Source organism: Bidens hawaiensis, unplaced genomic scaffold (assembly GCF_021521415.1).
Source record: "Bidens hawaiensis isolate Kalapana, Puna unplaced genomic scaffold, B.hawaiensis_p1.1 tig00002236_1, whole genome shotgun sequence".
In the NCBI taxonomy this organism is placed as follows: Eukaryota; Viridiplantae; Streptophyta; class Magnoliopsida; order Asterales; family Asteraceae; genus Bidens; species Bidens hawaiensis.
Genome location: NW_027491119.1, coordinates 2,495,612 through 2,556,559, shown reverse-complemented (window position 1 = coordinate 2,556,559; position 60,948 = coordinate 2,495,612). Strand labels below are relative to the sequence as shown.

Sequence of the window (60,948 nt, the reverse complement as noted above, 5' to 3'; positions counted from 1 at the left end):
TATGGCGGCGGCAGTCGAGGCAAAAGCGGTGGTTGGAGGCGACGGCGGTGGTCAGCAGCGACAGGGGTGGGGCTGGTGGTGGGAGGCGGTGGTGGAGGTGGCGTTGGTGGTGGGTGGCGGTGGTGATGGTGATAGATGGTAATAGTGGGAGGGTGATGGAGATGAGTATGGTGGAAGAGAGGATGGAATGAAAAAAAAACAAGGGGGGTGGATTGAATGAATTTGAGGTATTTTAGAGAGAATGAAATGGACAAGGTAATGAGTGACTCCATTCCTTTAGCCAACCAAACACTCTTTTCTTCATTCCTTCGTAATGGTCCATTCATTTCACCTTCCATTCCTGCATACCAACGCTACATAAGGGTTAATTAAAAGTGAAGTTAAGTTGTCTCATTAATTGATTTGATCTTTAGACATATAGTCACAAAGTTTTTATATCCTTGTATTAAATGATTTGATTTAATAGGAGTTTGATTTGTAATGAGCTATCATTTTAAATGGGTCAAAGCCCACCATGTCAACCCAACATAAGTGGGCAGAACATTATCGAGCCCAAGTAAATGATAAGAAGCACAATTGCACATACTTTTCTACTCTCTCTCTCTTATATATGCATACATATATGTGATTGTGGAATGACATTTATACGATACATACAAATTATTCACAAATGACTGTCTAACTAACTTGAGCATCGAATTGCCCTCAAAGCTATGGTTCCCGAGCCCTATAACGAGTATTAATGTGGTTGCAACCAATTTTGTAACTCGATAAGAAGAAAAGAACACTAAAAAACAGTAAAAAAAAAAAGACATATTCAAACGGAAGGTGCCCTCTCCTTTCACTGTTACCCGAGACCATAACCCATACAGTATGGTTTTAGTTAGTTTTCAACAATATGTAAGTAGAACTAATAATGTTTAAAGATAGATGAAAGATTTAATTATTTAAAGTCACGTGTTCTTCAATCTATCGAGGTTTAATCATCCTTCGATGCATCAATTTGCAAATTACACGAATAATTAAACACATAAGCAAACAAAGTTTTTGATAGAAATTACAAATGCATATGTACGTTGAGGATTTAGATAGTCGGAGGAGGAGAAATTGACACTATGAGTGAGTGTGGGACGTCCACGAGGGAGGAGGAGGAGGAGGGGGTGGTGAGAGGAGGAGCTCCGAAGTAGGTTTCACATAGTAGAGTTTGATAAAATGGGATAGCCTGGATCTATGGTTTATTAGAGAGGAGTATGATATGAGTTTGACAATTGAATGCAAGAGTAAAACGGAGAGACATTGAATTGCAATTTATTGGCAATTAATCAGCCGTATGTCCATTAACATTCTCAATCATCGCCCGACAGAGAGAATGTGGCCGGAGAAGTACCGGTGGTCATAAACAACATTCAATTTTAACAGCGTCTCCATAAAAAGACAAAAATGTGATCAATTACCATTTTGTTCTCATAATATGTTTTATATGTAACATAGATATAAATATAAATATAAAAGCTATAATGATATTATTTATTTATTTTCACGCTTATATATACGGGGTGCATTATACTTATAATTTTATAATAACTATTATATGAATAAAATGTATAAAATAATTATAATGCTAAAAAAAATTGTATTTAAAGCCCGAACGGGTATACGATATGTCCGAAACCTAACAAGGACGAGTATGGGACCCCCGAGCGACTGCCCCGATTAGCAACAGGGTTGACATTGACAATGAAATGAAATGAAATGATCTAAAGCTCACTCACTCCTATCGTATTGTATCGTATCAACACATCGCCTGAATCAGCCTCTCTTCTTCCGTCAAATTAACATAATATCCAGACGACCGTAAAACCCTAACATAATCCACCATTTATTATATTCAAATAATAATAATAATCACCGTCAACACGGATCTATCACACACTTCATATTGCTCAACATTGATCTCGATCTGACTGTTAACAATTTCATCAACTCAGGTATCGTTTTTAGCTTTCTACTTGTATTTATTATTAGCATTTAATGTTAATTTGTGACGAAAACTTACGCGCCTATTGCTACTCGATGATGCGAATGTGAATTGATTACGTCATTGTGTTAGTTCGTCTGGTTAAGTAGGTATCTGGATCTCGTGATTAGTGCTTGTATAAGTTTGTACTTAGGTTTTGTATCTCGAATGCGTGTGATCTCTGTAGGTGAATGCACATGTGCTAATCGCGAGTTACTGATGTGAATGTAAATTGAGATTAGAATTAATACTGATTATCAAAAATGCGTGTGAATTAGTGTTAGTAGATGTTTGGATCTTGTAATTAGTTAGGTTTGGTATCTCAAATGTGTGTGATCTCTGTAGGTGAATGCATATGCGCTATTCGCGAGTTGCTAATGTGAATGTTAGTTGAAAATGATTAGTTCATCTAGTTAGGGTCCTGAATTAGAAGTAAATTTGATTTGAAAAATGTGTGTGAATTGGTGTTACTGTGTTAGTATCTCTTTGGATCTCGGAGGAGCACTTGAAATTACTGATTACTACTACTACTACTACTACTACTTTTTATTTTAATAATAATAATATTATTATTATTATTATTATTATTTTTATTTAAGTGCTTGCTTGAGGATATGAATGTGAATTGATGATGATTTGATATTGTTATTGGTTTAGTTTGTCTGGTTAGGGTTTTGAGATGGATGTTTGTGAATTAGTGTTAGTAGATGTTTGGATCTTGTGATTAGTGTTTGTTTAAGTGAGTACTTAGGTTTTGTATCTCAAACGTGTGTGATCTCTGTAGGTGAATGAATACATCTGCGCCAATCACTACTTGCTGATGTGAATTTATGACGATTTGATGTTAGTTCATCCGGTTAGGGTTTTGAGATTAGAAGTAAATTTGATTTTCATAATGTGTGTGAATTAGTGTTAGTATGTGTTTGGATCTTGTTTTAGATCGGAGGAGCACTTGAAATTACTGCTTATTATTATTATCATTATTTTTTTTATTTTTTGTAATTATTATAATTTTTATTTAAGTGAGTACCTAGTATCTGTATCCATGCGCCAAAAGCTACTTGCTGATGTGAATGTAAATTGAACATGATATGTGATATCATCATTGTTGTTGGTTCATCTGGTTAGGGTTCTGAGATTAGAAGTACATTTGATTTTCAAAATGTGTGTGAATTTGGTGTTAGTATCTATATGGATCTTATTTTAGATTGGAGGAGCACTTGAAATTACTGCTTATTGTTATTATTGTTATTTTTATTAAGTCAGTGTATCTAAAATGATTAGCTCATCTAAGTAAGTTTGATTTGAAAAATGCGTGTTAGTGTTAGTGTCTGTTTGGATCTTGTTTTAGATCGGATGAGCACTTGTAAATACTGCTTATTATTTTATATATATATATATTTAAATTTATATATTTATTTTAGTTTGTTTATTTATTTATTTATATAAGTGACCACCTAGCTTTTGTACCTCAAATGCGCCTGATCTCTGTAGGTGACTCTGATAACTAATTGCAGTGATATAATGGAAGAAGAGGAAGATAAACAAGAGCATGTAGAGATTTTAGGTGGTGATTCTAATGTTAAAGTAGGCAGAGCCAGTGGTGTAGATTTAAAAGTCGAAACATCTGGTTCAGGACATATCACTAACACTGCAGATGATGTGAGAAAAGTTGATTCTGAAAGTGAACATGTGGGGATGGCATGCTTGAGCAGGTATCATTAGATATAGAAGAGATTGTTGGGGATATTGATAATCTAAAGATCTCATCTGATGTAAATGAGGAGAAATCAGGGTTTTCAGATAAAGGGAGTCCTGTGGAGTCTGGTTCTTCACCAGTAGTTGTTCAAGTACAACATGATAGTAACGTTTCGAGCCATGAATCAGGGGGACAATCACCTAATCTCTCTGATCAATCATCTGCTAGAACTAGTAATGATTCCCCTTTGTATGCATATGGGAATGAAGGACACTCCCCGATTAGTTCACCTCTAAAGCCTAAGCCAAAACCCATGCCAAATGTTTCACCTGAGCTTTTGCATTTGGTGGATTCGGTTATCACGGGGAAGCCTGAAAGCATGGAAAAACTGAAGAATATAGTGAGTGGTGTAGAAAGCTTTGGTAATGGAGAAGAGGCAGAGAGTATTGCATTATTGGTGGTTGATTCACTTCTTGCTACAATGGGTGGTGTTGAGTGTTTCGAAGAAGATGAGGATAATAATCCACCTAGTGTGATGTTGAACTCAAGGGCTGCTGTAGTATCAGGTGAGCTTATTCCATGGCTTCCTTGGTTGGGAGATGGTGCGGGTTACATGTCCCCCAGGACACGTATGGTTCGTGGATTACTTGCTATTTTGAGAGCTTGTACAAGAAACAGAGCTATGTGCTGTTCAGTAGGGTTGTTAGGGGTTCTTTTGCAGTCAGCCGAGAAGATTTTTCTCAGTGATGCCAATTCAAGTCAGCAATTGCAATGGGATGGGACTCCTTTATGTTATTGCATTGAATATTTAGCTGGACATTCGCTTAATGTAACGGATTTGAATAAGTGGTTTTTCACGATTACAAAAACTATTTATACTTCATGGGCACCTCATTTAGTGCTTTCTTTAGAAAAGGCTATAGGCAGCAAAGAGTCAAGGGGCCCAATGTCTTCATTTGAATTTGATGGCGAAAGCTCTGGTTTACTTGGTCCAGGAGAGAGCCGATGGCCCTTTTCTAATGGTTATGCATTTGCAACATGGATTTATATTGAATCATTTGCAGACACTTTAAACACAGCCACCGCTGCTGCAGCTATCGCAGCTGCAGCCGCAGCTAAATCCGGAAAATCGTCAGCTGTGTTGGCCGCCGCCGCTGCTAGTGCACTCGCGGGTGAAGGCATGGCACATATGCCTAGACTTTTTAGTTTTTTATCTGCTGATAATCAGGGTATGGAGGCATATTTCCATGCTCAGTTTTTGGTAGTCGAAAGTGGCAGTGGGAAGGGTAGGAAGGCTTCTTTGCATTTTACTCATGCATTTAAGCCACAATGTTGGTACTTTGTTGGTCTTGAGCATACTTCAAAGCAAGGGTTACTTGGTAAAGCAGAGAGTGAGCTGAGATTATACATTGATGGAAGCTTATATGAAAGTGGTCCTTTTGAATTCCCTCGAATATCCAAGCCCCTTGCCTTTTGCTGCATTGGGACAAACCCACCACCAACAATGGCAGGTTTGCAGCGACGGCGCCGCCAGTGCCCTTTGTTTGCTGAGATGGGACCCGTATATATTTTTAAAGAACCAATTGGGCCTGAGAGGATGGCTAAGCTGGCTTCTATAGGAGGAGATGCACTTCCTTCATTTGGTAATGCTGCAGGGTCACCGTGGTTAGCGACATTTGCTCATGTACAAAATTTTTCAGAAGAAAGTGCGCGTTTAGATGCAGAAATTGCAGGATCTCTTCACCTTCTATATCATCCTAGTCTACTAAGTGGTCGTTTATGTCCAGATGCTTCTCCATCTGGTGCTACAGGTTTAAAAGATCTTCTATCTCAAGTATTATGTTGGGTTATGAAGGCCTTTGGGCCGGTTTTATTAGAAGGCCCGGTTTTGGCTCCTAATTATGTTTAACCCTAATCTTGTTTATTATATATATCCCATCATGTAATTGTAATCTTGGTTCTGAGCTAATAAGAAAACCTAGTTGCAGCCCGTGGACGTAGGTCCCCTCGCGGGGACCGAACCACGTTAAATTCTTGTGTCGTTTATATTTTCGTTTATGTGTGTTTATCGTTGTGCATGTGTGTGCTGTTTCGCTTCCGCGCGCCGCTTTGTTCCTAACAAGTGGCATCAGAGCTTTGGCTCGTTGTTTACACACGGTTTTGCACGGGTATCGATCGGAAAAAAAAAAAAAGGTAGAAGAGGCTGGTTTGAGAAGGGCTGCTACAGTGCCGCCGCTACAGTGCCGCGGTGAACAGTATCCGGCATGAACAGTGTTTCCGGCGTGAACAGTGATTCCGGCGGTGAACAGTATTGTCAGAGATCTTCGTTTTTCTGGTTAACAGGGCTGTTCGGGGCTGTTTTTCAGGGCTGTTTGGGACGGTTTTCCGGGTGATTTTGCAATTAGAATTCCTGTTTTGGACTTCTTGGAGTTGCAGGTTTCACTCGGGCGTTGCAGGTGAAGCACCGGGTCGGGTGTTTCAGGTTTTAGGGTTTTTTCTTTGGAGGTTGCTCGGCTTCAGGGAACCGGGTTTTGTGAAGACCATTTAGGTTCGGGTTCAGATTTGTTTGCAAGAGATTAGTCTGAGTACTGGTGATGGATAAACTTGGAGAAAATGGAACCAGCGGGTGTGCTGGTGACGGCATAAGTGAAAAAAAAAAAATGAGGTTAGTGGCAAGTCATGTTAACTATTGCTCGTTTGGATGATCTTTCGGTTAGGGTTTGAGTTAACTGATCGTGTGTACGGTCATAGAACCCTTGGTACCGCTTGATTTCATGAAAGTTCTACTGTTGTTATAGCTGTTTGCCTGTTAGCTGGTTCGAAACTGTGATTATTACTTCTTGTTCGTTTGGAATTGTGAAGTTATATCTTGTTTGGTGGTGATCAGTGGTACACCATTTGAGAGGTTCATAATCTCGTGTTGGGTAAAGTTATTTGCCGGGATAGTACGAGTGGGGTTCATCTCATGGAGTGTTGGTGTGGCATGGGTTGGGATAACAGGAACAGTGGGAGCTGGGCATAGTCGACTTGGTAGGTTGCGTAGAGGTGAGACATTTTAAGAGTCGATGTCGAAAGGTTTGGAATTCTGCTTTTGAGAATGTATCTGGGGTTGATGCATTGAGACTCAGTGAAGGCGGTGAAGACTCTTGGGTTCAAGATTCTAGTTTGCTTTATTTCTTGTTACTCACTTCAATGAAGCATTTGTTGAATCTTTTAGTTAAAGACTTTTGGAAGATACGGTCTCTGTATCGTCGGAAGAAGTGAACCAACTTCCGAGTTATAAGGTCTTGGCTCGCTGAATCGGGTAGAGCTAAGGGGTTTCAGTTTGCAGACATGAAGCCTGGAGCCACAGTGATGTTAGCTTGAGCGTATTCGGAGGTCTGAACATGTTCGGGGTTTTGGTAACAGTGGGAGCACGCGGTGTGTTCTAGGTTTGTTTCCAAAGGGACGTTGAGTTCGGAAGACTGGGAAATCCGAATGTGAAAATCTCTCCTGGTATAGTCTGCTGATTTTTGGAGAGTGATTATCCTCTGGAAGTCTTTGGAGCCGGTAGTGTGAGTAAGTGAGGGCCGGTTAAGATTGAGGATGAGCCATTGGCGGGTTTTGTCATGGCTGGGTCTGTGATGACCGGATTGGAGCTCTCGGGAGCTTCAATGGGCCTTTCAGGTAACTGATGGGAAGGGGCGCTGCAACTGGTGTGGATTGGTAGAAATCTTAGTTTGTTCCTAGAGAACTGGAGGCTTGGAGAACTTCTTTTGTTGAAGTTTTAGCTTGTTCTTGGAACTGGAGGCTTGGTTGATTTCTATTACTGAAGATTACTAGGGTTACTGGATGAATGAGATTGTTATATTTACTTGGATGGCAGGCTGGAATTTATCGCAAGGCCTTCAAGTGGGAGATTGTTGGGTTATGAAGGCCTTTGGGCCGGTTTTATTAGAAGGCCCGGTTTTGGCTCCTAATTATGTTTAACCCTAATCTTGTTTATTATATATATCCCATCATGTAATTGTAATCTTGGTTCTGAGCTAATAAGAAAACCTAGTTGCAGCCCGTGGACGTAGGTCCCCTCGCGGGGACCGAACCACGTTAAATTCTTGTGTCGTTTATATTTTCGTTTATGTGTGTTTATCGTTGTGCATGTGTGTGCTGTTTCGCTTCCGCGCGCCGCTTTGTTCCTAACATATTATTGATTGTGATGAATAATGTTTTTGCTCTGAAGTATACGTCGCTCTATTTTTTTTTTCAAAAAACTAACTTTTTTTTCTAATACAAGTATAAGAGTTATGTGTCTTCACCTTGTTATTGTTTAGCCCCTAAATTTATTATAAACTTTCAGTTCTGGCATGTATGATTCAAATAATTCTTATTTCCTAAATGAAATGCAATATTAAATTATGCACTTGGTTTTATGGGAGTATTTGCTTATCTATTGTTTATTTAGTATAGTCTTGATTCTTGAATGATGACAAGATTGCATGGGCTACTTAGGCATCCAAGCATACCTAGATCTTTTATTTGTAGTGATATTTTTCGTTTATTGTTGTAGTTCATGGCTAAAAGCTTTTTTTTATGGTAATTCATGTCCCATCACTAAACAACTTAGGGTAAAGATGCATTTTTTGATATTCTTGCATTTATTAAGGCCTAAGGGAGTGTTTTTTACTTCATACCTGTAAGTGTTGTTTTGGTATATTTAATAAATTAATGAATGCATCAAACTGATCAAAAAAGTTCCAAAGGAAAATCTTGTTAGCCAAAAGCTAACTCACTGGTACAGTATTTTTCTTTGTAGATACTAGGTTTTAAATTTTGAATATTCAATATCCGTAAGTGGACGGAAGTAAGGTAGTATTAATGACTAAGTTTTACATCCTGAAATTTTTGTATACGAGTTGTCTGTACAATTAAGATCTGGGTTTGGTGCCTTAAAAGGCTTAAACAATACTTCACGTTTCAGGAATGCTCAGACGGCCTGCTGAGGTTCTTGGGCAAGTACATGTGGCTACAAGGATGAGGCCTGCAGAAGCTTTGTGGGCTTTGGCATATGGCGGCCCAATGTCTTTACTTCCATTTGTGGTAAGCAAGGTTGATAATGATAGCTTGGAGCCACAAATGGGTGATCTTACTTTGTCACTAGCCACAACAGCCCTTGCTGCCCCAATATTTAGGATTATATCACTTGCAATTCAACATCCCGGTAACAATAATGAGCTATGTCGTACTCGTGGGCCTGAGGTTTTATCAATAATATTAACCTACCTTCTACAAACTTTATCTTCACTTGATGTTACCGAGCATGGAGTGGCTCATGAGGAAATTGTTGCAGCCATTGTTTCTTTATGCCAATCTCAGAAGAATAAGTATGCACTTAAAGTGCAACTATTTAGTACACTGTTGCTGGATTTGAAAATTTGGAGCTTATGCAGCTACGGCTTACAAAAGAAGCTTTTATCGTCTTTAGCAGATATGGTTTTTACAGAGTCATCTGTGATGCGTGATGCGAAAGCTATTCAGACTCTTCTTGATGGCTGCAGGAGATGTTATTGGACCATTCGTGAAAAAGATTCAATGAATACATTTTCTTTTAATGGGCCCACTCGCCCAATTGGAGAAGTGAATGCATTAGTTGATGAGCTTCTGGTGGTTATTGAACTTCTTGTGGTGGCAGCTCCTCCCTCAATGGCGGTGGATGATATTCGTTGCTTACTTGGCTTCTTGGTTGATTCTCCACAACCAAATCAGGTATCTATTGAGACATCATTCTAGTGGTTTCTCTTTTAACTTTTATAATTAATATCATCCTTGTAACTTTTTAGTTGCGAGTTCTAATCTTAAATAGTGACATCAACAGGCATAATCATCACATAACAATGCCAAATAATGCTTTTTTTTGTTGCCATTTACATTATAATATTTTGATATACTTTCAGGTCGCAAGGGCATTGCACCTGCTATATAGGTTGGTGGTACAACCAAATACTTCTAGAGCTCAAACATTTTCAGAGGCATCTATATCATGTGGTGGCATAGAAACACTTCTTGTTCTGTTGCAGCGGGAAGCAAAGGCTGGAGATTATGACATACCAGATCCTTCAGCCGAAAATGATAAATCTGTAACATCCTCAGGATCTAAACCCAACGGCGGTGATCGTTTGGAAAATGATAATAGTGAACATGCTGTATCATTGGATAAAAATGAATTGTCATCTAATGAACCTCAGATTCATACTGGTGCCAATACCATTGTAAGCAGGACATCTGCTCCTGAGAGTCAATTAAAAAAGATTTTGGGTGGTATGAGTTTTTCTATCAGTGCTGAGAATGCAAGGAACAGTTTATATAATGTTGACAAAAGTGATGGCATTATTGTTGCAATAATTGGCTTATTCGGTGCCTTAGTCAACTCTGGTCACCTCAAGTCTGGATCTCATGCTTCTCAAGATTTGACACGTAATATGCATGGTCTGCTTGAGGGAGGGGATAGTATGTTTGAAGATAAAGTTTCACTTTTGAGGTATGCTTTGCAAAAGGCGTTTCAGGCAGCACCAAACAGGCTTATGACTGGCAACTCCTACATGGCTTTATTGGCTGCCGCGGTACACTCTTTGTTTTTATTATTTTTTTAGGTTTTCATATATAATGAAGTTTACTGGTAACGTTATTCCTTTCTGGTAACGGTTATTGATGTTTGAAGTTGCAATAATCATTTTGAGTGTTTGAGTAAATCGATAATGATTAGTGTTAATATAATATTGTCATTGTTGGTGTCAGCTATGTCATCACGTGATGTGCAAATCATTTTTTGTAGATTCATTTTGAAAGGTCAGGTGGATTTATATGAATCTAAACTGTCTAACAAATAAAAGCATTTTTCTTGTATCAGTTAAATGCATCCCCAACAGACGAGGGGCTGAATTTCTATGACTCAAAACATCGGTTCGAGCATTCACAGCTTCTGTTGGTTCTTTTGAGTTCACTTCCGCATGCACCAAAGAGCTTTCAGTGTCGAGCACTACAGGTATTAGTGTTTAAATATTATCCCCTTCTCCCGTTCGCATTTGTGGATTTTGAATTCTGTTGTGGATATTTACTTCTCCTTTTGATTTCAGGATCTTCTGATTTTGGCTTGCAGTCATGCTGAAAATAGAAGCAGGCTCACTAAGATGGAGGAATGGCCTGAATGGATCTTGGAAGTTCTTATATCCAACTATGAGGTGATCTTATTTTATTTATCACCATAAATTTATATTTTCCTTAAAACTGATATGAGTGTAGTAATATTGGAACTTACTTCTGTCAAATATTAAACACATTATTTAGTTCTTTCACATGCTAAAATGCGTGCTTGTTCTTACAGACATGTGCGAACAATGCTTCAATGTCTTCAAGCTTCAGAAACGTCGAAGACCTTGTACACAATTTTCTCATTATTATGCTAGAGCATTCGATGCGTCGAAAGGATGGATGGAAGGTTGGACCATTTTCTTTCAAGACAATTTTCTCTATTAGTATTCCATGATTTATGTTCTGTTGTTCTCTAAGTTTCTGGATTTGGTCAAACAGGACTTGATAAGTGTTCATGGAATTTGGGATAAAGGCATATTTAGCCTAGTTTCAAATATATAGAGTATCCAAAATAAGGCCATCAGTGAACACTTTAATCACCGTTCACTTCAATCGAATGATAAGCTTTAGTAACCGATAATGATCTGTAATACTGAAAAGTTTGGTTAACTTATATGTGTTTTGTATGTAAATGATTTGTTTGATCTCATATACTCCCTCTATCCAAAGAAATGCATTGATCCCTTTTTTAAAAAAACCCTTTCAAATTTTGCATGTTTGTTCATTAGCAATCATTATGCACCAGCTTTTTTTACATTTAGTCAAAGAATTTTATCTACGTGTCAAGTTTAACTTTGCTTTTTTTTTTTAAAAAAAAGGGGGGGGGGTATTATTTACTAAATATCAAGCATTTAGGACTCATGTATTCAGTTTTAAGGTATGTTATCAGATGCCCATGAAATGTTTTTGTTGCATTCCAGTGATGTCATAGTGCATTATTGAAATCCGAATTCTCAAATTACACATACGAAATGCATATTGTGCCCGGTACATTTTCTATGATATCTGATGTAAAGTTTATTACTTAATGCATATTTGCCAAAAAGTATAATATTCTCACACCTTTTTATCTACCTAAATGCAAATTAGTTGATAAATCTCCGATATCAGCAGTGGCATAATATAAGGCTTACCTTCATTGAATTCCTCATTTCCTGTTCAAATTTTTTAGCCACCTATATTTCCAGTATGGTTGGATTCTTTTGTGTTTGTTATGTTTATCAATTGCCAACTTCCATCATCATCGTACTCAGTATATCCCACCAATAGCAAAGCTATGGTAGGGTCTGAGGAGGGTAAGATGTAGACAGCCTTACTTCTACCCTATAAGGATAGAGAGGCTGCTTTCGGTGAGACCCCCGGCTCGATAGTAGTTTTGCATCAAGCCTTGGACATAAGGCACATAGCACTCAATCATCGGGACACCGGCTGATCGGTGCATGTACCCTTGTCTTTCGGCTATCAACGCCACTACATGATGCCTGATTAACCGTCCGTCACTTTTAACGTTATTTTCACGAGATTAGTAAAATAACGTCAAAATTAGTGCAATTTCACTTTTGCCCACCCGAGGGTTCACACATATATACATCATATGTGCGCACCACAAGCAGGGCTAATTGCCAACTTCCCTTTTTGCCATTTCTCTATTTTTCGTCACTGCATTTGTTAACTATGTAGCTCCACATGCCACTTAATACATTTATTTTGTTCAATCTTTGAGCCTTTTATAATAAAAGATTGTCTTTTTGTTTGCTTTTATTGTCAAAAATTGATTGGAGTCTAAACTTTCAAGCACTATCTATTCATTTATGTTGTTGGTCATATTTCTCTTTGACAGGATATTGAAGCTACAATTCATTGTGCAGAATGGCTTTCAATGGTGGGTGGATCTAGCACCGGCGAGCAACGTAAAAGGTATACCATCACTAGAAATGCACACATGATTAAGTAATCACACACACACTATATATATATATATCTGTGTGTGTGTGTGTAATATAATAAGAACTCTAATCTTTAATTTTATAGACGGGAGGAATCATTACCCATTTTTAAGAGAAGGCTTTTATGTGGGCTACTGGATTTTGTTGCTAGAGAGCTACAGGTTCAGGTAAAAACTAGATGTCTTGATCTTGGATTTCTTGTCATAATATTTTAAACATTTGATACATGTTCAAACTTCTTTCTTTTCATTTTTTTTGCTGTAGACTCAAGTTATTGCTGCAGCAGCTGCTGGTGTTGCCGCCTATGGGTTATCACCTGAAAGTTCTAAAGCAGAAGCAGAGAATACTGCACTACTTTCTGTGGCTTTGGTGGAGAATGCGATCGTGGTGTTAATGCTTGTTGAAGATCATTTGCGCCTGCAAAGCAAAATCTTTAGTTTTTCTCTTGTTCAAGCTGGTTCTGATTCTTCACTTTCATCAGTGGTTCTTGTCGGTAACAGCAAAAATCTACCCAAAATCCCAGAACCACTAGAGGCAGAGTCTTCATCTACTGAATCAAGAAGTCTTCCCCTTGATGTATGTTTGCAGTTACTTCCATGATCATCACGTAATAGAAGTGGCCTAGAAATTGGCTAATTAGAGTTTAAGTTAATCTCCAATGAGTTAAATGGGTAAAGTTTAAAAAATTGGCCACATTTAAGATGGTGCAAACAGGCTGTAAGTTGCCCAAATTCTATATCTGTTTTAACCTGTCATACTTTCTCAGTTTTGACACTTCAGTCCCTAGACTTTTTTCATGGAGGTAATATTTTTTATTTAAACACATACTTTTAGGGACAAAAGTGAAAAAGTTGATAAGTATGATAATAACACTGGTAATACTCATATATTTTCAACTTTATCACTTAGGCCCCTAAGACATCTGGTATTTGAATAAGACAATAATATAGGGGGTTAACCAGTTCCAAAGAAGTAAGGGTCTTGAGTGATAAACTGGTAAAGGACCATGTGCTTAAAAGGGATAAATCCTTAGTTTTAATAACTGTATATGCAATCATTTTCTGTTCATGTGTATAATAAAATAAAAAACAAAAGAAGTGTTTTCAGGTCAACCATTACTACATTATGCCTCTACTAAGTGCCCTGCATGCTAGTGTGTCATTATCTATTAAGAAATGATAACCCTTAGTTCTAAAGTTGTGTAAATATTCTCGCAAGGTGCTTGCTTCAATGGCTGACCCTAAGGGGCAGATTTCAGCAGCAGCGATGGAACGGCTTACGGCTGCTGCAGCAGCTGAACCCTATGACTCTGTTTCTTGTGCTTTTGTATCATATGGAAGTTGTGCTATAGATTTAGCTGAAGGTTGGAAATACAGAAGTCGGTTATGGTATGGTGTTGGTCTTCCTTCAAAAACATCTGACTTTGGTGGCGGTGGTAGCGGTTGGGCTGCCTGGAATTCTTCTTTGGAGAAGGACTCAAATGGTAACTGGATTGAACTCCCCTTAATAAATAAGTGTGTTGCCATGCTACAAGCTTTATTATTGGACGAGTCCGGACTTGGTGGTGGCCTTGGTATTGGTGGTGGTTCTGGTACAGGGATGGGTGGTATGGCGGCTCTTTACCAGTTGTTAGATAGTGATCAACCGTTTTTATGCATGCTTCGGATGATTCTTGTTTCTATGAGGGAAGAAGATGATGGTGGAAATAGTATGCTTATGAGAAATGTTAGTGGTGTTGATGAGGTGATGTTTAAAGTATCATATGGAAATGATGGAAGTGTTCTATCATCTTTAGAAAACAGTCCTAGGTCTTCAATGAGACAGCCCCGTTCTGCATTATTGTGGAGGTATACCTATATTATCATAATTCATTTAGTTGATGTTCAAACTAATATTAAACATTTGATTGATTAAACATCACTGGTTCTTATCATTTGTGCCACTAATATACAGTCATGCTTATGTTAAATACCATCTTGATTTTTATGTATTTGTGAGCTAATATTTCACTGGTTATAAACAGCGTGCTTTCGCCTCTCTTGAACATGCCAATTTCTGAGTCCAAGAGACAGAGAGTTTTGGTTGCATCAGCGGTTCTATATTCTGAGGTATTTTTGAACAAACATGACATATACAAATTCTTACAACTTTTTCATAGGACAAAAGGTGCATTAGCTTCCCCTTGTTTTGTAATCTAATGAAAATGCATTTGTATTGAAAATGCATTTGCAGGTGTGGCATGCGGTTAGCTGTGACACAACTCCTCTCAGGAAACAGTATCTAGAAGCTATTTTGCCACCGTTTATAGCTGTTTTAAGGAGATGGCGACCTTATTTAGCTGGAATTCATGAGCTTGTTGCCACAGATGGTTTGAATCCTCTAGCTGTAGATGACCCTGCCCTGGCTGGTGATGCACTACCTATAGAGGTTAAATTACTAAATTAACAATTTCTAAGTTAATAATTCTAGGTTTTTTAAAGTTAATCTTTAGCTTCCTTATACACATTTCATTTCAGGAAAATGTAGCTTGTTTTTTCTTTTTCTTATATGGATAACATGGAGCGAGTTACATTAAACAAAAATGCAGTTTCACTTCATTTATTGTAAACAAAACCTTGACACTTCCAAATACCGTTACAAAAACAGTTCAACTTCTTCAAAACGTTACAAGGTCTTATGTTCAAGTTACCCTAAAGAATAAATCTTAAAAAGTTTAGTGGTTTTAGTTACTATTTTTAATAGTGGTGGTGATTTCGATTTGATTACTTATGGAGTTATGCGTCAATTTGAGTTGCGTTTTATTTCAAATGGTCGAGTGGGTTGAAAGTGTCGAAAGTCGCCCAAAGTCTATTTTCTAATACATACAATCTGCGAAAGTTTTCTGTTGAAAAAAAAATTATCATTCCAATTATCGAATAATATTGTTATTATAAGTAATGCATTAGTTATTTATAAAAAAATGGGCGTGAAAGTTTTTTCTGATCAACTCAACCAACCCCGTTTTTACCAAAAACATGTTTTTGACTTGTTGCTGAACCCTCCGCCCCATCTTTCCGCCTTTAATTTTAATATTTTAGAGACCAAATTATAAATGTGGTGAAGCTATATAGTTGCTACTTGTTGAACTTTTCATTTAGTTTTTTTGTGTACATGTCACCGTATTGCCAAAACTTCTAACTCATTAAAGTTATACAATCAGGGTGCTCTTGCTATGATATCACCTGGTTGGGCTGCTGCTTTTGCATCTCCACCTGCTGCATTGGCATTAGCAATGATTGCTGCAGGTGCTGGTGGTGGGGAAGCCGCTGCTCCTGCAACAGAATCGCATCTAAAACGTGATTCTTCCTTGATCAATAGAAAACCAAAGCTTCATTCTTTTGCTAGCTTTCGTGAACCAACAGATGCGGTTAACAAGTCATCAGCTGTAAAAGATAAAGCTTCTGCAAAAGCAGCTGCACTGGCCGCTGCTCGTGATCTTGAGCGGACAGCAAAAGTTGGTTCTGGAAGAGGTCTTAGTGCCGTGGCAATGGCTACAGCTGCACAGAGACGGAATAGAAGTGACATGAGCCGTGTGAAAAGATGGAATGTTTCTGAAGCAATGGGGATCGCGTGGACAGAATGTTTGCCCTCAACTGACAATAAACCAGTTTATAAGAAAGATTTTAATGCCACATCTTATAAATTTATTGCTGTTCTAGTTGGAAGTTTGGCTTTAGCTCGAAATATGCAGCGATCAGAGGTACCTTTGCTCCTGTTTCTCCTTATTATGTTTAGCATTATGTTAGTGTTTGTTAAACCGATAATCAGTTTATTTTGTTTAAAACTGATTATCCAAGAGTAAATTGAAACTACTTGTTTAATTTATATATTAACACAGTTACAGAGATTTTTTAGGGATAATCTACAAGGGGGTGACCTTTCAAATTTCTCCATAGGCCTCATAACTATGGAAAATACTTTATATGCCTCCTAAATATGCATCTGCTTTCGTGTATGCCATATATGGGCATATGGCAACAAGTGGGTTAGATGACAAAGATAACCTTGATAATTTTTGAAAAAATTGAGCGATGGATTTAATTGTATTACTATTATTTGATTGAATAATAACAATACATCCTTGATATATAGATTAGATATTACACTCGAGTACCATCTAATATGATTATTTAATATACCGTCTAATAGAAAAACAAGAACACCCATGGTTACTTTTTCCATTCTGTAAAATTACCCACAGCCAAAAATTTAAAAGAAAAATTGTCATTTGTATCCATGTCAGATTTATATAAGTGAAACTAGACACACACTTGCTTTGCCTAGAAAATAGTTTCCGTAGTTGAATGATTTTAATAAAAAATTTGAATAGTTGGGAGGCCTCCGTATACATTATCCTTTCTTTTTCAATTTCACAAAACAACTCGACTTCTTTCACAAAGTGTCCTTTTAATTGTCTTATCCATAAATTTCTAAAATAATCTAACTTTGTCAGATGCTTAAACATATACTTACGGCTGATTATGTGATCAAGATTATTCAGCATCACATAATTACTTTCAAAATGCCACCAGTTTGAATGGAATCAAATTCCAATCCTCTTTTCAGGTTGATAGGCGCGCACAAGTGGATTCCATTGCTCGACATCGTGCATGCACCGGCATACGTGCCTGGCGCAAACTCATCCGTTACTTGATAGAGACAAAATGTTTATTTGGACCAATCAGAGAAAATCTTTACAATCCTAAACGAGTATGTTTACATCCTTTAAACATGTCTGATTGCTTTCTATTGTAACAATACATTATCTAAAAGAAAACATATTTTTCATGCATAGATTTTCTGGAAGCTAGATCATATGGAAAGTTCTACAAGGATGAGGAGATGCTTAAGAAGGAACTTTGAAGGCTCAGATCATTTTGGCGCTGCTGCAAATTATGAAGATCCTGTGGACCCCACACATGGTCATGAGAATGTGGCTACCCCTTCTAAGGCTTCTATTTTGCCTAAGGAAGCTATCTCAATGGAATTAGTAAATGAGGATGATGAACAAGATGATATTGTTAACATGGAGAGGAAGTCGGATGATATGGGGCAGATAGATGATGTTAAAATGAGGTTATCTGGGACTGCAGAGCAGTCGGTGCAATCGCCGGAATCTACCAAATCTAATGCTAGGAATGATGAAGATTTTGTAAGTTCATCAGCAGTGGGACCTGGTTATATTCCCAGTGAAGATGATGAAAGAGTTATTCTTGAACTTTCTGCATCAATGGTCCGACCATTAAAGGTTTGGCAAGGAACATTTCAGGTAAGCTTTGATTGTCATTTGCAATTTGCTTCAAGAAAATTTATGGTACTTGCCTTTTATCTTTGAAAAGTGCAACACTTAACTTTTTTCTGGAAAGATACTGAGCCAAAATAACATATTTTTCCATATTTATTAACTCGTTGGTAAGAATAAGTTCTCTTGAGTCCTTATTATGTTTAGAAGGTATTCTATATATTTGACAGGTAGTCAAACTTTATTAACAAGCAGCTGTAGGTGATAATATTTAAGCTTTGGTCTAAGAAAATAAACTGGAGTATCCTAAAATGGGAAAAGAGAACAAGAATTCAGTATTGGCAGAAGTAATTCTTCTTTTTACTTTTGAAAAAATTATTCAAAACTCCTTATCGTTTTTAAATTACGTGTGAAATAAGCACAGTTTTATTCATAAAGTAGAACACGTCTTTGTTTTGGCCATTCAACATTCATTTCATGGGTTCTTTTTGTTATACAAAAGATGTTTGTATGGATCCCACTTGTTTTATATTCAGACTACAAAATGAAGAATATATGGAGAGAAGGGTATAAATCAATAGAATCATAGAACCCTAGATTTTTAGTTGCTAAGGCCTAAGCTTTTGTAGATGATATCTTCTATATGTTATGTTTGTGTTATTTTTCAAATCGTCTAGACTGTTCTTAGCGAAGATGTGATGCTTGTTTTCAGATAACGACAAGAAAAATCAACTTTCTTCTCAGTAAATCTGAAGGCAATACACTAGAGGATGGATTGGATCATAAAACAGAAAGCAAAGTTGAAGATAAGGACCGGAGTTGGTTAATATCTTCTCTTCATCAAGTATATAGCAGGAGGTCAGATGAATAACTTATTTATTTCATCTTTTTATAATGGAGTGCTGGCCCATGTGCCATTATTCTATGAAGGAAGATTGCTAATCCTTGAAACGTATCTGTTGGTTGTGACAGATATCTTCTAAGAAGAAGTGCATTGGAATTGTTTATGGTTGACCGATCAAACTTCTTCTTTGACTTTGGGGTATTTACCATCTCAATATCATCTCCACATGTTACTTGGTCAACAGTCTTGTTGACTTTCAGGCTTCAGCTTATAGTATGTTTCTTTTTTTGCTGCAGACTACTGAGGGAAGGAAGAGTGTATACCGAGCCATTGTTCAAGCACGCCCTCCTCATTTGAACAATATATACTTGGCAACTCAGGTTTTTTTTTTTCTTTTTTGATAGTGACAAAATGAGTTTGATACCAGTGACTAGTTGTGGGACCTACTGTGTATGAAGACTTACATCACTGTTCTTTAATCTTTGTCATAGAGACCAGCGTGCCCAACTTATGGAACGCTGGGCACGCTGGGAGGTACAGAGAAGAATTCAATTGTGATTTATAGAGAACAACTTTATAATATATACACACACTCAACATTTTACTTGAAATTTCACAGATCAGCAACTTCAAATATCTAATGCAGCTGAACACACTGGCTGGGCGTAGTTATAATGACATCACCCAGGTGAATATAATCATAACAAATGTTTTATATTTCTAACTGAAATGTGTGAACAGGTTAATAGCTTCACTTTGTGTGCAGTACCCTGTTTTCCCATGGATTCTTGCAGATTACAAGTCAAAGAATTTGGATCTTTCAAATCCTTCTTCTTACCGTGATCTATCAAAGGTCACACAGCATTCTTCTTTTAAAAAAGGACTTACACATAGCAGACTTGTACTAACATACTGACCCAAACATATATTATGCAGCCTGTTGGAGCACTAAATGCTGAACGGTTGCAAAAGTTTCAGGAGAGATACCACAGCTTTAGTGATACTGTCATACCCAAATTCCATTATGGTTCGCATTACTCAAGTGCCGGGACGGTAAGTTTTCCAATCGCTTGTTTGTGGATTTCCATTTCTATAAATAACCTTTTTTGGGATGATTTATACATAATCAATAAGATGCACTATCTATGTTTCTCACTGTCAGAGACGTTTGAATTAAATGAGGCATAGAAATAATATCTTTTTAACAAGGACAAACTGGTTATTTAACCTTTTGCATCTGCAATATGTTGGTGTATAACCAAAATTTGCTTCTGTATGACAGGTATTGTATTATCTCATGCGAGTGGAGCCGTTTACTACTCTTTCCATTCAATTACAAGGTGGCAAGTTTGACCATGCAGACAGAATGTTTTCAGATATTCCTGCCACTTGGAATGGTGTTCTGGAGGACATGAGTGATGTGAAAGAACTGGTACAAGTTTCTAAAAAACGGCCACTCTTTTTTTTTTTGACCTTTGTTTGAGCTGTTTCAATGACCTTATTTGACCTTTGTTTTAGGTTCCTGAGCTGTTTTACCTTCCTGAGATATTATCAAATGAGAACTCAATTGATTTTGGTACCACCCAACTTGGAGACAAGCTAGGTATGACCCATGGACTTTGATCACTTGATTGTAAGCAGGTTCTTATGTACCCGTTTGAGGTGGCAGTTTCAATGCCCTAGTTTCATTTTATTGATTTTATAATTTCAGATTGTGTTAAGCTTCCACCTTGGGCTGAAAACCCTGTTGATTTTGTGCATAAGCATCGGATGGCTCTTGAGAGTGAGTATGTCTCTGCACATTTGCATGAATGGATAGATCTCATATTCGGGTGAGCTCTTATTCATTAAGTTGATTAATGCCAAATTTATGTTTCTTTTGTTTTTCTTTTAAAAAGTAGATAGATTTTTACTTAGATTTTTCCTTTATAAAGGTATAAGCAATGAGGAAAAGAAGCCATATCAGCAAACAATGTGTTTTTTTACATTACTTATGAAGGGACAGTAGATATAGACAAAATCGTGGACCCAGTATGTCTTCTCATTTATCAATTAATTAAAACTTTCATTTGCTTGTTTTATATTTATTGTTCGTTAATAAATATTTTCTATAGGTCCAACAACGCGCTATGCAAGATCAAATTGCTTACTTTGGACAAACCCCGTCACAACTTTTAACTACTCCTCACATAAAGAAGATGCCACTTTCAGATGTTCTTCATATGCAGGTATTTTAATTCATTCAACAGTATTTACTTTATATATTCAATTGCTTGATTCTGTATACGTTCAATATTTACTATATTGAATCCTTTTCTATATATTATTAGAGATAATGTTATTCAGGTTCTAACACGTTCTTATCTCAGACCATCTTCCGGAACCCGAAAGAAGTGAAACCGTACAGTGTGTCATCACCAGAACGGTGCAATCTACCAGCATCTGCGATTAGGGCATCTTCAGATTCACTTGTGGTGGTTGATATGGAAGCACCAGCAGCACATATAGCACAACACAAATGGCAACCAAACACACCCGATGGTCAAGGAACACCCTTCCTATTTCAACATGCAAAAGCTGCCGCAACCACCACTGGTGGATCCTTCATGCGTATGTTCAAAGGATAATCAGGCTCATCTGGCGCTGAAGATTGGCATTATCCCCAGGCTCTTGCTTATCCTGCACCCGGTATTAGGAGTTCTTCTATTGTCTCCATCACCTATGACAATGAAATTATTACAGGTGGACATGTGGACAATAGTGTACGGTTAATATCATCAGACGGTGCGAAAACCTTGGAGATAGCCCGAGGCCATTCCGCACCCGTCACATGTATGTCACTATCACCCGATAGTAATTATCTTGTTACCGGTTCTCGAGACACAATGGTTCTTGTCTGGAGAATACATCAGTCAGGTGCACCGCGAAGCAGCGTATCAGAACCCCCCTCCAACTCTGGAACACCAACTTCAGCAAATAGTAATACTGCTAATAAAAGCAGCTTACCGGATAAAAACCGTAATAGACGTATCGAGGGTCCCGTACAGGTGATCCGAGGACATTCTGGGGAAGTGATTTGTTGCTGTGTTGATTCAGATCTTGGAGTTGTTGCCTCGTGTTCTGATAATTCAGACGTTTTGCTTCACTCCGTGAGTCGGGGCCGGTTGCTCAGAAGGCTTGAGGGTGTGAAGGCACACATGGTTTGTCTTTCGCCAGCTGGCGTTGTGATTACTTGGAATAAGTTGTTAAACACTCTGTCGACTCATACGATTAACGGAGTGATGATTTCTCGAGCATATTTTCCGTTCTCGTGTAGTGTTAGTTGCATGGAGGTTTCTTCTGATGGACAGAGTCTTTTAATTGGATTAAACCCATGTTCGGAAAACGATGATGCCAGCAGAACAAAGTCCGATAATGAAGATGTTGGAATCGAAAGATTAGATATTCCATCTCCTTCGGTTTGCTTCCTTGATCTACACTCTCTTAAGGTAAGATTGTAAGATTATAATATCATGACATCTGTTTTTTGCTTTAATATCATTTTGCTGACGTGGATGCATACGCTGACAGGTATTTCACACATTGGAACTGAAAACGGGGCAAGATATAACAACATTAGCCGTGAACAAAGACAACACGAATCTATTAGTTTCAACGGCTGACAAACAATTGATTGTATTCACCGATCCTGCTGTAAGTTGACGAACAATGTGAATGTTTCAGACTTTCTTTGACTTATGTAGTGTTGACTTTGTATGACTTGTGTCGTTTTTGTAGTTGAGTTTGAAGGTTGTAGACCAGATGCTAAAGCTCGGTTGGGAAGGCGACGGGCTTAGTCCTTTCATGAAGTAAAGAACCTCAGCTCCACGTTTGTCTTGTTCCACTGTTGCGGGCCCTACCTCCTTGACCACTAGTTAACTAGTCAACCGAGAAAGGCAATTTTCCGAACGGAACCTGAAGTTGACGACAGACAGATTCAGTAGATGGTGTATTTCGGTGTAACATAAATGTTTTTCCTGGGTATATGAAGTTAAAAGCTATACATGGATTGGAAAGAGTATTAGATGTACTATAGACATTGTTTATGTGGAATTCTGACTTTGTGTTGTAAATTGTTGCCACCGTCAAAGTGGCAGTCGCGTTTGAGGTTGTGCAATTTTTCTCCAAAGTGTGTTTGCGGCTTATTATGGTAAGAGTATTGTATTTTTATACAAACCGGGATATGTTGTGGAATGTAACTGAGTTCATTTAAGTCCCCGAATCCTGTCAATAAAACATAATATCTGATACAAAATGGTTTAACTGATAGGTTAGCATGGTATTGGTGAGGCCTGCGGGTTTTCTGGTAATAAGTTCTTATGTTTTCTTGAAAAAAACTTAAGAATGTCTTATAATCATTCGTTTTGATAGTATATAAGTGTGAAACTTGGTGCCCTTGAATATTTAGGAGACTCGATCTCTTTCTCATAGAGTTCTCAAAGCAATCGAAGCGCTATGTTCTAAAACCATATCGTTGCGCTTATCTCCGGTTCTTGAAATTGTATGACTAGAGTAAGGTTGATTTAGTCAAGGCTAAGGTTGTATTGCGTGTAATCGAGATTAGAGAAGTCCATGACATAAAGTTTACTCGAACCTTTTCAAGTTAAACACAAGCTTAACAAGAACTTGGTGTGAATTGCTCTTGATCTTTTTACCATTGTATAACAATTCAGACTTTTGTTGACTACTCTAACTTCCTGAATCGTGTATGCTTAAGCGATCATGGTTATATGCGCGCTCGTATCAAGGTCAAATATTCTCGACCTTCTAAACTTAAGCTCATCTCGGCTTCTTTCCGACCCCCTAAACAAGAAACACGTGCACCAATATATTCTTCTATAAGACTGGAGGTGCACAAACCGGTTTAAAACTCAAAATCGGTTTGGGTTAGAACTGGTTCGGTTTGGTCAACAAAAGTCAAAACTGGTTTATGATCGGTTTCAGTTCGGGTTGAAACCGGTTTCTTACAATGTTACGATCGGTTACGGTTCAGGTTTTGACTGGTTTTGGTTCGGTTAACCAGTTTTGGTGGAGAAAATTGCAAACCGGTTCCGAACCTACGGTTTCAATCGTTTCCAAACTGGTTCAGAACCTACGGTTTCAATCGGTTCCAAACCGGTTTCTACATAATCGGTTTCAAACCGGTTCAGTTCAGTTTTCGGGTTGGTTCGGTTAACCGGTTTATTTGGCCACCTCTATATAAGACAATCGATATAAAAAATAGCACAAAATATTAGAAACAATCAAATCACCACATCGTACAAAGAAACATTAGCCACCTCTTTATACTAAAAAGTAAAAACATATAATTTAAAACCCGCAGTTTAACTTGCACAAGTTGCAACCTCATCTTACCAGAGATGTTAACTTATTATTTTAATCTTACGTTATATAACTTGACACGCGAGTTGATCACTTTTAACAAAAACTTCCCAAGGTTAAAGGCTTTAACGACAGTAAAATACCAAGGGTTGCATCCGACCCATTTCACATCCCGTGAACATAACGATTAAAACTAACATCATTCCCATAAACACAAGTCCAAGGTCTAAATAATAATATCACAATTCTTCAAGCCTCATTTCTAAAACCATAAACACACACAATAACAATAACAATAACCAGTGGAGTCCCTTGAATACAGGATTTGACTTGACTCACAAAACAAACAGTCAAAATCGCCACCGTAACTCACCGCCGTGACGTCATCATTCACCGGAACACACTCGTAACATTCAATTGCACTTATCTCCATTCAATTCCATGATCTACACGCGTCTGAGCCGATTTAGGTAAACCAGATCTGACTGTTTGTAATGTCTAATGACTAATTGTACGTAATGTTTATTATTAGCGTAATTGACACGTGGCATGATGTTAGGTGATTGATTGATTGATATCTGGAGATTAATTTGTGAAGGAGAATGGAGAAATCGAGTACTTTAGATTATATTAACCAGATGTTTCCTACAGGTCAGTTGATTTTATATTCTAATTATTAGATCAGATTATTGTGAATTTGTGATATACTAGTACTAGTGTGAGATAGCTAGTAGTTGTAGGTAACGTACAAACGAACGAATGAGATGCTCGAGATCAGATCGATAAATATATCGAAATGAGTGGAGTTTTTTGAGGTCGAGACTTGTTTGGGAAGCTCATTGTACTTAATCGAGGCTTGTGCTTAATTAAACTATATTAGATCAGATCATTGTGAATTTGTGATATAGTGTTTATTGTATACTGGTTGGATATAACTGAACTAGCATCTGGTGATTAGTTGTGTGAGATAACTAGTAGTTTTAGGTAGCAATGCAAACGAATGAGCTGCTCGAGATCAGATCGATAAAAGTATTGAAACGAGCTCAGCTTTTTCGAGGTCGAGACTTGTTTGGGAAGCTCGTTTAGGCTCGTTGAACTTTAACGAGCCTTGTGCTTTATTAAACTTTATTAGATCAGATTATTGTGAATTGGTGATATAGTGTTTGCTGTATATTGTAAGGATATAGTTGTGTGAGATAACTAGTAGTTTTAGGTAGCAATGCAAAAGAATCGAGCTGCTCGAGATCAGATCGATAAAAATATTGAAACGAGTGAAGTTTTTTTGAGCTCAATACTTGTTTGGGAAGCTCGTATAGGCTCGTCATGCCTTTTATAAGCCTTGTGTATTTACTTGTGTGATTTAGTTATTAGATCAGATCATTGTGATATGGTGTTTATTGCATACTGTTATAGACATAACTGAAGCATCTAGTCTGAACCATTGTGTGAGATAACTAGTAGTTTTAGGCTTAAAGCTTCTGGTGAACAATTGTGTGAGATGATTAGTAGTTTTAGGTAGCGGTGCAAACAAATCGAGCAGCTTGTGAGCTAAGCTGCTCGAGATCAGATCAATAAAAATATGAAACTAGCCGAGCTTTTTCGAGCATCTGTTAGTTGATTTTAATTATTAGATCAAATTATTGTGAATTTGTTATATAGTGTTTATTGTATATTGTGAGGATATAACTGAACTAGCATATGGTTGAACAAATGTGTGAGCTAACCTGTAGTTTTAGGTAACGTGCAAACGAATTGAGCGAGCCGCTCGAGATCAGATCGATAAAAATATCGAAATGAGTGGAGCTTATTCTAGCTCCAGACTTGTTTGGGAAGCTTGTTTAGGCTTGTCGAGCCTTAACGAGACTTGTGCTTTAAAGTTTATTGCAAGTAAGGACAATTGTGTGAGACAACTAGATCTTTTAGGCTTAAAGTGTCTGGTTTGAACAATTGTGTGAGATAACTAGTCGTTTTAGGCTTAAAGCTTCTGGTGAACAATTGTGTGAGATAATCAGTAGTTTTAGGTAGTGGTGCAAACAAATGAGCTGCTTGAGATCAGATCGATAAAAGTATTGAAACGATCCGAGCTTTTTCGAGGTTGAGACTTGTTTGGGAAGCTCGATTATGCTCGTTGTACTATAATGAGCTTTGTGTTTTATTAAATTTTACCTCTGGATTTCTATGTATTCATTTCACTCTGCACAGCTCAAAGTGCTCAAAACGAGCCGAGCTCATATGACGTGCCATTTACACCCATAGTTTTAGGCATATTTGATGTTGTAGATGATAGAACTAATGTACTTATAAATTTGTCAACATTGATTTATAGAGAACTGTCCAAAATATGTTCGTCAAACCAATCCTGATTTACATGTGTATTTACATGTGTGATTTAGTTATTAGATCAGGTCATTGTGATATAGTGTTTATTGCATACTGTAAGGATATAACTGATGCATCTGGACTGAACAATTGTGTAAGATAACTAGCAGTTTTAGGTTTAAAGCTTCTGGTGAACACTTATGTGAGACTAGTAGTTTCAGGCTTAATAGATCTTGTAGGTGATGGATCATAAGCTAGGGGAAGCTATGTACAACATAATGACATATGGAGTTATGAACATGTAAAGATACACATGCTGAACAAACATAAGAGGTGCATTTATAAAATCAAATAGAAATCACGGAGTCATTAGTTTTGTATTTGATTTCATCTTATATGCTTTTTTACATGTGTAATTTAGTTATTGGATCAGATCATTTTGTTATAGTGTTTATTGCATGCTGTAAGGACGTAACTGAAGCATCTGTATTGAACGATTGTGTGAAATAGTGAGATAACTAGCAGTTTTAGGTTTAGTGGATCTTGTAGATGATGGAATAGATGTACTTAAATTTGGTTAACAATGATTTATAGAGAACTGTTCTAGAATATGAGCTTTAAGCCAAGCCTGAACTTTTGTCTCATTAATCATAGGCTTGGGGAAGCTAGGGGTGTGCACAGTTCGGTTTGGTTCGGTTATTAGCCTCAACTGAAACCAAAGTCATCGGTTAATCTAGTTTATTAACCAATTAGTTTGGTTTATTCGGTTAGTTTGTCGGTTTTTGGTTTGGTTAATAACCAAAACCAAACTTGGGCTGAAAATTTTGCTTAGAAATAAATGAACTGAAGGTTTTAATACATGAAATGTAGGTATAAAAGTAATAAACCATAAAATGAAGGTATAAATAATCAAATACATGAAATGGAGGTACAAAAGCTAGAAATATCAGTAAATATGAATGGTTCGGTTTGGTTGGTCGAGGGTACAAAGAAAACCAATAATTGATTTTTCTTTAATTCAGTTTTTGGTTAACAATTTGGTTATTGCTCACCTCTAGCTATGTACAACAAAATGACATATGGAGTTCTGAACATGTAAAGATACACATGCTGAACAAACATAAGAGGTGCATTTGTAAAATCAAATAGAGATCACCGAGACTGAGTTACGACTTCTCTAGGATTTTGAAGATTAGAAAATTGTAACACTTCATCCTTCGTAGATTTAGGTTATACTTACAGGCTAAAGCTACACATTTGTGTCTCTATTATATGATGCTTCTTGTACCTCAATCGCTATATGCATAGTTGTATTGATCTTTATGATGCATCTTCTGGTGAACGATTATGTGAGACAACTAGTAGATTTAGGCTTAATGGATCTTGTAGATGATGGAACTATGTACTTAAAATGGCTAACATTGATTTGTAGAGGACTATACAAGACTATGTGCTTTTAGCCAAGCCTGAACCCGTGAATCCTTTATCCTACGCTATGAAGCTATGTACAACATAATGAGTTAATGACATATTGAGTTATGAGCATGTAAAGATACACATGCTGAACAAACATAAGAGGTGCATTTGTGAAATCAAATAGAAATCACCGAGTTACAACTTCTTTAGGATTTTTGAAGATTAGAAAATTGTAATACTTCATTCTTTGTAGGTTTAGGTTACACCTACAGGCTACAGCTGCACATGAATGTTTCTGTCATATAATGCTTCTTGTACCTCAATCTCTATCTGCATACTTGTGTTGATCTTTATGACGCATCTTCTTCTAGATTAGTTTTTCTTGTATTTTGACATTATGCAATGTTCACTTTCCAGAAGCATCTTTATCGGGTGTAGAGCCACTGATGCAAAAAGTACACAATGAGATACGCATTGTGGATGCTGAAATTCTAACGGCTGTTCATCAACAGGTGAGTTTGTGTTTTCCGATGGTTTTTCTTGCCTTTAATCATAAAAAAAAGTTGCATTTGGGACAGAAGTTTTACTTATTATTTACATTACAGAATCTTTTGTGGTTTCATAGTCCTCATTATTATTAATATTTTACCTTTAAATGATTCATTTATTTGAGAGCAATCTTGGAACCTTATTCATTGTGGAACTTTTTATGCCCAGAGTAATTCAGGATCAAAAGCGAAGGAGGATCTGGCTGCAGCTACAAGTGCTGTGAAGGTCTGTTGACATTAATTGAAACTTTTTTATACTGGAAGATTCAATTCACTTTGTTTTTATATTTTTTACAAGAATCACTCAACTTAGTTTACCTCTGCTGATATTATTCTACTTTAGGAACTCATGTATAAAGTTAGAGAAATTAAAAGCAAAGCTGAACAAAGTGAGGCAATGGTTCAGGAAATATGTCGTGACATTAAAAAGCTGGATTTTGCAAAGAAGCACATAACAACTACTATCACAGCCCTCCATCGTCTTACTATGCTTGGTACAAGTTCAAGCCTCAAATCATGACTTCCTTGAAAAGATATTCTGATACAAAGTCTGATAATTTTTTTAATTGGCCTACAAGTTCTTACATAACACTTTATTTTAACTATGACAGTATCTGCCATTGAACAACTTCAAGTAATGGCTTCCAAACGTCAATATAAAGAGGCTTCAGCACAGTTGGAGGTACCTGCCTTTTCTGCAATGTTTGTAGATTGGTACCTGTTCAAAAGGACAATATGTATCCTGCATGAACATGTGCTATTGTTAATATACATGTTTTTTTGTATGTTTCAGGCTGTCAGCCAGTTATGTAGTCATTTTGATGGCTACAGAGATAACCCGAAGATCACCGAGCTAAGAGATAAGTTCAAGAACATTAAACAAATTCTCAAGTCCCATGTCTTTTCTGATTTCTCCAGGTGTGTAAATTTGATGTTTTTAACTTTTTTTGGAATCTGATGTGATTTATTCCGCTTGCTACATAAACAAACATCATTATTGTAATTTAATGATTATTATTTTCTTTATTTTTTCTTTTATCCCAGCTTAGGTACAGGGAAAGAGACCGAGGAAAGTAATTTGCTGCAGCATTTATCAGATGCTTGCTTAGTTGTTGATGCACTAGAACCATCAGTAAGAGAAGAGTTGGTGAAGAACTTTTGTGACAAGGAACTTATTTCATATCAGCAGATATTTGAAGGAGCTGGTATGTTTTTGTTTTCGATAATTACTTTCTTTATGTAGCTAAAACTGTTAGTTTCTAATTCTGAAAACATCTTGCATTATCAGAGCTAGCAAAGTTGGATAAAACAGAGAGAAGATATGCTTGGGTTAAACGACGTTTAAGAACAAACGAGGAGATATGGAAAATCTTTCCCACTTCATGGCATGTTGACTATCTGCTCTGTATTCAGTTCTGCAAGTTGACCAGGTTTGTTGTTTTATTCCATTTTGAAATGACATTGGATACTATTGCTCATGTTATCTATTCTAGATAAATTATTTACTTATTCTTTATTTCAGGACACAACTTGAAGATATTTTGGAAAACTTGAAAGAGAAACCAGATGTTGGAACATTATTGATGGTAAGTTCTGAATTAGCATTGTTCAACAGTTATATCTCCAGCTTGCACTTTAGTGTCTTTATTATTGTTATTATTATTATTATTATTGTTATTGTTATTGTTATTGTTATTGTTATTGTTATTGTTATTGACACCTGATTCTAGACTTTTGAAATCTTGTGCAGGCGTTACAACGGACAATAGAATTCGAAGAAGAGTTGGCAGATAAATTTGGCGGTAGTGGTAGTAGCAGAACTGTGACTGATGGGTTTGAGGAAACAGATAAAACAGAAAATAATAATCAAGCTGTACTAGACATTCGTAAGAAGTATGAGAAAAAGCTTGCTGCACATCAAGGGAACCAAGATGATGTAAACTTCTTTATTTATATTCCTATTTTGTTTTTGTTTTTTCAAATTTCTGAAATTTTGTGCTTCTTGTCAGGATAAAGATTTAGCTGTGCCTGGAGCTGGGGTAGGTTTTTGACTTTTAAATTGCTATTTGTCTCATTCTTGCATCAACATTAAAATGTTATTAAAAACTTGGTGGTGACTGGTGAGTATTACTTTGTTTTGGTTGTTATGGCAGTTCAATTTCCGTGGAATCATATCATCTTGCTTTGAACCACACTTGACGGTGTATGTAGAATTTGAAGAAAAGACACTTATGGACAACCTGGAGAAGCTTGTTCAGGTTTTATCAGCCTCTGTGTTGATTTTCATTCTTATGTCCAGATATCGTGTGCTAATTCTATCTTCAAACTTTACAGGAAGAAACATGGGATATGGATGATGGAGGTCAAACTAGTATTTTATCCAGTAGTATGCAAGTGAGTTCAACCCATGTGTTTAATAATTCAACTAGAATTATACTAATGTGCTTCTGGATTGCTAACTTGATACACATCCTCTATGCCAGGTATTCTTGATTATCAGAAGGAGCTTAAAGCGGTGCTCCGCTTTAACAAAGAACCAAACTTTACTAAATCTTTTCAAGGTCAGTTTTGGAATAAGTTATTTACATTCTGCTCTTATTAATAGTTTTACTCATGGGCAAGCAAATGTTTTCCATATTTGGCTAATAGGTGTTTCAAAGAGTGCTTAAAGCTTATGCTACAAAGCTTTTTATGAAGTTGCCAAAAGGCGGCACAGGGATTGTTGCAGCTGCCACGGGGATGGATGGACATATTAAGGTTTTCTTTAACTCTATGGACGGATAGGCCCAACCTTATTTTTAACTAACTTTACTTCCTGATGTTAATGTTAATATTGTGTTACACTGAATGCAGACATCTGATAAAGATGAAAGGATGATATGCTATATCGTGAACACAGCAGAATATTGTCATAAAACGGTCAGCTTTTCACCTGTCAGTTATCATATTATGTATATGGTAGGAGTTATTTGATTATTTGCTTTTACAGGCTGAAGAGTTGGCTGAAAACGTCTCCAAAATGATAGATACTCAGTTGGCTGATGCTGTTGACATGTCAGAAGTACAGGTAAATATGTTATGTCTTATTGTGGCAATACACACACATATCTTGTTATAATGCTATCTCTTATTGAAAACATACTTTACTTGCTTTTATATCTACAGGATGAGTTCTCAGCAGTTATAACAAAAGCATTGGTAACATTAGTTAATGGGCTGGAAACCAAATTTGACACTGAAATGGCTGCAATGACACGTGTGCCATGGAGTACACTTGAAAGTGTGGGCGATCAATCAGAGTAAGACACAATTTGTGCATATGAAACGTAAAAGTATTATGCTAAGAATTTATTTTTACAAATTTGCTGTGTTTGCAGGTATGTTACAAACATAAAAATGATCCTTAACGGTAGCATACCTGTACTTGGAAGCCTTCTATCTCCAGTTTATTTTCAATTCTTTTTAGACAAGGTAATTATAATTAGCCTTATTTCATATTAAGTTAATAATTTAATATTCTGTATGTGACATGCATATTGGTTTATAATCTGGTTTTTTTTTTTTTCATGCAGCTTGCATCGTCTCTCGGTCCACGCTTCTATCTCAATATCTTTAAATGCAAGCAGATATCTGAGACTGGAGCTCAACAAGTACTTTTTTATACTTTTATTCTTAGCGTTGTTTCCGATATTAAGAATGAAGACATATGATATCATTTATTAATATGTTGTTTTTCTGCAGATGTTGTTGGATACTCAGGCTGTGAAGACAATACTTTTAGATATTCCATCTCTAGGAAAACAGGTAATATTTTTATATGCTCTACAAATATTGCAATTTTTGCTATTATAGTTTTCTTTTAGTTAGAAATTGCTATGAACAGACATCAGGAGCTGCTAGTTACTCAAAGTTTGTGAGTCGGGAGATGAGCAAAGCGGAAGCACTTTTAAAGGTTTGTGTCTTGTTCTCCCTTCCATAAAGATTTAAAAAGTCTTTATTTGCATTTGAAATAGTATTGTTTTCTATGTTATTATGTACAGGTTATTCTGTCCCCGGTTGACTCGGTGGCAGATACATATAGTGCACTACTACCCGAGGAAACACCTTCCGAGTTTCAACGAATCCTAGAGCTCAAGGTCGTCCTGTTCCTTTCTTTTGGTGGCCGGTTTTATTTGAAATGTTTTTCATATATTAATAAATTTTGTATTATTCGTCGTTTGATAATACAGGGGTTGAAAAAGGCAGACCAACAAACAATATTGGAAGATTTTAACAAACGAGGGTCTGGTATCTCTCAAGTACCAATTGCCACGTCAGGAGTCCCAGTAATCTCAGCAGTGGCTCCTGCACCTGCTCCTGTGGTTAGCCAGCTCTCCGGTTCACTCATTGCATCTAGGGAGGATGTGCTCACCCGAGCAGCAGCGCTTGGTAGAGGTGCTGCTACAACCGGTTTTAAACGGTTCCTTGCTTTGACCGAAGCTGCAAAAGACCGAACCGATGGACCTTTCAGAAAACTCTTCAATGCGTGAGCCTGTTATAATCTTTGTGTTTTATATAGAAAAAAAGACGTAATGAAACGAAATATTGTTTTATGTTTTGGTTACGGCTCGAAGCTAGATCACAGATCCAAGATTTTCAACCAGAGTATGTATAACACTATTACTATTAACATTTTGTTTGCGGTACATGCGCTAAAATACTAGGTGTTTGTTTTTTCAATACAAATTCTTTTTATGTAAGCAGCTAATGGATCTAGGTAAGGTAATTGTTAAACATCAAAATGCCAATCAAGATCGGTGTACTACTTTCGTTTCACGATTTATGAGTCGTGTAGAGAGGTTGGTTAAGTTGAGAGCAAGGTTGATTATAGCTTGTAATTTTAAATGTGCTGCTAAACTCAACTTAGCGTGTTTGATACATCGTATCACGGCAAGGTGGATGTGTATCAAAACGGGGTGGAAGAACCAGATGAATACGCCTTCGATGGTTTTGAAGAGATCGAAGGGGAGGGGATCGGCTGCAGGTGAGAGTCGAAACTACTCTGAAAATAAACCAAACACTATGTTGTAAAACATGTTTCAATAGTAGTAGACTAGTAGTACATTTAGCTATAGTGCTTTCTTCTCACAAAGTACGTTTACTTTCTAATAAATAACAATGAGAGAGAGGAGAGTATGTAACTCAATACGTGTGTGGTGTGTGGCTGAGAAAAGAGATGGAAACATACGTGCGTGACCGAGGAGAGAGATTTCATGAATAATGAATTACTGAGATTGACAAAAAAATTTGTTTTTGATATATATATAATGGCAAAAAAGTCCCCAAAATCGCCAGAAAAAGGGAGAATACCGAATACGGATGCTGGCCATAGACGGGAGATAAATGTAACATGACGACGGCAAGTGAAGATGAGTACCGGATTGCATGACTGGCAATAACAAATGTGAGAGATAGTGGAAAAGCGAGCAACTACGTGTTGTCTTCTAACTGGGTTTTTTTTTATGAATAATAGATTTACTGAGTGACTCAAAATATACAACTTTAATATATATCTACTATTATAATAAATAAAAATGATGGTTCAACCACACACTCCTTAATTGGCCTAATATTTTGACAAGTGGCACTCATATATTTTCATCTTTAATTCTTAATTATTTTATTAAAATAAATTATTTAAAACCTTTCATAACTTATCCCTTTATCACATTAAAGCATCAAAAATTCTAACATGTTTTTTCCATAACATTTAATTTTAACAAAAAGAAATGCTTCTTAATGATATCCTTTTACAATATTTGTTTTAAAATTTTAATATAACATTCTATGTTTCTTACAAATGACTTATACAAAATAATAGTCTTGATAATTTTAGATAAAAAAATAAATGCTTTAAATTTTATACCTATCTTATTTTTAATTTAAACTACACTTAACACTTTAATTTTGAAAATCATTCATAATTTTTAAAAGCTTTCACTTTCTGACTATAATTATAACTTCTATTATATTCCAAAAACAGTAGTAGTGTTAGTAGCATGCTCAAAAGCTTATAACTAATTTTTATATAATCTTACCATCCTATGTTTTTTAATTAAATTGATCTATTTCTCATTAAAAAAACAAATGTTAATAATGGTAATTTTTATTGTTGGTCATGTAGTGTTACATATTCATATGCATCAAATCTAGATAAATACATTTAAGGAAAAATACATGTAAATATGACCAAAATATCTAACGGTCGGTGTTATCCAAAACCTATAATGGTTTCATGTTGTTTGGGATGTTTTGTTGCTTTGGAAAAATGAAGATGTTTTTTATATATTTAAGATAATGTTTTTTATATTTTAAAATAATTTTTTAGTGCCTGTGGACTAGTATTGTTTTAAACTCTTAGTATCCGGTGTTTTACTTATATATGTTTTTTTAAATGTTAAACTCAAATATTAATTTATATTGCTTTATAATATAATATATTTATTTAAACTTTGTGTGTTGTTTATTTAAGAATTTGTATGAGTTGTATCAATATTTTTTTAAACATTATTCTTCTTAAAAATATAAATCCCTATATGAAACTAATATTAGTACTAAATGATTTATGTTTTTAATAACAATTGTGTGTTATTTAGTAAGAAAAGTTAACTAAATAAATTTTAAGCATTATATACAAGGAGTATTTAGAGATTTAGGTGCACTTTATAGATTAAAATTAGAGATGGAGTCCATCTTTCTAATATTCAATGAAGAGGGTAACTACAATTGTCGTATATGAAAAAAAATTTAGAGATTAATGAAAATTTACCATCTAATTTTCTTTTTCTTATTTTATTTTATGAAAATTTTATTGTATTCAACGTTATAATTCATCTAATGCCAAATTAGCATTAGTATTTCATATTATTTTGATATTTTGTTAATATAGTTTACCCTACCCGTGTATACACGGGTATTTATTTAACCTAGTCTACTATTATAATAAAATAGAGTTTTCTTAGGACAGGTGTCGACAGCCCACCCCTTTACTTTTCACTTCATGTTAGTGTGACACGTGGCCTCACCACAATTAAGAATTTGACAGTTGCGTTTACGGTTTCATGTAAGTGTGTAATCCCACGTCTTCCTTCCAAAAACCTCACTCTAATTCGTCTTCTACGGCCAAAATCAGAGCCAAAGGTCTCGCTTTTATCACTAGGTAATTTAGGGTTTTATTTACAAAGATTTGAAATTGAAGAGGCTATTGTTGATTTAGGTATATATATGTTACTAATTTTGTTGATTTATCTTCTTGATTCAAGATGATTATTGTTGGGTGAAGTTACAGGTTGTTTAATTATTGTGGCCATGGAAGTTAAAAAGTTCCGACAGGCAATTTTTAGGTAATTTATGAATAATCCTTTCGATTTCTTCATTGTCGTTAGCTCTGAAATTAGATCTGTCTTTTCAACTTTCAAGGTTTTGTGGTTTGTTATCGACATCAACAGGTATGTTCTCGTATTTGTTTCTCCATGATTTGGTGCGTAAAGCTACAGAGGAAAGCGGCATTGGAGTTTCAAGTTGAATATTAGGTAAGATTGTTCATTTCAACACATACTCATATTTGAAGAATAAAGATACATAGTAGAGATAAGAAAAAAAAAAAAGCATATACCATAACATACTACTGTTATTATAGATTTTATTTTCATTATAAATGGAACTATTATAATAAACCAGATATATGATCATACCACAATTACTATATACTTTATGGTCTTAAGATTTCTCTATTTTCAATTTTGGTTTGTTCTTGAAGTGTAGATTTTGCCATTTTTGTGTGGTTCACATGAGGGTGATGGGAGTACTTCCATTGGAGCTGCGAAGAAAGAATCAGATGAACATGCACAAAAAATGGGTTATGTACCGGAAAAAGACACAAAACGTGACAAACAGTAAGCAATTCTTTCATGGTGTGTTCTTTTTGTACATGTCATTATTCATGATTATAGTTGCTCCTGTAATCATGTTTAATTATACATATGAGAATTTTGAACAAGCTTAAATTATATAAGATAGCAGACAAAAATGTTAACTTTACTTGGTGGTTTTAGAATTAATATTCCATTACCTTTTACATTGGCCATCTTTATAGCATTTATATTAAGCAATTTTATTTGTTTACAATAACTTTCAAATAGTTTTTTTTTTTTTTTCATTTTTTTGTCATTCTCAGGGCTTTAGAAATAATATATATTTTGCATAAGCTTCTTTGTGTTGGACCCCATTAGTCTACAATTGTGACATTTTTTTTATTAAATTTTGTTTACATAATAGATATTCTTACTTTCTCTCAAGATGATATCTCTTTCTGTTATTCATTTGAGATAAAAGGTCCCATTTAATAGAAACTTCCTTTGATGTCAGTTGTTGAATTGCTGCAATATTTACTATTTAAAATACAAAAGCTATTAATCATGTATTCTTACTTTTTATTTGAATTTAAATGAGTTCGGTTTGTAAAACGTTACGAATGAATGAGTTTTGGTCGAAACAAGTTGTTTTAAAAAAGTATGATCAAGATGAGTTTGGGTCGAAAAGAGTAGTGTGGTCACATTGGAAATTGTGGAAATAAAAAAAATAATGGCAATTTTGAGTTTTCTGTCAAGTTTTGACTTTTTCAAGCTCAAAAGTTCTCGGGTAGTTTGACATTTTTGGTCTATTTTGACCAATAAAAGTCAATAGTCTAAATGTTGTTACTACATGTGAAAATCAGATATAGGATGTTACTTTGCATTCAAGCATTCATTTTTTTCTACCAAGATCACCCGTATATTGTAACGAATTTATAATCCGACCAAATATATCTCCGTTTTTTGTGAAATACCAGTTACACTCTTCAAGGTTTCTTACTATTAACTGAAGGGTATAACTGATATTTATATTAATTTTATTGTTATTTAAATATTTTTTGTAATATTGACTGATCTACTTTTGTCATTTTATAATTGGCTACATATTTGGATGAGAAACTGGTTGATGTTCATGTAGATGATTAAATACATTTTGATATTGAGATTTCGGATACGGATATTATGCATGTTACTTTGTGAAGAGGACTATTCATCTGCATATCTAAAACCCAAGGTAAGTTATATTACTTTAAAATTATAATTTTAGGGGGTGTTTGGGATTTCTTATTTTTATCTCCTTATGACTTATGGAAAAGTCATAAGTCACAACCTTGTGACTTATGGAACTTTTCCTCTCACATATTAAGAAAACCTAAACACCTTCTTGACTTTTTAATAAGTTATAAGTCATAAGGAGACAAAAATAGAAATTCCAAACACCCCGTTAGTCAAGTGAAATAATTTGTGTTACTTTATGTGTTAAATGTGCAGGAGATGTAGGCTTTAGCTAATGAAACTTGAAACTTCATCTGATATGACTCAATGGGTAGCTGGATTTGTAAATTTGACTTTTATAATAGCCTTACAGTTGACCTTTGTGAGTTTACTTTTGGGATTTATTCATGCATATTGGTTTTTTTATGCATGTAAAAGGCTGTAATTATGCTCATGATAAGGTTCTAAAAGCAAGCCTGGTAGGCGGTCTCGGGTGACTGGTTAAATGGGTTCAAGTCATGATGGAAACGGGTTTTAAAAACAATTCAACTTGGTTCAGGTCTAAATGGATTGTTTCAAAACAGACTCGACTTGGTTTGGGTTAAAAAAATGGGGTTGGCTTAAAAGTTAAAACAGTTCCTTCGTAATTTTCTGAATTTCTTTTATATTTTCTTTTGTGAGTTAATATAACTTAACTGCGTAATATGAGGTAAATTTTTTTTCATCCTTTATTGATTACATTGTGCACGAGTAGTTCGGTTTGGTTCAGTTTTGGGACCCAATCAAAACCGAAATTTTCATTTAACGTATTTGAGTTTTTGACTCTAATTGTATGCAACGTTTACTCTTTAATGTATTCATTCGCACCCTAAATAAACACAAGAATCTTATTTTAGGGTGTCCCTAATTTTATAAACTGTTTACTCTTTAAGTGTTTGACCAACGTTTATTGTAAAATATTGACAAACTAAAGATACTCTTCCATGCTTCCTCTAACTGTGTGATGTAAAAAGCTGAATATATATATTACCAAACTTTGACATGATCAACTTTTTGTTGGTGTTTCTTTGTTCTCTCTACTACAACATTGACAAACTTTTACAAGGGTAAGATTATAATGCAATTTTGCAGATATAATTATTTTTTAGATATATTCTTTGTGACTATGATGCGCTACAACATATATAAACGATGCCGTCTTACGCCGGTATTCTAAACACGTTCGACAACTAATGGTGATATTTTGACATTTGGAGCTGATGTGGGCAATACGTTAGTATATATTGATGTGCCGCATCGTGCTCGGGTGAATTACTTCCACAAGTTCACCCGAGCTAATAAAATTTATGTTTGAATGAAGAAAATTGTGAGATAACTACAATGAATCAGATAAACTTGAGATGTGAGTGCTATGAATTGTGAATTTGTAATTTAGTAAATTTGTAATTACTTCATGCTATTAAATTTTTTTCATTCTACTATTTTCTTTTAATTTACCACCACATGTTTTACAAATTCATTGTTTGTTAACTTATAGTGACTTGATGCTTAATATTGTGTTAGTATAATTTTAAATTAAGGTGTTTTTTATTTACAATTTTGAAAATAAGGTGTTATGATTATTTTTCATTATTTGGGCTTATATTTGTTTCTTATTAAGTTATAAAACTGTCAACTGTGATCCACTTGATGGAACAAACCCCATAGTTTTGTAGTAATTTGGTAATACAAACTTACATAGTTGAAATATTGGGTTTTACGTAACATAAAATGATTGTTATTACTATTATTGAGTTGAAAATATTTTCAAAGTTTACTCTCACCCGATTAAAGATTAGGTATGTTTTATATTTTATGTTTTTAATGTTGCATATGAAATCAAAATTTATGGTAAAGCTTCTAAAGAAATATTTATGACAAACCTTCTAAACAAACATATTAAGAGCTTGGTAAAAAGAGAGACGCATACATTTATTTGGCGAACACCGTAGTAAATTGAAATTGGTGCTTACAAAATATAAGATGGAAAATTGAACCAATACATGTCCAAACATTTTAATTTAACTTGATTATATGTTAATTTGATTTTTAAAATTCATATATCATATTAAATAACATGTTTAAAAAATAATTTTTTTCAACCCGTGTGTCACAAGGGATATAAGCTAATATGAAATAATTTAATTAATGTAATTCTTTAGTATGTAATTGTGAATGAAACATTGTTAAATATTCTTGATTTCAAATTCTTTCGTACCCATACCCGTGTAGTACGGGGGTTTATAACCTAGTATATATATATAATAACAAATATGACCACACAATAACTCAAACAATATTGTCATAAACAATTAAACACAATTGCAATTCAATATGTGATTACATTTTTCTTTTACCTCTTTCAAAGTTTTATCTACAATTAAAAAATATACTATTCGTTATTAAGAGATTAACACCAACCATTCAACCCAGCCCAACTCGTTAAACGAGTCGGGTCGGGTCAACCCGGCACACTCAACCAGTTGCCGTTGAACCACCCACACACACACACACACACACACACACAATAACCGAATTCATCTTATTACTTACCCTAACAACCTACCAATGGACACCGTAACGAATCCTACTTCCGGCCGCCGAACACTCAATTCCGATCAACCGAAAAAGCTACACCGTTCGATCTTCGAACTCCCGTCGGATTACTTCGATTCATGCCGCCTGTTCGAACACTCATCAACTGCTTCCTTCGTTCCGGAACTCAAAATAACTGATGCGATTATTAGTATAAAACATAACGTAGAAGAAGTAGATGATGATAAAAGCAGCGTTGCATATAGCGAACGATGGACGTGTAGTACCTGTAAATCTAGTTTTGAATCGCTTATTGAGCAACGCTCTCATTTCAAGTCCGATTTTCATCGAATCAATGTACGTGAATGAATCAATATTATTCTCTTAATCGACTTATTACTTTACTTGCTGTTGTAGATTAGATTCAGTTATTAAGTTATTTAACCGTATGCGCTTATTAAGTTTTTATGAATATTATTTGTATATGCTATAGCTACACTAGAAACTAGAATTGTTCATTTGTTAGGTTAGATTCAGTTCTTGTTATTTAACTGAAATGAAATTTTTGTGCAGTATTGTGTGTACTATAGCTACACTAGAATTGATCATTTGTTAGGTTAGTTTCAGTTATTGTTATTGAACTGTATGCAGTTATAAAGTTTTCGTGAAGTATTGTATATACTATAGCTACACTAGAATTATTCAGTTGTTAGGTTAGATTCAGTTATTGTTATTTAACTGTGTACGTTTTTAAAGTTTTTATGAATATAAACTTGTATAAAACATTGCATATACTATAGATCCACAAAATTGTTCATTTGTTTGGTTATTTTTAGTTGACTCTAATGATCCATAGGGGTAGAGTGTAGACCACTAGGGCATCTAACTACGGTATGAACGAGCCGAGCTTGTTTCGAGCTCTTTTTTAAAGCTCGAGCTTGGCTCGTAGGTCGTTTTTTTCAAGCTCAAGCTCAAGCTCGGCTTGTGTATTATTATCTATTAATTTATGTACTTTTTTTAAATTATTTTTATATATTTTGAGAAAAACCTTAAACCCTTAAACCAGCCTAAGCTCGGCTCGAGCTTGTGTGTGGTATCTTAAATGAGCCAAAGCAAATCAATGTGAATTCTTTTAATCTACTGATTACTTCTGTGATTAGATTCAATAATTGCTTTTTTGGTTAGGTTTAATCACGTTGTTTAACTGTATGTGCTTATAAAGTTTTTATGAATATTATTTGTGTACAGTATCGTGTTTACTATAGCTATGCTGGAATTGTTCATCTGTTAGGTTAGATTCAGTTATTGTTATATAACTGTATGCACTTACAAAGTTTTCATGAAATGAAATTTGTATACGGTATTGCGTATACTATAGTTACATGAGAATTGCTCATTTGTTAGTTTATATTTGGCTGACTAATGAACTCGGCTTGTTTAGCTTTTTATCGATCTGAGCTCGAGCAGCTTGGCTCATTTGCACCCCTAGTAATGATCCATAGGGGTAGAATGTAGACTAGAGCATATACCTAGGGTGTAAACAAGTCGGACTAGGCTCGAGCTTGGCTTGTTTTGACTCACGAGAGCTCGAGCTTGGCTTGTTTTGACTCACGAGAGCTCGAGCTTGTTTCGAGCTCCTTTTAAAAGCTTGAGCTCGGCTAGTGAGTCGTTATTTCAAGATCGAGCTTGGCTAGTTTATTATTATCTTTTAATTTATATACTGTTTTTTTTTTAACTATTTTTATATATTTTGAGAAAAACCTTAAACGAGCCTAAGCTCGGCTCTAGCTTGTGTGCAGTATCTTAAACGAGTTAAAGCTTAAGTCGAGCTCGTGTATGTGGTTTAAAATGAATACATAGAACTGATAGAAGCCCAAAGTAGTAACTTAATTATGCACAAGCTCGTTAAGGCTTGACAAGCTTAAACAACCTTCCCATACAAGGCTTGAGCTCTGGCTCGATAACTAAAATGGCTTTATTTGAGGCTCAGGTTCGGCTCAGGCTAAATAAGGCTTGGCGTGTTTTGAGCTTTTTATCGATCTGATCTTGAGTAGCAATCGATCAACTCGGCTTGTTTGCTTCCTTAGCATATACTGACTTTCATTCAGTATAAGTGTTGAAGAAATACAAAATTGTTACTTTATTTGAATATTTGGTCACTTTTTTTGCTTATTCACTGTCAAAATAATATTGAACATTTTATATGTTAATACTTATATATTTATATCATTAGGTAAAACTCACAGTTGCTGGAAAGGACACTGTGACAGAGGATGATTTTGATGAATGGACATCTGATTCATTGGTTAAAGATTATGATATATCAAGTATATCAGGCTCAGATGATGAAGATGACCGAGAATCTAGCCTGCGCAATGATACAAATAAGGAGTTGTTAGGAAGTAATAAAAGGAAGATCTTTGTGCATTTAGCAAATGGAGAAATAGTTTCGTTCTGGAAAAGCTTGTTTCTAGACGACAATGTGAAAATTGTTTTTGAACATAGTAAATCTGGTACTATGTTGGATGATGTTTTGCCATGTGTTACGGAGAAAGAAATAACTGCAAAACTGCGTTATGTGGTTCATGAACCCAGGGATAATACGCGTTTTAGAGTTATATTGCTTGCTAGTGGTGGTCATTTTGCTGGTTGTGTCTTTGATGGTAACTCTGTTGTCGCCCATAAAACATTCCACAGGTCAGCCCATAAAACTATAGCTTTATGTAATTTAATAGAAAAGTTGGTGCTGTTATTATTTGATTTTATATTGATACAATATGCATGATCATGTGTCATGTAGATATGTCATAAGAGCAAAGTCTGGTAAAAAACAGTCATCAAAAGATGCTAGTGGTAAAATTGCACATTCTGCGGGAGCTTCAATACGCCGACACAATGAGCAAGCTTTAAAGAAGGTATTTTGCATGATTAATGTCGGTCAATATCATGTCCCAAAAGTAATAATTTAACATGAAAAGTGTTATTTCACAAATAGGAAATTCGAGAATTACTCGCTGCATGGAAGCCTTATTTTGATGCTTCATCTTGTATCTTCATTCACGCTCCATCAGACAACCGCCAACTGCTATTTGAAGGCGAAACTCCGTGCTTTAGTTGTCAGAAAGGTTCCATCAGACGCATACCGTTGACTGTTAGAAGACCAACATTCAAGGAAGCTAAGCGACTGTACAACATATTAACACAAGTTTCCACTGAACCAATTGAAGAAACAGCGCCTGTTATTAAAGAAAGTAAAGAAGATTCTAGAACTACAAATACTCATAGCAAAAAGATTAATAAGGAAGTTGGTGAAGCTAGTATAGTTAATAGCATGGAAGATTTGGCTATATCAAGTGGTAACGAGAGTAAAGCAGTTATTGAACTTATTGTATCGACGCCTTTACATCTAGCAGCAAAAGACGGCAATGCAGAGAAGGTTCTGGAACTTCTAGAAGAAGGTTTGGATCCTTGTGCTGTCGATGAAAGGGGGAAGACGCCGTATATGCTTGCTACTGAAAAAGAAGTTAGAAACACGTTTAGAAGGTTTATGGCTTTGAATCTTGATAAGTGGGATTGGCAAGCAGCTAAAGTTCCCAGCGCGCTAACAAAAGAAATGGAGGAGTCTCAGAATGCTAAACAGGTAGTTTTAGAATGTTTTCGTTAATGCATATCTCGTTAACATGTGTGTGTAAACTATATGCTATTGTTTTTTAGGCGGAGAAAGATGCAAAAAGGAAAGCGAGAGCAAAAGAGCTGAAGAAGGTGAGGAAAGCTAGAGAGAAGAAGGCTGAGGTGTGTATTTATTTATCTTACAAAATGCAACGATATTGAATATAATTAGATTAATTTATTACACGTTAAACTTTTTTTTTTCATATTTTAATGGGAATAAACTTATTATTAAGCAGGCGGAGGCGGCTCAGTTGCAGAAAGCTTCATCAACTCAATCACAATCCGTCACACCACGGATGACTAAAGAGGTATAATGAAATAAAAACTGCCAATCAACATAACTCTTTAATAATTACATATGTCGTTTAAAATACAAAATGTACTTTATTTGGTAATTGCAGGAGGAACTAAAAAGAAAACAAGATGAAGAGAGGGAGAAGAGAGCTGCTGCTGCCGAGAGGAGAATTGCAGCACTCCAATCACAGGCAAACACTGCCACGTCATCAGACGGCGTATGTTCATATTGCCAGGTGTCGATGGCAGGTAAAGTTCCATTTCATAGGTACAATTATAAATACTGCTCCACATCGTGTATGCATCTTCACCAAGAGATCCTCGAGGATGAATGACAGAATAACGCGCCATCACTGTTTCTCATTTCCATGATTGACTCATCACAATATATTTTTTTGTTTGTTAAATTATAAATGGAATACGGTTCTTTCCTGGTTTAAATGCCTCGTTAGTTGCTATTGTGTTCGGTAACCTTTAATCGTTCAGGTTGAGGTTACAACTAACCAACCAAATTAAACGTCATTAAAAAATGATTCTCTTGGTTTATGTTTGATCCTAGCTGTTTGGTTTGGCATTGAAAATATGAAACCAAATAAAACCATATTTGGTTGTCATACCCGATGTTTTAACAGTTAATTGTATATTGGGTTTAGTTGTCATACCCAAATCAGATTGTTTGATATTTTTAATCTGATGACAAAATGGTGTGATCGAAATTGAGATAACCGTACTGTAACTGAATCTAATAAAAAGCCGATTTTTTGGTTAAGTATATGGTTTGCTATCAACCGAAAAAAAATACAGACTAAAGTTTCAAGCTGAAATTCATCATTTTTATTTTTATCCGTTTATAGTTATTTAACTTGAAACAAATACTCGTCTCTTGAGGCCTTCATTTCTTGCACCTTCTTCATCATTGCGGCCCTCCCTTACAAAGCGGGCATGGAAACCTAAGAAGAAATAACAAAGGGCTTTGATGCTGCAAGTTACAAGAGTCATTTAAAGGTTAATTTACAGTTTGAGAGGGCTGGTTTGAATGAGTTGAGAATGTCCATTAGCCAAAGAACGGTTTATACATGCGGCATTTTAAAATACTTATGGAAGCTAAATTGATATTAACCAAAGATGCTAACCATTGTTTGCAATTTTATCAAAACTGAATCTTCTTGATGTATTCGCCTAAAAAAACAAGAAACCAACAAGCATTTAATGACAGCTGTGGGATTTGAACCCACGCCCTTTCGGACCAGAGCCTAAATCTGACGCCTTAGACCACTCGGCCAAACTGTCCACATGTTACTAATTAACGTTACAAGTACTGTTTACAACCATGAGTTAGACAGTGAAATTTAAATAATCTTAATTCTTAAATCATTTATTCACTCATATATATTTTTTTAAACCTTTATATATTTTTAGAAATAAAGTTTCTTAAACCTTTTTAAAAGGAAAGCAATTATTTAACGACGAATTTCTGTTATCTGAGAGATTAGAACTTAAGACCTCCCAACCCTTTGTGTTTTAAAGGCTTTGCCTTTGTCAATATGTCACTACCCCATTAGTATGGTAACCCGAAGCCTTCCCTAAGACTGGACATAGTGATGACTCTAGAGGCGCTAAAATGATGATGCGCATTCTTATTTCTAGCCAAACTCCATTACACAAATTAAAAATTGAGTGTTGAAGCATTTCTCCGCCAAGTCGATAGCGGGCGTTAAATTGTAGAGAAATAGATGTGTAGCAGTGGGAAGATCAGTGGTGGTGGTGATGATGATGACATGGGTGTTTAGGAATTCGGTTGGTGCCAGTTTGATTCTATTCGTTGTGGTATGACTGGTAGGATACCTGTATTTGCAATAATAATCAAATGTTTAATTGTAACTCAAAACATAAAGTTGTGATATGATGAAAGTGATTTCTTAAAAATCGTAATATGAAAATAAAAAACATGTCAAACGTGTATAATTTTATCTATAAGAATCATGGATAAATATATAATTGAAAAATGATACATTTGATCAAAATTAGTTATGATTCAATTTATTCTAATTATCTTAACTTATTTAAGAATCAAAGGTAATCTAAATTAATTATTATTTTGTAAAACACTAATTTAACTTCATGAGAGATTTAATCAAATTATTGAAGTCAGGAAAAAAGAAGAAGGTATATTGGTTTTTATTAATCCCAACTATCGTCTTTTGGTCGTTGTCGGTCCTAACTAACGAATTGGCTGCTGACGATCCCAAATTTTAACGTATTTGTTCCCAACGGTCCACGACTAACAGGATCCTAACGCCGTTAGTTACAGGTCGCCGGAAAAACGTTTTTGGCCGGAAAACTTAAATTTTTTTCGAGAAAACTCAACATTATTATCTCAAACATCTTTTTAGCTTTGTATCGGTCCTTAAGAACCTTTTTCTATTAAAGCCTCAATTATAGTTGCAGAACCTTTTTCTATGATTAGTTGAAAAGTGAAGAAGAACATACGCTTTGTTGAGAAACGTCGTTCCGATGACAACATGGGAAACACCCTGAAGAGGTAGGTCCCAGCAGAGCCCAGTTGGACCCGCAAGACTCACCTTGAACAGGGACGTCTGCGCAAGGACCAACTGCTCCAGCAGGACCCACCATGCTCAAAGAACCTTACGCGCAGTACGCCAGCTGTACCCGCAGGGAAAGCCTCCCAATGGTGAAGTACCCCGCCTGTTCCCGCAGCTGCGGATACAAGCCATCAGGGAAGGCTACCCGCACTAACAGCAAGGCTACACGCACAAAGGCATTAGCTACTTCAGTAGTCACATGAAGGAATGAGCAAGGCGGGAATACTCCCGCCCAAGTGAGCCAGTCCGTATGCTTCTGGAAGGTCTTTCGTACTATACCTGCTAAGGTATGGGCGGAACAGACAAATTGACCAAAGCAGCCCATGAACCAATCGCAGGATGACAGCTCACCGACAACAATACGAGGAGGAGCACCCTCTAGTACTGTTTGTCACTATTAGCCGCTGCCTACTCACCAACCCTTACTGTGGGACGTGCGCAGCCTACAGTTGGTGGAATAGTGTTACTGTTGGCCGTAACCTATTCACCAACCAGCATGGCCTGCGTATAGTCCACAGTTGGTGGGACGTGCATAATCTACAGTTGGTGGAATAGTGCAGCCGACTTTGTTACTGTTGGCCGTAACCTATCCACCAACCAGTATGGCCTGTGCATAGTCCACTGTTGGTAGAACAGGAATACTATTCAGCCGGCTGTACCTTCTAGGAAACCTACCTTCGGCTATAAATACTCCAACATCTTGGAATGGTAAGATCATCTGATATCTCAATCTTATCTAGCAATCTCTTAATATATACTTATATTCAGAGCAATCTAGTCTGATTCTCACGCCGGAGGGTGGTCACAAGGAGGAACCCCCCCCCCCCCTTCTCAGTGACGAGCTTACGGTGTCTGTTTTGCAGGTCCCCTGAAGAACAATTCTCTGCTAGACCTCATCCCCTTGGGAAACATTACTTAACCCCCAGATTATCTATAATCTGTCCAGGGTTCACTTAGTGTTTCTTCATTGGCGCCATCCGTGCATAAAAAGCTAGAACTAATTTAGTTTTTTTTTTCAAAATTTCTGAAGAAATGGTTAACGTTACTCCGGTCCTAAGGCCAGTAACCGACCAAGAAACCCCGGTAACCACAACCCCAGCAACTGGGGGGAACACCGGCGGTTATACAATTCTTACGAACACTACCCCGCCTACCCAAGCCGGGGCAAGTGCAGTAAATATTCCACTGGGGTTCACTGATGCCCAGTTGGAAAAACGAAGGATCCCTCGCCAAACACTTGATGAAGTGAAGGCGTGGGCCGAAGCACGTCAAAGAGAGTTCCAAGCTGAATTGGACGAACGCTTGCGTTCAGTTCAACAGGCTGACGAATTCGGCAGTACTCGCCAACACCTCAATATGAACAGTGAGTGCGAGTACTCAGACGACGAAAGAGAAGAATCCGATACCGACGCAAACCCTCGCCATAAGGCGAAAGGGAAGCGTAAGGAAACGGACTTCCAACCAAAAAGGAATTTTGGGGAAGCTTTTAAACCAACAAATGCGGAGAGAAACCCGCGTGACTTCTCCAAAACCTTTAGACCAACTGCTACGAATGCAGGAAAGTCAAAATTTGCAAGGGACATTGCGGAAGCAATCGGCCCGAGAAGTGCCAAACAAATGTCCAACATTGGCACTTATGATGGTCTATCCGACCCAGACGACCATTTGAACAGGTTTATTGCGGGGGCTACCGTCAGTAACTGGACGGAACCCACGTGGTGTTACATGTTCCAGATGACTCTGGTCGGAGCAGCCAGGGCATGGTTCGATCGTTTACCGGTCCACCACATATATGACTGGGCGGACTTTCAGAACAAGTTCAGCCAGCACTTCAGCCAGCAGAGGAAGTATACTGAAGAGCAGTGGACGATCCTCAACTGCGTTAGAGAGGAGGATGAATCTTTACTAGACTTCATCACCCGCTTCAACTCCAAGAAGCTGAGTCTGGGCAACATAAGTGAAGATCTTGTTCGCGCCGCTTTCATCCAGGGCGCCGAGTACCCAGAGCTTATCCGCACATTGACGGGTAAGGACGGCATGCCATCCACATGGGATGCCATCATGACGGCAGCCAAGCGCTTTGCCGAGACGGAGAAGCAGCTGGGGAGAGATCTTCCCCAGAGTACACACCTCTACACGCAGAGGACAAGGGAGAACAACGTTAGGATCGCCCGGCAGAACAAAAAGAGGCGGCTAGGTATTTGGCAGTCAAGGGTAAACTTTGACACCTCATCCAGCTCTCGCCCTCTTGTTGGCGGAAGGGACAACACACACCCTTCAAGCGGAAACACCGGTGGACGCCACTCACCAAGAGCGTCACGGAGATATTTGCCACCGAAAAATTGCCATGGCCAAAACCCACATTGATCCGGCAGCGACCTAATGCGGATCAAAGCAAATCCTGTGATTTCCATGGGACAAAGGGTCATGGTACTGAAGAGTGCACATCCTTGAAGGATATTGTTGAAACATTTGTCAATGATGGAAGACTTGCACATCTCGTGGCATCAATCAAGAAGGGAGGAAGGAATGACAACCGGTACAGAGGTAACGGACGAAAGCCCGTCGACATCAGCATCAACATGGTTCATGGTAAGGTCAGAGGAAGAAAAAGACGAGTGACAGAACCATGCGCGTGGAAGGAAGCTGAGGTGCGCTTCCCGCGAGTGCCAGGAGGCCCCAGCAAAGAAGGCCCTATCGATCAAAAGCCAGCTGGGGCACTACATCACTTCCCGCACTCTTGCTGACAACGGCGCTTCGTCACAGTGATGTACAGGCAGTTCTTTGACAAGCTGGATGACGAAGACAAAGAACGCTTGGAAACGGTCTATGCCTCAATGGAAGGGTTTGACGGCAGCACAAACACCCCCCTGGGTATCCTGTCTTTCCCCGTTACTCTTACCGATGGGAATCATTCACGCACAGAAGACGTGGATTTTGTCGTGATGAAAAAGCCACACCACACGTACGACATCCTATTCGGAAGAGACGGGATGGCAAGATTCAACGCCGTGGTATCTTCAGTCCACGGCATGATGGGATGGCCAACAGCTGAGGGTGTAGCGATGATCACTGGCATTCCCCAGGTATGCATCGCATCTGTCTCATCTAAACCCAAACCGAAAATGGCTAAACCAACCATCACCGAACCGGAAAAATGGGCCTTCAATGGCAAATACCCCGACCAGGCCGTTACCATTGGCCCAACAATCGTTGATCCCACCCGCACCTTACTCAAACGCTTACTGCAGAAAAACGCTGACATCTTTGCGTGGGCACCAGCTGACATGACTGGTGTTCCCCGAAGTAAAGCGGAGCATAAGCTCAAGTGCGATCCGGCTGTTACGCCAGTCGTACAAAAGCGCAGAGTAATGGGGCCTGAACAAACTAACGCGTGTAGAACCCAAGTCAAGGAACTCCTTGACGCAGGCATCGTACGCGTTAGTAGATATCAAACTTGGGTTGCAAATCCCGTAATGGTACCGAAGAATGACAAACAATGGCGCATGTGCATAGATTTCAAAGACTTGAACAAAGCATGCCCCAAAGATTGTTATCCGTTACCAGAAATTGATCTTAAGGTGGATTCGTTGGCACCATTTCACCTTAAATGCTTCTTGGATGCGTATAAGGGGTACCACCAAATCCACATGGCTGTAGATGACCAGGACAAAACCGCATTTCGGACGCCCGATGGAACATTTTGTTATAAAATGATGCCATTCGGACTTAAGAATGCAGGGTCCACGTACCAACGACTGATGGACAAAGAGTTTCATGCCCAAATCGGGAGAAACTTGGAAGTTTATATGGATGATTTGGTCATCAAAAGCCCCGAGCCAGAAGCGATGTTGAAAGACATTGAAGAAACTTTCAACACGCTCAGAAAGATAAACATGAAGCTCAACCCGAGCAAGTGTTCATTTGGGATGGAAGAAGGGAAGTTCTTGGGAGTCATCGTTACTAAAGATGGCTTCAGAGCGAACCCTGAAAAGGTCGAAGCCATTGTTAAAATGGAATCACCTACCACCATTAAACAGGCTCAGACACTGAATGGACGACTAGTCGCACTTAATCGCTTTTTGGCAAACCATGCGGATAAGTCGTTCCCTTTCGTGTCAACATTGAGAAACTGCTTAAAGAAAACGCACTTCCGCTGGACACCAGAAGCGGAAGCAGCTTTTCAGGAGATTCGGTCACGCCTGATCGAACTCCCAACACTTACAGCACCACAAGCGGGAGAGGAGTTAATCCTATACCTTTCCGCAACAGATAGAGCAACCGGGGCAGTCCTGCTAGTAGAACGAAAAGGCATCCAGATGCCAATCTATTATGTTAGCCGTGTACTAACAGACGTAGAAACCCGGTACTCTACCCTCGAAAAATTAGTCTTAGCACTTATACACGCTTCACGCAGGTTAAGACGATATTTCCAGGGCCACCCAATCACCATTCTCACCAACTTCAAACTCTCAAACGTTCTAGGCAAACCCGAATTATCGGGACGTCTAGCCAAATGGGCAATTGAATTGGGAGAATATGCAATTAAGTACAAGCCAAGACCAGCCATAAAAGGCCAGGTCCTGGCCGATTTTGTTGCAGAAGTCCCCGCTTCGCGGGAGAAAGAGTGCCAGGAGGAGGCTCAACCCTCCCCAGCACAGGACATCAATGATGTCTGGCGACTCTACACTGATGGAGCAGCCAGTAACGAGGGTTCAGGCGCAGGGTTAAAATTAACCAACCCAGCAGGCCAAGAATATACTTACGCTATTCGGCTGGATTTTCCAAGTACAAATAACGAAGCCGAATATGAAGCATTCTTGGCCGGATTGAGAATTGCGCGTAAGATGGGAGTGAAAAACTTGGAAGCCCACGTGGATTCCTTGCTAGTGGCCAACCAAATAAATGGGACGTACACGGCTGTGAACGACACAATGGCCCTGTACCTCGCCCAGGCAAAAACCCTTATGCGTGATTTCAATGATTGTAAAGTCATACACGTCAAGCGTAGCGAAAACAAATCTGCGGATGCGTTAAGCAAGCTTGCATCACTAGCCTTCACCCACTTGGGAAAGGACATCCGCATTGAACTCCTCGAAGCACCATCAGTCCCGCACAAGGAAATTTGTGTCATCCAAACCGGTACAGAAACGTGGATGACACCAATAATAAATTACCTTGCAGCAGGAACACTACCCAAGTCAAAAACACAGGCAAGAAAACTACGCTGTAAAGCACTGAATTATCAACTCATCGATGACATCCTTTACAGACGTAACTTTCTTGGCCCACTCTTAAGATGCGTGGACAACCAAGATGCTGACTACCTCCTAAGGGAAGTACACGAAGGCATCTGTGGAGTTCACGCAGGTCCCCGCGCTGTTGTGGCTAAGTTAAACAATGCGGGATACTTTTGGCCGGGGATGCATATGGATGCACTGGCATACACCAGAAAATGCAGGTCTTGCCAGCTTTACGCACCCAACACGCATCGCCCGAAGAATGAACTTGTTCCAGTCACTTCTTCGTGGCCATTTCAGAAGTGGGCCATAGATGTGACAGGCCCATTTCCCACAGCAGCAGGAAATGTTCAGTTCCTAGTGGTAGCCATTGACTACTTCACCAAGTGGATAGAAGCAAAACCTTTAGCCCAAACAACCGCAAAACATATCAAAAAATTTATTTGGGAATTTATTATTTGTCGTTTTGGACTTCCACAGAATTTGGTGAGCGATAACGGCACCAACTTTGCTGACAAGAAGCTACAGCAGTGGCTGAAAGAACTTCAAATCACCCACACCTTTACCTCAGTGGCACACCCGCAAGGTAATGGTGAGGTGGAAAGAGCAAACAAGAGCATCGTCGATGGCATAAAGAAAAGACTCTTGGAACACAGATCCGGCTGGGTGGACGAGCTTCCGCACGTCCTTTGGGCAAACAGAACGCTGAAAAAGGCCAGTACGGGGGAAACCCCGTTCAGTCTCACTTATGGCACTGAAGCCATGGTCCCGGTCGAAATTGGTTTACCCTCACCAAGGGTCTTGATCCAGCCAGAAGACAATGATGCGGAAAGACGGTTAGACCTTATGCTAACCGAGGAACGCAGAGACTTAGCCGCAGTGTGTGAAGAGAGTTACAAACGACAAATGCAAAAGTACTACAACACGCGGGTAAAACTCTGCAACTTCAATGAAGGAGACTACATACTGCGTAACAACGAGGCTTCGAACCAAGAACGCCCAGGAAAGCTGGCCCCGGTCTGGGAAGGGCCATACGTTATCAAACAAGTTCTGGGAAAGGGCGCATACCGGCTCGAAAGGCTCGATGGCACTCCCATCCCAAGAACATGGAATGGAGCTCAATTACGCAAATGTTATATGTAGATCAATTCCAAACTTGTAAAGAAAAGGCCTAAGAGCCACTTCTAATGGAAATGATTCTCCTTTCACAATGTGTTGATAGCCTTACCTTTAACTTATGAACTTCCCATGTGCCTGTATTCACCGCATCAATGTGGGAAGAAGTAAGTAGTTGCGTGTGGAAGGCGGCAAAACCCGCATAAACACAACGCTAAAAATGTTAAAAAGTTCTAAGGAAAACCTACACGCATGTCAGATGTAAGTAAAGTTTAGCCATCCTTGTAAGTGCAAGTGACGGTCTTACCCGCACAATCACAAACAAGGAAGCAAAACTTCAACCTATCATCTACCACGTTCAAAGGTTAACTTATTCTGAACACTTAGAAAATTTCAAAGGAAAAGATGAGGTAAACTTCCACGCAGGATAAATGTAAGTTTAGCCATCCTACTAAGTGCAAGTGACGGTCCTATCCGCACAATCATGAAAGAGGAAGCAAAATAAACTTATAATTTACCACGTCAAAAAGTTAACTTATCTAAGTACTAAAGAAATTGCTAAGTTTAAACATGCGTAAAATAAACAAGGAAAAGGACAAACACATTCTTTATTTCATCGAAACTCAAATATTACAAACATTGCTGGGTGTATACCCGCATACAAAAGAAATACAAAAGCAAATATCTACGCTAGTGGTGGAAAGGGATCTTCTGGATCATGCTTCAGGACCACTTCCACTTGGACCCGCACCATCAGCAGAGTGTGGCGGTTCAAGAAAAGCTCTAAGGACAGCAAGCCCATCATCAGCAGCAGCGACTTCGTTCACCTTCTCCACCACCGGATGCGGGAAGGCGGCATACTGATTCACTGCTTGGTCATAAGCAGCTTCAGTGTCTACATCAAACAAAGGGAAGTTGGAAGGCGGGATGCCTTTCTCAACGAACCCTAGACCAAGCAGGAAGCCGGCCTTTTCCCCATCCTCATGAGAAGCGTTGAGGGCTGCGCTCATAGCATCGTCATAAGACGTCTCTGAAAAGACCCGATGCACAACCTACAAAAAATGTACAAGTATAAGAAACACTTCTATTTTACAAAGGAAAGCGTGAAGACATAAAGCTAAAATACCTGAGACAACGCTTCTCGAAGAAGCCATTCCTGGGCAACCAGAGCTTCTTGAAGGGCGGCTTGAGCTTGGGTGCAGGCGCGTTCGGCTTCGCTTTTATTAAGATTGGCAAGAAGCACATCCTTTGCAGCGGCCTCTTCAACGCCCTTAAGCTTCCGCTCGGTGTGGGCAAGCACGCCCCTATGGTCCAGGATCTCTTGAAGCTTCTTCGCATCCTCCATAGCCAAGGCATCATGAGCCTGTTGAAGAGCCTCTAATTTGGCTTTAAGTTCTTCATTCTCCAGGCGGAGAGGCTCAGCAACAGCTTCAGCCTTGGTGGCCCTCTCGGTCGCGTTCCTCGCAGTCTCCTTAGCCAGCCGAAGCTGTTCATTAACAGCTTGGGCAGCCTTGGAACGGGCCTCGAGTCGAGCTTGAACTTCAACCTCGAGGGCCTTGAAGGCCTTCTCCTTCTCCGCAGCAACTGCGGTTAATTTTTGGTTCTCCTCCCGGAGAGCCCGCGCTTGAGATACTTCCTTCGCGCGAACTGCTTTTAACTTGTCGTTTTCACGACAAAGCAGCTCGACGCGCGGCTGCATCCGGGCCAGGAGAACCCGAAGCTCATTGGGTAGCCTACCCTCCTGGTAGCTAGCCATGGCTTCCCCCAACGCACCGCTGGGAGCTACGTGACGAGCCCATTCCACGCACTCTACAGGGGTACGAAGGGTTGTTCCTCGGCGGATGTTCCATCGCGGAACATACACTTCATTGGAATCCGACACTGCAAAAGAAACAAAGCAGTTAGGAAAAGATGATAAAAAAAAATAAAAAAAAAATATATATATATAAATAAAGGGCCAAAGGAACCCTACGCACCTGTAGGGTCTATAACAGGCCGATAGCCGCCGAACCCATCACCTGAACCCAAAGGAAATCCATCCAAAAGGTCAGGCAGATGGGAAGGTGGCAAAGACTGGCGAGAACCCCCATGCGTACCTGATGGGCCGGCCGTTGCCGGTGGCGGGGGCATAGTAACAGCCGCCGTGGTCGCCGCCGCGGTCGCTGCCGCAGATTCCGCAGCAATGGTAACCGCCGGCTCGGTGAAGGATGCTGTAAAAATCGCACTCACGGCCGGCGGTGACGTCAACTCGGCTGGAACAGTCGGCTCAGAGTGAGCAACTGGACCAGCGGAAGCAGGCGCGGGCGCCTGGGTCGTCGCCTCTGGTAGGCTGACCAAGCCTACCGTCATCGGCGGGGAGATACTACTCGGCACTCCACCCTGGAATGCGTCAACATCCACGCCTGCGTAAAGAAGAAAAGTGTTAGAATATTATACTATGAAGACAAAAGCTGAAGGAAATTTGTACTTAAGGGTCTTCTTGAGCCTGAAGGTACGGAGAGGCCGGGACGAACCCGATGGAGCCGGCCTCTTTGCGCCGGTCACCGTCGTCTTCTTGGGCTCTCCGGAGGTGACAGTCGCAACCTCCGGAGCAGTGGTCTTTTCACCACCGGGGTTCCCCGCCACCTCTTCGCTCTCTGTCTCCGAGTCGGACAGAGGCACCGGATCGGCAGTGGAGGCCACCTTCTCCTTTCCCTTCCCGCCGGCAGCCTTCTTCTTCCGCACCAACGGAGGACCATCTGCGGATTCCTCATCAGAACAGACGATTAGAGGAATTCCAGCAGAGGTTTCAACATTGAGGGGTCGAGGGTTGAAGAGCGCCTTACCTGGCCGCCTGGCGCTAAGGATCTCATGGCCTAGCGGATAGACCTCCACGAACCGATCCGCAGTCTGTTCGAGGATGGGCAACTCGTTCTCGTCAAGAGCGCGAGTACCCATCCGTACGGGACCGTCAGCCTCCCGCGGGTTGAGGAGCGACTTCAGGTCGTTCCCCTCTGAAATAAACAGAGAAAAAGTTAGAAGAAATTTAAAATCAATAAAAGGAAAGAAAGCATACCGTAAGGGACAGAGTTCGAACCGTATTCGAGGACGATCGGAACCTTCTGCGCGTCCGCCGCCTTCCAGACCCGGCTCATCCCCAACATGACCATCCCGGACTCCGCAAACCGGTAAACCGGAGATTGGATCCGAGATATCCTCGAAAACCATTCCGCCTCCTGGTAGTTGGAGGCGTGAAGGCTTGGGAGAGCTTGCCCATTCTTTAACTTCATGGCAAGGGGAATGGCGCGAGCGGAGATAAAGAAGAACTCCCGCTTCCACGCGCGAAGACTGCGCTCGGTCGCGCAAATCTTCAAACCCTTGATACGGGTTGTCAGGGTATACCACCCCTGGATGCACCTCCAAGTGTAGAAGGTCATTAGGCGGTCAACATGGGGCTCGATGCCCAAAATCCGGCACACCCACTCGAAGTGGCGAATCTTGGCGATCGCCATGGGGTGCAACTCGGTCAGATGAACACCGTGCCTCTCAAGGACACGGTAAACAAACTTTGTCAATGGGAACCTAAGATTCCCATAGACAAAGAATGCTGCATAAACCCCGATCTTGCCTCTGGGGGCATCGTACACGGTCTGATGGGGTTCAGGAAACTCAGGCTCGAGAGGATCGAGCATGAACTTCCTGACAACATACCGATACAGATCGCCGGGCAGAGCACACTGGCACTCGCCAGCAGTACTCTTGTCATCAGCCGAAGACTCGAGATCACGTGAAGACATTTTGCAGAAAGAAGAAAACGATTTCGGGAAAATGCTGGCCTGAAAAGGGGAGTATTTGCCGGAAATCGCTAAGAAGAAGAAGAGAAGGGTGAAAGTGTGGATTGTAAAGAGCCCTCTCCCCCTTTATATACTAATCGCAATTAATGCGATGAATTTAATGCGGAGGAGAGAGAAATCGAAGGTGCAATGAAACTATGACACGTGGCAAAAAGCAAGCTGGCAACAGCTGTTGACAGGACGCGTACCATTATTTTCGCGGCCACGCGCCCGAAAAATCGCGCCCACGCGCCTGAAAAAGCGTCTGGAATGACCATGTACTGTCACTTCACCATAACTTCCTGCACGTCCTGACACTGTCAGAAGAAACCGTAGCACGACGTTTCAGATGTTTGGACTGTTCCTATCTTTCCACCAACTCTTCGAATTTCGAAATTCAAAATTCAAAAAAGATTCAAAAGTAAGCGGGAAAATACCCCTTACCTTGGCAAACAAGTAACCGTAAGACGGATGCGGGTACAGTGTTAAGGCAAAAACCTTCACATACCTAGCACCCGCAGGGAATTGAAGCCAAGTATACCTCGGCAACCAAGTAACTATAAGACGGGTGCGGGTACAGTGTAAAGGCAAAACCCTTCACATACTTAGCACCCGCAGGGAATTGACGCCAGGAATACCTTGGAAATAAAGTAACCATAAGACAAGTGCGGGTACAGTGTCTAGGCAAAACCCTTCACATACTTAGCACTCTGCAGGGAATTCAAACCAAGAAGGATTTTCTGGGCCATGCTTGCGGAAACGGGAATAACATCCCCGCATGACGGGAGGGTCGAGAACTATATTGTTTGAAACTCCAAGATGGAATTGGTGGTTTTAGCATAATTGATCACTATGTTGAAAACTACCAAGACCCCATGGAGAATCCATACAAATGGGACTCAACGCTCCTGACGTGCGAGGAGGTTACAAACCTACCCGCTTCATACCCAAAGATCAAGCAGAAAAGTCGGGAATTTCTGCGTGACATCAGGAAAACCGCGGGAAGAATCACCACGGAAAACCTAAAAACTAAACCCATTTCAAAAACCCTAGCTAAGCCCAAAAGTTCACCTCACTTATTAATAATTCGTGAGAAGAACATTGGACTGGGGGGACTTGAAGAGGTAGGTCCCAGCAGAGCCCAGTTGGACCCGCAAGACTCACCTTGAACAGGGACGTCTGCGCAAGGACCAACTGCTCCAGCAGGACCCACCATGCTCAAAGAACCTTACGCGCAGTACGCCAGCTGTACCCGCAGGGAAAGCCTCCCAATGGTGAAGTACCCCGCCTGTTCCCGCAGCTGCGGATACAAGCCATCAGGGAAGGCTACCCGCACTAACAGCAAGGCTACACGCACAAAGGCATTAGCTACTTCAGTAGTCACATGAAGGAATGAGCAAGGCGGGAATACTCCCGCCCAAGTGAGCCAGTCCGTATGCTTCTGGAAGGTCTTTCGTACTATACCTGCTAAGGTATGGGCGGAACAGACAAATTGACCAAAGCAGCCCATGAACCAATCGCAGGATGACAGCTCACCGACAACAATACGAGGAGGAGCACCCTCTAGTACTGTTTGTCACTATTAGCCGCTGCCTACTCACCAACCCTTACTGTGGGACGTGCGCAGCCTACAGTTGGTGGAATAGTGTTACTGTTGGCCGTAACCTATTCACCAACCAGCATGGCCTGCGTATAGTCCACAGTTGGTGGGACGTGCATAATCTACAGTTGGTGGAATAGTGCAGCCGACTTTGTTACTGTTGGCCGTAACCTATCCACCAACCAGTATGGCCTGTGCATAGTCCACTGTTGGTAGAACAGGAATACTATTAAGCCGGCTGTACCTTCTAGGAAACCTACCTTCGGCTATAAATACTCCAACATCTTGGAATGGTAAGATCATCTGTTATCTCAATCTTATCTAGCAATCTCTTAATATATACTTATATTCAGAGCAATCTAGTCTGATTCTCACGCCGGAGGGTGGTCACAAGGAGGAACCCCCCCCCTTCTCAGTGACGAGCTTACGGTGTCTGTTTTGCAGGTCCCCTGAAGAACAATTCTCTGCTAGACCTCATCCCCGTGGGAAACATTACTTAACCCCCAGATTATCTATAATCTGTCCAGGGTTCACTTAGTGTTTCTTCACACCCCTTTAAAACATTGAAATGGGAATGTTTCGAAACACCAACATGTTAGTCAACTCAATAAATAAAGCTAAACCCTTACTATAACGTGAATAAACGATAATTACATTTTGGCATCTTACACGCTAAAAAAAGAGTAAAATATGATGTTTATTTTTTAACCTATATTTTTATTTATTTATTGTTACCCGCAACAATAGTGTTAGCGATAACGTATTTGTTACATGCCTAACAGGGTTACAAAGGTCTTTACAACAAACCCTTGTGAGTACTTTAAAGGTGAGAAGTAAGTTGCACTTTGTCGAAGCACGAGATGAATCTGACATGATCCATGACGATGTTTCCACGGATTTCGAGATGAACGAACCACGTCTTGATCTTCTTCTCCGGCTGGTTGGGATCTGCAATGACTTTTTGGGGGTGTGGAGGTGACCACTAAGAAATCTCGAGGATCTCTTGTTCACAGACACAAAAATATGGTGGTGGCTCTTATTAAGAATGACCAAACCCTAATAAGGAGGTGGAGACCTCCTTATATAGGGAGCCTCATGGCCACCATCATGGTACCTTAATGGGCCTAGCCCAGTTAGGGTTACCTCCACAAAACCCCCTCAGCCCAATAACATTGTATTAATCCATATAATAAAATAAGCCAAACATAATAAATTTAGGGTTGTAAAACCAGGTTTAGTACCATACCCCTACAAGCCCCCCCAAGTCCAGCGTTGCTCCTGGGCGCGCAAGCGTTTAGGTGGAGCGCTGGACTTTATGAGGTGTGTTAGGGCGTGAGGCGGTTTTTTCCCTTTTCTTCGGCCTTATCTTTATTGTCTTTGAGTTTTGGGAGGTTTTCTTCATGATGGTGACGTGTTGTGGTTTTTATGATAATGATGGTGCACTAGCATGAATAAGGTATAGCACGCCGAATAATAAAAGCATGCGCGCGAGGCGACTTACGAGCTATGAGAATAATAAAGCTTGCGCGCGAGGCGTCTTACGAGCTATATGAGTAATGAAGCTTGCGCGCGTGAGGCGACTTACGAGCTGTAAAAATAATGAAGCCTGCGCGCGAGGCGACTTACGAGCTGTAAAAATAATGGCCCACAAGGGCCTCCTCCGCGCAGGATGAATATCCCGACCTGTTTTCAAAATAATAATGAAGGCACAAATGGCCAGATAATAATAATGATGTCAAAATGAAGCCTGCGCGCGAGGCGAATTACGGGTCTATGAGAATAATGAAGCCTGCGCGCGTGAGGCGACTTACGAGCTGTAAGAATAATAAAAGCTTGCGCGCGAGGCGACTTACGGATCTATGAGAATAATGAATCCTGCGCGCGTGGCGTCTTACGAGCTATAAGAATAATAAAAGCTTGCGCGCGAGGAGTCTTACGAGCTATATGAATAATAAAAGCTTGCGCGCGTGAGGCGACTTACGAGCTGTAAAAATAATGAAGCCTGCGCGCGAGGCGACTTACGGATCTATGAGAATAATGAAGCCTGCGCGCATGGCGTCTTACGAGCTATAAGAATAAAAAAAGCTTGCGCGCGAGGCGTCTTACGAGCTACATGAGTAATGAAGCTTGCGCGCGTGAGGCGACTTACGGATCTATGAGAATAATGAAGCCTGCGCGCATGGCGTCTTACGAGCTACAAGAATAATGAAAGCTTGCGCGCGTGAGGCGACTTACGAGCTGTAAAAATAATGAAGCCTGTGCGCGAGGCGACTTACGGATCTATGAAGCCTGCGCGCATGGCGTCTTACGAGCTATAAGAATAATGAAGCCTGCGCGCGTGGCGTCTTACGAGCTATAAGAATAATAAAAGCTT

General features: G+C 38.7%; 3 protein-coding genes and 1 non-coding gene across 4 annotated transcripts; 3 read left to right on the top strand and 1 right to left on the bottom strand.

The window, feature by feature from the left end:
- Positions 1-3,524: 3,524 nt before the first annotated feature.
- On the top strand, positions 3,525-22,919 carry LOC143612924 (BEACH domain-containing protein C2-like). Its single transcript, XM_077086783.1, is given in 32 exon segments — positions 3,525-3,710; positions 3,713-5,527; positions 8,674-9,458; positions 9,647-10,312; positions 10,600-10,734; positions 10,826-10,930; positions 11,074-11,187; positions 12,682-12,758; positions 12,873-12,954; positions 13,052-13,363; positions 14,006-14,634; positions 14,811-14,895; positions 15,020-15,214; positions 15,987-16,526; positions 17,393-17,536; positions 17,622-18,095; positions 18,781-18,926; positions 19,041-19,110; positions 19,209-19,292; positions 19,347-19,362; positions 19,406-19,446; positions 19,532-19,600; positions 19,679-19,765; positions 19,849-19,965; positions 20,195-20,344; positions 20,431-20,515; positions 20,624-20,744; positions 20,847-20,943; positions 21,027-21,140; positions 21,282-22,400; positions 22,483-22,605; positions 22,690-22,919. Coding segments are annotated over 32 exon segments (8,841 nt in total). The 5' UTR covers positions 3,525-3,541; the 3' UTR covers positions 22,765-22,919.
- Positions 22,920-24,847: 1,928 nt separating this feature from the next.
- LOC143612916 (vacuolar protein sorting-associated protein 53 A-like) lies at positions 24,848-33,296 on the top strand. The gene is made up of 24 exons (XM_077086776.1): positions 24,848-24,924; positions 28,426-28,520; positions 28,726-28,782; positions 28,900-29,050; positions 29,168-29,238; positions 29,350-29,474; positions 29,601-29,761; positions 29,845-29,986; positions 30,079-30,142; positions 30,307-30,492; positions 30,566-30,595; positions 30,710-30,814; positions 30,891-30,950; positions 31,040-31,117; positions 31,206-31,313; positions 31,410-31,475; positions 31,546-31,623; positions 31,722-31,855; positions 31,934-32,027; positions 32,129-32,206; positions 32,298-32,360; positions 32,440-32,508; positions 32,597-32,692; positions 32,786-33,296. The coding sequence occupies exons 1-24, from the start codon at positions 24,876-24,878 to the stop codon at positions 33,083-33,085; spliced, it is 2,460 nt and encodes an 819-aa protein (XP_076942891.1). The 5' UTR covers positions 24,848-24,875; the 3' UTR covers positions 33,086-33,296.
- A 6,974-nt stretch (positions 33,297-40,270) lies between these two features.
- LOC143612343 (uncharacterized) lies at positions 40,271-44,543 on the top strand. Its single transcript, XM_077086354.1, has 7 exons — positions 40,271-40,594; positions 42,471-42,934; positions 43,038-43,152; positions 43,233-43,877; positions 43,952-44,029; positions 44,146-44,217; positions 44,311-44,543. The coding sequence occupies exons 1-7, from the start codon at positions 40,271-40,273 to the stop codon at positions 44,536-44,538; spliced, it is 1,926 nt and encodes a 641-aa protein (XP_076942469.1). The 3' UTR covers positions 44,539-44,543.
- An 870-nt stretch (positions 44,544-45,413) lies between these two features.
- TRNAL-UAG (transfer RNA leucine (anticodon UAG)) lies at positions 45,414-45,493 on the bottom strand. The gene has a single exon. It is a non-coding gene; the product is annotated as a tRNA-Leu (tRNA).
- Positions 45,494-60,948: the final 15,455 nt, after the last annotated feature.

Excerpts from the sequence above, each read along its gene's own strand:
- LOC143612916 (XM_077086776.1), top strand. The coding sequence starts at position 24,876 with ATGGAGAAATCGAGTACTTTAGATTATATTAACCAGATGTTTCCTACA. Across the intron at positions 28,521-28,725 it reads TAACGGCTGTTCATCAACAG|AGTAATTCAGGATCAAAAGC; the intron begins GTGAGTTTGTGT and ends TTTTATGCCCAG. Across the intron at positions 29,051-29,167 it reads CCATCGTCTTACTATGCTTG|TATCTGCCATTGAACAACTT; the intron begins GTACAAGTTCAA and ends TAACTATGACAG.
- LOC143612343 (XM_077086354.1), top strand. The coding sequence starts at position 40,271 with ATGGACACCGTAACGAATCCTACTTCCGGCCGCCGAACACTCAATTCC. Across the intron at positions 40,595-42,470 it reads CCGATTTTCATCGAATCAAT|GTAAAACTCACAGTTGCTGG; the intron begins GTACGTGAATGA and ends TTATATCATTAG. Across the intron at positions 44,030-44,145 it reads CTAGAGAGAAGAAGGCTGAG|GCGGAGGCGGCTCAGTTGCA; the intron begins GTGTGTATTTAT and ends ATTATTAAGCAG.